The following is a 60,948-nucleotide window of genomic DNA, read 5'->3' on the forward strand; positions in this document are numbered from 1 at the left end:
AACAAAAAAACACTATAGTTAGAATCTCATGGCTGTATTTCTCTAGCTCTAGTGATTTTTCATCGTTCTTCCATTGCAATTTACATGAGCATGTTTTTAATTCCTATTCTTCCTCCATCAAAGAATATTTTGAATCACACCAATCGTAATAATGATTTCCATCTTTCTTCATTAGAAACTCCTCTCATGCTACTCCTTGTTTTCACGTTACATTGTTATTTTGGTAGTGTCTCTTACCCAGATTCTGTTGCCAAGATTCTGTCTGTATCCAAGGCAACTTAAATAATTTTGAGAGTAATATAGTGTGAGGTGATGTATCAATTACTAATATCCAAGTAAATTATTTCTACGGCACTCCCTTTATACATCATTGTAATTCTGCTTGATTTAAAATGTTTGGGTGCCGTGCGTACAGTTGTGTAGACAGGGAAAATTCTTCCCTAATGAAGACCTGCTGTTTTGTAATGCTGCAGCGTGTTCCAGCCTGTTCCAGTGCCATGTGCATCACGTGGGACCTGGGCTGACAGCCAGTGCAAATGTTTCTTCAAGGACTTTAGGACATACTCTAATTACGTTTAGAATCTTCCACTCTCTTTTCATCTGAAGGATGTCACTCTTTCTGCTCATTTCAAAGTGCAGTGCAAAGCCCTCCATCTGCCATTATGAGAGGGCCCCACTGGTGCACTTGTGTGAGAGGCAGTAGGATGGCTGCCTTTGTGAGTGACTCTTTAACCTCCAGCTGTGAGAAGTCCCAGGCCTTTGAATGCTGTCAGAGCTGGCCAGTGTCCAGCAGTGCTTTCATCCAGTGCTGGAGATGTAAAATTCCCTGGAAGAAAAAGCTTCATTTCTCTGAGCCTGGCAGGGGACAAGGAGGGAATGAGTTGTGGGATGAAGCATCTGAAGGTCTCTATACTTGAAAAAAAAACACAACAAAGTCTTGTGCCTAAATACTAAAAACTGGAGGAAAAAGGTATTTGTGGGAGCTATGTATGTGAACATGTGTATTCTCTATCAAACTGGTATTGAGTGTATGTGATCGGACTACGAGATCTTACCTAGGGGTCTTTTTTAAGGGAATTGTCTGCAAAACAGTATGGAAGAATAAAGGCCCTCATGCAATACTGTGCACTGGACTGCAGCTCCTGTGAGGTGAGGGCAGGTCTGTGTTTGTGTGTAATATATGGCAAATGAGCCTGCATTTCTGTATGTATATAGAACAGGCTGGGGGCTTTTCAAAAGATGTAGGCTCAGCCTGGAGTAAATGTTCCTGATGTGGGGAGGAAGGAGAGAGCCATTCTTGTCTGGCCTGCGCTTGGACAACTTGCTGTCCTCTTCTCTTTGCTGTGGTCTGCGCCCTCTGACCAACCAGTGCTTAATTGCATGGGTTCTGTCTCAGAGAGCCACACACGATAACACCTTCTTTTCAACGGAATTAATTGTTCAAGAATAACATTGTTACATCAGATCTCTGATGAATTCATGAGCCTTATTGTCAAGGCAAGTGCATTAATTAAGTGAATACAGAAGAAAGTCTGGGTCAAACTTCAGAAAGTCAGACAGACTCTCTCAATCCCTTGTGGCTGCTGGGATCATCCTGATGCCTGGTGTGACCTGAGTAATCAGCGTATTGCCGGGCTGGCATGGCTCAGTCCTAATTCTCCCAGGTTCACAGAGCAGCGTTCAACAGCAGTTTGAGGCTGCTGTGGGTGGCGTGTGTCCAGGAAGAAATTTGTGTGCAGCACCCGGCAATGTCTTGGAAGTAGCTTAGGAGGCCTTTTGGTAGGTCACTTGGCATGCCACCTCGGGGGCTAGGGTCACTGATAATGCTGAAATGACTTCAGGAGAGGAATGAAACCAGAGTTGATTATTTCTAGCCTGCACGACGTTAGAGGAATACAAGTCACCTTGAAGTGGTACACGGCTCAGCTACTGATGATAGTGGTAACTGGGGTAGCCACTGATTGTGATAACCAGGAACATAAAGTTCATGAACTCCTTTAATAAAAGATTGGATACAGGCGAATGTGGAGTTACTTGTTGGACTGAGCTTCTTCTGAAAGAAAGGAAGCCTGCTTTTTTCCTTCCATCTCCTCCAAGTTTAGGATTAGGAGCAAGGAAAAGAAACCAACACTAATTCTCTTCTTTGCCTACACTTGGCTTATATTGCTGTAAGCTTGCTTATCTCAATATATGTAAGATGAAAGGCAGGCTGTGCTCTTGGGACTGACTGTGCAGGACTGGAGTAGGTGTCTGGCTTGAAGAGTTCTCTTTGTACTTTAATGGGCACTACAAGGGCTTCCCGAGAGAATTCTTCAGATGAAAGCTGTTTTTTCTATGGCAGGCTGTGTGGAGTCTCATTATTGCTCTGGCTTTTGCTGCACAGCACATATGTTACTGCGGGGTTGTCAGCCCTTCTCCAGCGCAATAAAAATAAGTAGATTAACGAAGCAAAGAAGATTAGAGACACTTTGGGGAAGGGAAGGGAGGAGGATGAGCGGGAGAGAGTATAAAAAGAGAGCACAAGACTGAGAGCTAGGCTTCCCCAGTGCATGTTACACAGGGTGGCTATCTTTGTCCCTTTTGGGTTTGGGTTAGGCCGACCGAATAGAACTGATCCTGACACCATGTCCAAAGAGAAGCTGGAGTCACTGGTCAAGAACATGGAGATCATGCTCTCTGAGGTAGAGCAGCTGAAGATCCACTGCACCAAGCAGACGGAGGAGGTGAACCAAGTGGTGCAGGAGCTGCGCCGAGAGAACAAGGAGTTGACAGAGAAGTACGAGCACATCTGTCAGGACCTGAAGGAAGCCAAGGAGGCGATTGCCCAGTTGCAGGACACCAAGTTTGCCTTTGAGGCAAAGGAGCGGCAAGCACAGAAGCTCAACCGGCAGCTGTGAAGCAGCAGGAGAGAGAAGGAAGAGATTTCTTAACCCGGTCTAAGAAAAAACAGAAACCTTTGACTGCTGCAACCAAAAATCCCTGGACTGGTATTATAAAGCAACCTTTTCCCTTTCTCCTCAGACTAAACCTGTGCACTGGAAAAAAAAAAAAAAAATCTTTGTGGAGGCAAGATCTCAGACACAGCTGGAATTCTGCCCCAGAAGGCTCTTTGTTAATGACTAAATACCTCATTATGCTGGGAGGGAAATCTCATTCCAGAATCCGTTGTCAGAAACATGAACCATAGGCGCAGAGCAACAGCCGCCAGGATCTGGGCACCTTCTCATGCCCCATGGGGGTTGCACAAGGACAGAACCTGGGAAAAGAACTGTCTCTGCCTTGAGGCACTGAAGAGCTGTGCTGTGAGTGTCTGTCAAGACAGAGAGAAGGATCATCGTCATCTTGACAGCCTCTGTTGCTCTGTTTCGTTGCTAGCTTTTCTCTGTGCACAGCCCAGCTGTGATGCTGCCCTTAGCTGGGTGTCAGCTTCCTTGCTGCCTGACACTGGAAGACCTTGATGAGAGCTAACGTTGTGCCTCGTGCTTCCAAGTTCTTTCTATCAAGGGCATGTTGGTCCAGAGGATCTTTTAATGCTCTTACAGTCAGTCCTGTCGTCTTACAATTCCAAAGTGAAGTATAAGAACTGGAAAGGTTTCTGTCTCAATTTCCATTTCAATAGAGCTAAATCTTAATGACTCCATGTTTAGCATGCTAGAGTTAAACCTCTGCTGAATATAACACTTTTTTAACCAAAGAACATGTTTTGGCACTGGAATTACTTTTCTTAAGCAGAAATAATGTGTATAAATGGACTGGGAGTTAGAAGGATAAATGTATTTGGGGCATGGGGGTGGGAATTGCTTGTCAGAAGTTTTGCTTTCAACTTTTCTCTCCTGTCTCTCCTAAATGGCATTTGGGGTAGTCAGTGCCAAGCCCAGCTAAGAGCAGGTGACTTTTGACTGCGCAGTGAATAGCAGGAGATCTCTGGGGGGAGTCTGGAGAGATTGCTGGGAGAAAAAAGCCTGAATGTTTAAACAGAGGAGAGCTGGAATAGTTCCAGGAGGATTTTTCTTCATGTTAGCTGTGATGTAGTCAGCTTCCTTCTTCCCTTCAAAGCTTTGCTGTATTGTTATCTCTTCCCAGCAAGCTCCCTCCCCCAGCAAGGGCCGAAGTTTGGGAGAAGCAGGGATGCTGTTTCTATTTTTGAGGGACTCAGGGTCTGTGTTTCATCAGGAACACAGGCACGCTGTGCTGGAGAGGGGGAGGCTAACTGTACTGAGACCAGGGAGTCATCCCCAGGGGAAAGGGAAGCCTGGCTGCTTTGGTCACCCTGTAGATCTTCAGACAGGGGCAGAACAGTTTAGCAAGACCTTTTAGGATTCAGTCCACCATTAGAGAAAATATGTATAGTTTTGTCATTGATTATCAGACCAAGATCAGGCCTAGAATTAGCTAGTTATTGTTCCTTCTCTGCTCTGCCACTTCAGTCTGGGCCTGATCCAAAGCTTTTGAAAATGAAAATCTTCCTATTAATTTGACTGAGCTCTGAGGCAGACCTGAGTAGAGGGCTGCTATTTGTTTGGCAATCAGAGTACTGGGACATCCATCGGGAACAGCTTTCTCTGTGAATCTCTGTAAGTAGGAGCTGTGACAATGTAATTTGTTACATCCGTGTACTCTAAACTTCAAGTTTTGCTTTTTTGGGTAGAGCAGATTGGAGTATCTATAAAACATTTGGGAGATCAAAGACTGTCCTTTATGTTTCCAAATCTAATCTGAATATAAATGATCAGCCTTGACCCTTTGCTTCTTGCTCACCAGTGACAGCTTGGGGAGCACAAGAAATAATTCATCACTATGTTTGTTTGTGTAAGACCTAAAAATGTTTTCTCTGGAAATTAATTTTCTAGCCCATATCTTTTTACCACCTGTGCTTTCTTCTACTTTTTATATATAATTAACATGTAAAATCAACAATAAAAAGAAAACAAACAGCTGAGGGAGCGTCTGTTCTGGATAAGGTATTGCCTCAATTAATGCACGTATGTGTTATTTTATGTGTGCATGTGTATGCTTGCTAAATATAATTATTCCAGTTTAAATCCTCTGCAGCAAGGAGTGGACTAATGAAGACCCTCCAGATCTCTCTGTGTCCTCAGGTTAATCTCTCTAAATGAGATTCTCTGTGTGACTGCCAAGTTCGCCCTACGCAATATTTAAACCCATGATACAGAAAAAGAAAATGAGATTACAGTGGCCTTCTAATGAGTTTCTTAATAATTAGCAATGCTCTAAGTGTCTAATTTTAAGGAAGGCTGTGATTTTATGTAAATACCCTAAGATTTGAGGTGAGACTTTGGGAAAACAGAGGATGCATTATCCAATGCTAGAAAAAAATAATATAATCCCATACACCCTTCCAATAGACTCAGTTGTATCCTGGATTTGCTTACACTGGTTAAACTTGGGAGTGGTCAGGCTGGTTTGAAATCAGTCTAAGTTCTATTATGTGTAGGCCCTCCATTTTTAATATGCAAATCTTTGTGCGTCCAAGTACAGTCTTACCAATGGATCAGTGCCTTTGCTTGGATCCTGAGGTGCAGCGTATTGGAGTGTCTTTCAAAATGAAGTTTGTCTGGAATTAGTCACAGCACATGGAAGCTGTTTTCTTTTTGAACACCAGTGTTATCAGTGTGTGCTTCTTTTCTTCTTTAAATGGCCTAAGGATGAAGAGCTGGAATGTGTGTGTAGGATCATCAGCTTATTCAGAAAGTTGGCCTGAATAGAAGCCATGCGTGATTTGGATGAGAATAAAAATAAATACGAAGTGACAGGCTTACCATTTCCTTCATCTTGGAAAAGGATGAAGAGGGGTGCCTCGTTCTTTGAATTCAAAAAGCCAATTTATCTTAAATCTGCCCTGGAGAGCACAGAACAGTAATTGGCTTAGTTGTCAGGAAGGGACTAAGAGAAGGGTACCCATCAGGCCAAGTGTCTGTGATCGAGTGTTGTTCTGTTCCTGGAACAGATTATAGCAAAATACTGATGACTGCATTGTTTTTCACTGTTCTGGGCTGTATTATATGGAAGTGTCCGAGAAGGGTGGCTGGATGGGAATGAAGCTGGTACCTTAATTACAGGAAATCTCTGACAAGGTGAGTGAAAAAATGGCTTGGAGAGAGTGTGCTTGGGTGAGGGGGAGGGAGCTGGATGATTCACATGAGCACATAAACTGATAGATGGGAATCCTGGGCTAGTAGCTCACAATGAACATAAAAACATGTTGCTGAATAAAAATCAAAAGCTAGAGGTAACCTGGGATTTTTAAGGTGTACAAATAAAGAGGAGCACAAAGTTGTTGCTTACTGACCCTTAGGGCAATGAAAAGTGGGCTTCTTCCTGGAAAACATGAGGAAAATCTCTCAAAAGTCACCTAGAAGCCCCCATAACTTCACAAAAGCACAGCTCTGAGACCTTTGTGGGAAAGAGACGGAAGAGCCCTTTATGATACTTATTTCATTACATATCAGCGTTTCACGAAAACCTGCCTTTGGAAAGACCTCCAGATTTCAGAAATACAGTGTCTCTAGCAGAACTTGTGCAGAACCCAATGCTGGCAAACAACAACACAATTATTTCTGCTCGTAGCAGCACCTGTACAGAAGATGTACTTGGATAATTGCTCTACAAAGTCCTCAGAACTTGAAGAGTTCTCAGGTCTCTGGAGAGGAGAGAGGGAGCAGTGCAAGAGTTACTGCAAGGGGATGACAGGCTTTGACGCAGCTGAGTTGTACAGCAGAGCTGACTGGTGTGTAGCCTTGTAGCCTTGTAATGTACTTTCTGGCTTTCCTGTCAGGACTTCACAGTGTCTCTTGGACATGAAATTGAGCCTTCTTTCCTGAGGGATTAGCAAGGGTTTTCATTCTATGTACCAAGAGGCTGTGATTCAGAGGGTTAAACGACATGCCTATCCTGTGATAGTGAGTAGGAGGCTGGGAAGAACCGAGTTACTAGTGCTCTATTATTCAAATCTGAAAAAAAAGTTCAGATTGAATCAAATTTGTCTATTCTGCCTTTTCTTTAAAATATAAGAAGAAAAGAATTTAGTATGTCAAGAGATGCTTTCTTTTCAGAGTGAGATGAAGCCTCTTGTTTTCAGCTCCCTGTGCACTCAATAGGAGGAGTGATGTGCTATGGTGTCCCTGATGGCAGTGGACTTGGTTTGACATCCCTTTGGCATTCAGGTATCAGCACGCTTACCCGGAATGTCAGATTACAGCTTAGTGGTATCACGTGCTCAGAAGAATTTGAGGATATGTCCTGAATAAAATGCCCTACGGCACTAGGCCAAAGTATATGAGTGGCTGTCAGTTTCCTTTGATTAGGCTACAGCACTTACCTGAGAAACTGCATGTTAATTTGAAATCAAAGTGGAAGCAAATATCCTGTTCCCCTGTTCCTAAGTATGTGGCCTAACATAACCATAACATCACAGAGCCTTTCTCTTTGGCTAAAGGACTAAAGGAGAGATCAAGAAAAACAGTTTGTAGTGTGTCTCTGTACCGTGGTCTCCTGATCACAGTAGTGTCCTGGAAGGTTCAGATCTCCTAAACAAACTGAGCACAGATCCTCCACTTCCTTGGGAAAATGCCCAAGCCACTGAGACGAGCTTCTCTTCTGAAGGCTTTGTGAGTCTCATATGAATTTCTTGGATAACAGTGCTTCAGAAGCCAGCCTGAACTGAATTCACATTATCTCATTGAGAACCACCTTCTCTGAAAAGTATTTTGCCCGGTAAGTTATGGAATACCTGAGAATGGAACCTAAATTTCATGACTTGAATCCAACTGGGTTTCTAGTTGAAAAAACAGAAATAATGCTGCTTGCAGATAAAATAAAACTGATGATGCTGTAAAAGTGCTAGACAGCCTTAACTAGTTAGAGAGGAGCTGTGTCCAGCAAAGCAAGCAAATCTTTAGATATTCTTTGAAAACAGCCTCCAGCAGTAAGGAATCTTGGTGGTTTCTTTCTGTGAAAGGTAATTCTGGAGTATAATAAAGGAAAGCAGAAGTCTTACTGCTGACCTCTGCGTAACTGTTGAAATCCCAGCATCACAACTCCTGTAGAGATTGCGTCTTGCCAGAAGCACTTCACTGCTGGGATTAGGAGGGATATCTTTGTCAGCAACACCCAGCGCATTCATATTTACTGTGCATTCACCTTAACTGATTCTTCTGGATGATCTCATCCATAACACCATTGCCTCTGGGCTAACCCCTGGCTAGAGCTAGTGGCAAGAGGGAAATGCCTTTGGTCCTGACTGTGTTCACTCCATAGAGAACTGTGGGTGTCTTATCAATTATCAAGAGACAAGAATGGTCCTGAATCAGTGGATTATCATACATAATGGCACATGATGAACGTAATTTCAACACAGGGATAATGTCCGTTCTCACAGAGAAAAGGTACACACGCAAAACATTCTTTAGAGCTGCAGGGCGAAGATTTACTTCGTATTTGCATTGTCTTTTTCCTGGTAAGGACGGGTCTTGAGTTCAAATCCCTCCTGAATAGGTTCTGGTTTTGTCATGTCTCTGCTGGAACCAGGAAGTATGAGCAGACTTTTCCATTTCTTCCCTTAATAAAAGGAGTTTCATCAGTGTTTCATGCTGCTTAGTTGCAGTAAAACTCTGGTCACTTCTTGTTATTTTAGCATCTTAGCAGGTTATCTATTAAGGTTTTATGGGGTTAAAAATAAATCCAGATGTGTTTACGCAGTATCTGCTTTAGTGCAGTAGGCACAGCTGTTGTTCGGATGTGTCCTGGCTAGATTTCAGCAGGGGCAGTCACATTTTCCCTGTTTCTAAACTCCTTTATAGCCTTATAACTATCAGCAAGAACAGGAGAACCACAGGGACGCTGCTAAACTTGATATTTCCAAAAAATCGTTCAATAAGGGTCCTGCTGCTCCAAGAAGAAATTTTAAAGATCAGGTTTTTATAAATTCATCTGGAGTTGTGTTTTTTTCCCTATTAACTTTCAAAGCTTTAGGATTCAATTTCAAGTCTTTTCTTCCTAATGATACACGCTAAAAGCTTTGAACTAATCTGAAAGCGTGGTTTATTCATATCAGGCCAAGGGTTCAGACTGCTATTTGTGGGGGCTGGATATCATGAAGCTCGGGATATCATTGTGACAGCTGGCAGCATGGCAGTAGCCAAGAGCCAGTTAAGAGTAAAGGGTGGGTAAAGCAAAAGTATAAGCTGCTGGAGCATCTTTCTGACAGAAAGGAAGGGCCCACAAAATTTTTTCTTATAGAAAAATCTGATTCTAAAGGGGAAAGGCAATAGTTTCTATATTCTTAGACGTTAACAGTGTACAGTTGTTGACCCTTCTGACAGGGGGAACGTAGGTAGCCATGCATCAGCACCACCATTAGACACTCCTCTGGGGTATGTCGTATCTTTAAAACTTTGGAGCCCCCCTTCTTGTTGTTGGAGGTACTGACCTTTTGTGCTGGTTTTCCTGTTACAGGTTATCCTGTAGGCTTTGTTTATTGTGGCAGAGCCAGCTGGGGCAGGAAAGTACAGGGTTGCTTTTGCATGTGTAAAAGATGTGACTTTGTTTGAACTCCGTCCCACATGGCATGTGTAACCATAGGATCCGAGTACTTTTTGTAGCTTGTACCTTTTGTAGCTTGTTGCCAGACAGGGATTGACCAGCAGGGATTAAAACAGCTGTAGCCCTTGAATAAAATTGCTTGCTGTAGTGTGTGTACTTCTGTGTCACCTGGAGCATTTTTAACATTGTTAGAAGCTTCTTTTGAGTTTGGAGCTGTCTAGGCTTGTCAACAATTGCCAAGGTTATTGTCTCTTTTTATCATTTAAAGCAGTAATATGGTCAAGAAGATAGCAGTGATACCAGTTCTGGATATTTCATTGCACATTTGATGTCTTCCTTGTAGATCCAGCATATGGAGTTACCTGAAGGCAGAAGCTTCAGCTTTCCTTTTGAAAGCAAGGTTCTCTTTCTTATAGTTTCAAATAAACTGCTGATGAAAAAGGACTCTAACACTGGAAGGCAAGCAAAAAGACCAACCCAAACCCGAGACTTTAAAGATTTTGTCATAATCTTGGAGACTTCTGTCATAGTATTTTTTTAAGCATGGTTGAAATGCTGACAGCTGTTATAATTGCTGGCCAGAATCTATTTTTATAGATCAGTGACCTTTGTATTTCAATATTTTATACTAAGCAGAGGAAAAAATCAATAGAGGGGAAAAATAATCTGTTTTCTAGATAAAACAACAACAGCAACACGTAAGTTGTTATGCAATGATTTCTCCACTATCCACATGATTAACAGCACAAGTTTTTCTTGTAATGCATCCAGCTAGATTTGTGTTCCCTGTACAGTTTTTCTATTGCTAAATTGTTCCTTCATGGGATTTTTCAGAGGGTATCTGAATTGCATGGCATTTGTTAGAGGCAAAAACAGAGAAACCTGAGCTGCCATTGTCTTTGGTTAAATTCATATCTGTATCCAAAGTGCTGGTATTTTCAGACCTTGGGAATCTGCTTAACTCTGCCTAGAGCCAGATCTAGCTGTGAATTGTGTTTCAGTTCAGACTTCCTTTGGTCAAAAGAGTATCTGTGAACTGTGAGTCTGGCTTTAGTTTTAAAGGAAATGTTAAATTAACTAATAGAGTTAGGAACTTACAGAAATGAGTACCAAAGGGATCTGTGGATAACTGTCTCACTTTTGATATGCTGCCTGCAGCTAAAATACAACTAGTTATAAAGGGCTCCACCCCTTTAATAACTTAAGGCACAGTTTAGAGCCAACGTGTGTGCTCACAACAGACTACAGGAGCTAGAAACAACTCCACATCATGCATGCACACATGCATGATTACAACTCTGGCTTTTCCAAGCAAAAGAGAAAACACTTGTGAAGAAACTTAGAGGCCGAAGGGGTTAAATGAAACCCAACTCTCCTTTTCCTGTGCAGTAAGGATTAGTAACCAAACAGAAGCTGGAGAGAAGAGCATGTTAAGAGCCACCATTTGAACCAGAACGATAAGAAAGTGGTTTTTGCAGCTTGACTACAGTGGTGTCAGTCCCTCCAACTTTTGCACTCACCTTGCACAGGTACACACAGAAGGTAAGAGTTGATTTTGTGTCCTGGGCTGTCTCCTGATTCTTCTCCCTGGACATCTATTTTGTTTTCAGTCTTTTCAGTGCTGCTTTTTTTTTTTTTTTTTTTTTTTTGCATGTGTTTTTTAAATTATTTATATATATATGTTTTGTTCTTTTTTGTTTTGTTTTGTTTTTTTAAACTGTCTTTGATTTCCCACCATTTTTTTCCCTTTGATTCAAACATGGGAGAGGACAGACCAGAGTCCCTGTGACTGCAAAACTGGATTTCCTAGTAGGGAGGGAAGAAGATACTTCATGTATTTGGTGAACATTAATCCCTTTCACTCACAGTTAATTATATTGCAACTTAATGTAATCCAAGCTGTTCCTGACATTGTGAGTGGGCAGACCAGGAGGTGGAAGGGTCAGGTAGCAGTTTGATAGGATGCAGGACAAGCCCGCTGGGGGGCAGACACGTGCTCTGCCAGCAAGAATGCAGAAAGGCACAGGTAGCAGGGCTATTAACTGGAGAAATATGACTTTTGCTGATAGGAGTAAAAGCCTGCCCAGGTGCTAGGACTAAACCCCCCTAACTACCACCCCCGAGTGCTCAGCTGCTTCTGATGATGTGCTAGCAGGGCAGGGTGCTGAGGGGAGGGATGTCCTGATCAGCCAGCATTGCTTTCAGCTGGGTGAGGCAGGATCCATTTTGGAGGCCATCTCCAACCAGTGATGCTGTCCAAATCAACGGGCCTGCTTGTGAAAGGGGATGTTTATAGGACTGGATCTCATCCCTGTGGATGTTTGGCATGTGAGGCAGGCCAAGAAGCTGCTTAAGGGATCTGTACTGGAAAGGAGATGGTAACGGGTTGGCAACAACGTGGCGGGACAGTAGATTTGCCTGATGCCCAGGTGTTCCTTGGGGGTGGCCAGGTGGAGGTGAGTAGCCGTTGCTTACAAGCTGAGTTTCAAAGCTTTGACAAAGTTAATGTTGGTCTCGAATTGAGTTCCTAGGGCTAGGAATAACTGCTGCTAGTACCAAGGTCAGGGAAATGGTAAATTTATTTAGGTCTGTCTGTAGAGACCCTAAAGAGGGCTTGTAAACACCTTGTCTATTAGTTTTTGAAGTATCTTCAGAACACTTTTAAAGTTGTTTTTTTGTTTTGTTTTGTTTTGTTTTTTTTTTAATCTCTTCTGCTTTGCACTTATGAGGGCCCTTCACCAGCTTCTCTGCAAGCTGGCTTGCAACTTGTATGTTCTTCTCCTGGTCTCTTAGAGATGTGCCGTCCTCCGTAATGCCGGAACATTTCCTAGGCTCTGTAAATAGAGCAGCCATGAAAAAAAACTTCTTTTGGAGGTGCAGCTTGAAATGCTACACAGTCAAATGTGTATTGGACAGCCTCATACTTGAACTTTCAGGAGAAATTTTTACTGTTACTAGGACCAAATGGAGGTGTTTGTGATGTGCGATGAAAGTAGATAGGACCATGCATCTTTGGCATGGCACTAGCTTAAACTAATGCTTGTTCACATTAGTAAACAGAATGATTAATAAGATGGAAAAAAATATTAAAGCATGTAGCATATTTGCTGTCTTCAGATGTTTTGCTTTTAGCATTTTTTCCTTGTCCAATGTGAAATAATTGAGGCTTCTTTTTTCATGTGCACTCTAAGGTTCTTACACCCCAGGGATTATCCTGGCATCTCAGAGGTGTTTGTTTTTAAAATATTTTCTGTAGCATGTGCATATTCTGTTTGCTAGTAAACTGTACAGTCTGTCGCTTTTGAGAAAAGGTTTTTGACAAAGGATTTGAGGTGACAAAGGATTTGAGGTTTGCTGCTCTCTCCATGGTAATATATTAAAAATTATATTAAGTATAAAACAAATGAAGTTGCTTTCATTTTAAGGGGAAAGAAACAATCGTGGGTGTAGAATGGATGATCTTAAATGCTGCTGTTCAATGAGTGATAACCTTCTGATGCTGATCCTCTGTCTCTGTTTTGGGGATTCTCTCTCTCCCCCTCCTCTTTTTGATCCAGTCACTTACCAGCTTGGTAAAAGATCTAGTTACTTAAGGGATTACTTGCCTCAGAAAGTTGGCACCGAGATTCAGTTGGCATCTCTGAATGGTTGTGTCCTGACTTGTTGGAAAGGTTTAGGAAATGGGAAAGGAAGTATGTTGTTGCAACTGTTTTTCATAGTGGTAATTGAGTTTAGTTATTAAAGTGTTTTTTTTTCTTTTTTTTTTTTCTTCCCCTAAAGAAACATGGGTGTTCTTTTAAAAGTGGGAACTTGCAAAATAAATAAATATATAAATAAAAATCCAATCTTGATTGAGGTCCCCTTCTTCTGAATGTAATGTAAATAAGGCAAAATAATATTCTATGTCTTAGAACAGGTAGGGCTTATGCTGGCAAAAGTCCTTCTCTTTGTTCAGAGGAGGGTTTCAAATGTTACCCATTTTATTAGATCTTGTATGTACTTTGACTCATTGGTACACAGAATATAATAGTTTTTTTTTTATAAGGGGAGCTCTTTTATAAGGTCTGCTATTTTGTATAAGGACAACACCTAGAATCCATCAGATACAATTTCAGGTGTTCTCATGATTCATGTTATAGCCTTGTCATTAGCTGATCCAAGGGGGAACTGTTCTTCTAGGGGCATATTGATGCTGAGTGAACTACAGAGGAAATTAGTTGCTTTGCTCTTAGGTCTGTGAGAAGTATTATATAAAACTGATGATAAACTCCTCAGAGTACCTAGCATAGCTATGAAGACTAGACAGTGATGGATGATTGCTCTTGTCTAGTACAGTCATTTGTGGTTATGCCCATGGTGTGATGGACTTGTCAGAATAAATTTCACATTTCACAAATCATTTCACTGGAAATGATACTCTGTTGGATAGTTTCACTGTCTCATTTTTTAATCTCTGCTGTTGGATTGGAAATATGATTTGTTGTGGTCCAGTATCTTGTCTTGGCTGATGACTAACAGCAGTTACTAGATGTGTGAGGAGGGCCTTTAATACTAAAGGATTTGAGTGGGTAGGTAGTCATACACATACTCTATGTACAGACCACTTGTTCATGCTTTCTCACACAGTAGCAAGCTCAAACTTTCTTGACATGCAGACATGATGTATGGAAAACAAGTACTGTCAAAAGATTGTTTATTTCTCTGCTTAGCTCTTAAAGCAGTAATTGGAGGTTCTGGTTTGGGTATCTGTGGGGGAAAACAGCTTGAGAGCAAGGAACCGATTTATTTTTAGATCCTACTGTTGTCATTTTGCTGTGATCACACAGTTGAGCATGTGCTTCCTTTCAGTTCTCTCCAGGCACTGCGGTGTGATCACACTCTCCTAAGATCATTTTTATGAAGTTAATTTTTAGTGACAGATGAAAGATGCTTGGCTGATGTCTTTAGAGACTGCAGCCCTAATTCCCCTAGTACAGGTTCTGCTTCCTAAGTTTGTTAGTCAAAAGTTTTTTTGCCTTTTTTTTTCCCCATTTCTTTTGGTTCTACTCACTTTCATCATCTTTCCCTTGCATAGTAATTTCCCTTGCATAAGTAAGCCCACTGACTTCTCTGGGGAATTTCCTGCTTCATACAACTGAAGATATGTCTGCATCACAGTCAGCATGGTTGGTTCCTTCGGGAACAGTTGTACCCATGCTAGTTTTGCATGCTTGGCATGTTTGCAGATATCTACAGGTAAAACTGAGTTAGCTTTTTTTTTTTTTAAGTAGATTAGATGTGGAGGTAGCAGCAATGAAAACATGCATGAGGGTCAGGGTAAATATTCTCATGTTTTCCTACTTACATTGTTGTTAGTCCCCAGACAAATTTATTTAATGGTAATTTATTTAAAGGTAATGTTCCCTAAGTACACTGCAAGCATACTGTTGAATGTGGTGTTAATATACTTTCAGAAAAGAGAAACATATCTTGCAAAAAGGCAGAAAACACTTTGTATTGTTTTAAAGATTTCTTTTAAGATAACCCTGGCTTTTTTTTTTTTTTAAACCTATCGCACAACTCAAAAGATTGTCACATTGTTTATTGGGGATGGAATGAATTTAAATAAAATTGGAAATAGTTCTCCAGCATTGAAATCCCTTACTTTCCTAAGGAATTCTCCAAAATTTGAATTCAATATCAGCTGGCTAGTGTGCTTATAAACAGCAGTAGTGCTGAGTGTCAATATTTCAGATCAGGCTAAATAATTCATATAAGCAAAGCCTGAGCTTTAACAGGGTAGTAGTCGATCCAGAAGGTCATTAGACATTCCTCTTCAGTTGTTAGTGTCTGGGATATTATATCCTTGTCATGTGTTTTCCATAGGCAGAGTGTGGCTGCTTGTTGCAATGTCTAAATCAGTCTGCATGCACTTGTCTTTATCCCTATTTGCTCACACATTTAATTAACAAATAAGGACAGTGAGACTACCAAAATAGAAGGCAGAATCCTATCTTCTTACAATGAATTTCTATCTGCAAACCTAATTGGGGAAGTCTGGATGCAGAAAATTGAATCTCAACTGATATTAATTGGTACATAGCTGTCCTTATGAAATACTTCATTATTTCCTGCAGAGGTCTAGCAGAGTGACTGCATTTACTTGGAAGATGCAGCTCCAATAACATCAATTTTAGATACTTCATTGTGGATTTTGGAGATTGGGAAAGAAGTAGATGTGCCTTTTCCCTGCCCCCTGATAGGGTGTGGTGCGATGCCTTGCTAGAGTTTGTGTGGTTTGCAGTCTGATCTCTGCAGTCTGATTTTTCAGCTTCTGTGATTTCCATATTCAAGATAAAGCCATATGGCACAGGCTACTGTAGCTTCCCTGGGTGTTGCTGAACTTGACATTGCTTTAGAAGACCTCTGTAAAAACAGTCGGTCAGTCTGAGGCAGTGACATTAAGCAGTGGCCCAGTGCAGGTTTTATGCCTGTTCTGCGTTAGGCAGAAAGCTGAGACAAAAGTCTATTGATAGAGCAGTCTAGAAGATGCTTGTACATTGCCAGTACTCCTGGCTGATGCTCTGCTACTGTGCTCAGTATGTTTTTCTTTAACATTTTTTTTAATTTAACAAGGTAAATTTTAAAGTTATGCTAGCTGAAATTTTAAAATGCATAATATGGCTGAAAGTATATCTCAGCAGGAATACTCTTTTGATGAGGTTTATTTAATCCCTAGCACATGTTTGGAGTGAATTAATAAATTGGTGTGTCAACGATAAAGATATCTCTGTAAAACTTTTACTCAGCGTGTGTGTTGTGTTTTTCTTTATTTTCCCTCCCTTCCCATACCACTAAACACCTTCAACTAGTCTTGTGTTTAAACACACATTTAACAAACATTTATTCACTACTTTGTATATAAATGCTTTTTTTAATAAATGTGGCTTATTGTGTGGTCAAGACAAAGGAAATTCAGCATCCTCCTACTTTAATAGGCTTACACACGTTAATTAGTTTATCCACTGTAGCCCAAAGGGTGTCAGGCCCAGGATTTTCTTTACAAAAATGTCTGAAAAAGATAGTTTGCTGTAGTCAGGGAAGAAAACAGGCAGTCACCTTGGTTAGAATTATCTTGAATGTGATGTCCTCTGTCTAAAGGGATTACCAGTTTCTTTGTTCTTCTGGACTTCATGATGTGGTCCTCATGCTTCCCCAAAGCTGCTCTCAGTATAAGTAAAGGAGCTTTTTCCTTACCCTTGATCCTTACTCCATTAGCATCTTTCCCTCCTTGCTTTATGTGTTTATTTTTCATTTTTAACTCTTCCACCACAAACTTAAAAGCTGCTTCTCAGTAGACAAGGATAGTAAGAAAACGAAAGCTGGCACCAAGATATGCTGGATGTTTTGAGAGCAAAGCAAAACCCTGTAGCATCTTCAGAAAATATTGAGTCTTAAGAACTCACCAAGTGACTTTGAGTCAGTGACTAAGAAACTTGATGCCACTGGAAAACTGGACAATGTAATCCCCATTATGATTTCCCACCTCCTTCATCAGGCTACTAAAAATAAAGTAACTGAGTAAGACATAACATATAAAGGGCCGGGGGTAGCAGTAGTGGAGAAGGGGGACGGAAATTCGGAAGATGTGGGAGTAGCAGAGTCACAATGACAACTTCTGCTTTAATGCTAGATATGCTAAAATTTACAAGTAATTTCAATCTATATTGCAGTGAGCAAATATTTATTGCAATCGCTAATGTGTGTCTCAAGCTGTGCAAAGAGCTTCTGTCAGGGCTACCTTGGATGAGAACAGTAGAACTGCATGGGGAAATTCAAATCCTCATCTGGAAGATGAAAAGAGCTCTAAGTGGCTGCTCAAGCTAGTACTGCTGGGTGGTTTATGCGCTTAACTGCTTGCCCAGCCTGGCTCTACCTTGTCTGGCAGTAGAAAAGTGGCAGCCCTGAAGGGTTTTTTTTATCTCCCACCTATGAATCACTTCCAGAACAGTCCCCATCCCACGTACGTGGTGTGTGCCTTTGGCCAAAACGTTATTTAGAAATGCAGTTCACAGGCAAAAGATTGGCCCGTCTTATGTGCTAAACAGAGAAGAACCACATAGCACTGGCTGTTCAGTTATGCCCCCCCCCAAAAGTGAGAAGCACATGCACACAGACCAATACATCTGTGTGCAATGGAACTAATGAACCCAGTTTTCTTTGGACTGCGTGATTTGATGCTGTAGCATCTAAACAGCTTAAGCATTCATTTAAACAAGGCTGGGTTATTCATAACACCACTTTCAAGTTTAGATTCCCTCCTGTTGAAAAGAAGTCGTCATCTAAATGAGATAAAAATCTAATATATCTCTTCATCTCAGCCCTGTATTTATTTTCCCTCCAACAAAAGTTAACTTTATGATTTTGAAACCTTGAAATTAGCCAGCTGTTTCAAAGTTATTTTTACACTTACACACACGCACACACAGGCAACGTAGGTCTTGTTTCCCTCAGAGCATGGATGTTGAGAGGTGATTTGGAAAAGAGGCCAAGTTGAAGTAGGCAATTCTGAATGTTTGTGCGTTGCAAGGCAGGATTTGCACGCATAAAGAAAACAGAGAAGTCATTAAAATTGTCCTTTATTCTCTTCGGTTTGTCTCAAGTGTACTCCTGGTCTTAATGAATAATTCACTGATCTTGCTAAGCCTGCATGGCCCTGGATAAAGACTTTGTAACTAAAATATTTTTAAAGCAGTTCACTTGGCTCCACTATAGAGAAATCTCCAAGACTGCCCATCTGGCTTTTCCAGACTTTTTATTTGTTAAGGCAAAAGTTTATTTACTGAGTAGGTTCATTGTTAAGCCCTGAAATGAGGATCCTTATCCCAGTTTTAAGTAAGGTCATTATCTAAATAAGTTAAAAATCTAATATATCTCTTCATCTCAGTCCTTTATGCTTCTTTTCTCAACCAAAAGTTAACCGTATGTGAAACTTTGAAATTAGCCATCTGTTTCAAAGTTATTTTTACATATACATATATATATATATATATATATACACACACAGGTGATGTAGGTCTTATTTCCTTAAGAAGGTGGCTGTTGAGAGGTGAGTTCTGTCCAAGTTTCTGAAATTCCAGCTATCTCCTCTGTAGCACTGTGGCCCTCCTGTCCACAGCACCAAGCAGAAGTAGGTAGAAAAAGGGCACCAGAACATGCTTTATGGATATCGTCAGGCAGAAGTTTCTGAAATTTCCACAAAATATTTGATCCATATTGTTTTGAACAGAAGTAAGGATTCTAAGTTGCTAAATTCAGTTTCAGGGTCAAACTTCTCACATGTTAAGAGCAATTTGGGTTGGCCCCATTAGAGAGAAGAGCTTCATAGTTCAGATGCCTACACAGATGGCATGAATGGTGATGGGTTCCAGCTTTTTGCTCACCTAACCTGAGCAGTTGATGACAGATGTGGATGGCTAGAAAATTTTAATCTCTTCCAGTATATTGAACTGAGGTTTCAGTTGGGCCTACCTCTGGTTCTGATTGGAGATCCAGGTTGCTCCTTACGTATTGTGAAGGGATTTTCATAATTCTTCTTGATATAAATTCAGATTTTAGCACTGTGGTAGGAATTCCTACACATGAGCCTTCCAGCAGCTGTTCCATCTTGAGCATATAGTCACCATTTCCTCTTAGACCCTGCTGCTGTTTCAGGGTGGAAGGCGGTGGAGATGCTGTTCTAACACAGTAGGAAAACAGAGCTGGGGAGTGTTGAAAAGAGTTAAAAGAAGGACAGAGGGCACAGAGAGCAGCAGCTGGTGTTGTCACAAGTGAAAGCACTGCAAAACACTGTCCTTTTCTTTCCTTCCCCCGCACACCCAGGCTTCAGTGAGAAGAATGGCAAGCAGAATAACATATGCTGCTGTGTCCCAGGTCATACAAGGAGAGCAAGAGCCATTAAATCCAGAAACAGACCTTGACCCTGTTTTGTGAAGGTTTCAGATTCACCAATCCAATCTGTGTTGTTTCTGTTTGACAGGGAGGCAAAAAGGATTAATGCAGAATACTGCATCTGGGGAAGCTTTTAAAATAACAAGTTTGTTGAAGCTCAGAGAAAGACACAATATTTGTTTTGCAGTGGAAGATTTAATAGGCTGCAGAAGGCCCTGTTCCTCCTGACCATTTTTTCCTGGAATCTGTTGACTAATTTAAGGGGGCTGGATGGTCTAAACTTTTTAATGCTAAATTTAGGCCAGATGTTAGACATATGACAGCAGTTTCCAGGCTAGTGCAATGGCACAAAAATGCAAGTGAGCACCAGAACCATAACCTGTTGCTTTTTGTAGGGGTTTGTCCCAAATGTTTAATGCTGTTCCTCACAGAATGTCTTCATCCCATCTGGCTGAAAACCTCCAAGATGCTAATTACTTGGAGACTGGGAGCACTGCCAGCTTTGGTGAGCTGCTTGCTTCTCTAGCCTCTTCTTCAGGAGCATCATGAGGTTTGGGCCCAGCTCCTTATCTGCCTCTTGATGCCAGGAGTTGAGTGGGCAGTACGTTACCAGCAGCAATAGGCTGTTGGAGCAAGGGATGTGATTCCCACAGCTGTCTCTGTGAACCCGAGAAGTGCCTGGAGTGGGAGATGTGAGAGAGGAATGCTAGGGAAGGGAGAGTTTTTCTGGGCAGTAGGAAGAGGAGACAATCAGTCTCAAAGATCTACCTCTGTCTGACAGCAACACCACCCAAAAAAAGGTACTTTTCTTATACCTTACCGCTTTGCTAGTGGTGTGAGGATGTTATAAGCTGCTTAAGAAAAGCTTTGCTGTTTCTGTGCATGGAACTTGTAGCAAAAGGGTTGTATCCTCATTTCTTGTGGCTGTCCTACCCATCTGAAAATCATTTCACAGTTGAATAGGGCTGTGACGCAGATCTAGCCTATGTTTTGGCTGTTGGCCTCAACTACATAGAGAGTGTACTTAACCTCTTATGTAGGGCAGCACTAGATTGTTTCTTCCTTGACTTGAATTGAAAGAGAGCTAGTAGCATGGGTGTGTGATAGAGGCTACATAGTCTTTCCTCAGTTTCTTAAGAAGGCTAATCCAAAGTGAATGAAAGTCTGTTCATACAAAAAGCTCCTAAAGCTTCATTTTCTTATGAGTCACATGACTGGCATTCGGTATATAGTGACAGAAGCTTATCTCCCCTGCTCCTTGATAGGTTGCACAAAGAATTTGGTGCAGCTGAGTTTTTAGCACTTAGTGGTTTTTATATCCAAAAGGAAAAATATTAAAGAACAAGGTTTTCATCCCTAGCACTCGGGATACTGGGAATGTCAAAATACGTTGTATTTGGACTTACAGAACCGTAATGAGCTGTGTGGGTTCAGTGAGGCCTAGCGCTATGAGGGAAGTGGTTGCTTGACATAAGGTAACCTGAAGTATCCAAATGCTATATCAAGCGTGTTTCATTTCAAGTACTTTTTATTTCTGATCTGATATTCTCATACAACAATGATTTTGTATCAGTAATTAGATTGTTATCAGTGATATACATTCTTCAGTTCATTTGGATTTAATAGGCCAGGCCAAAGGAGCTGTATATTAAGTTTTAATATTAAATAGGGGTGTTGTTACAATGACTATTGAGATAAACATTTAATTGTTGATGCTTTTATTTTATGCACTGTGAAAAGAAAGTTTCTCCCTCTTTCCTTTTCCTAACTTTGAAAGAAACTTGGAATAGATAAAAACTATGCTAGGAGTATCTAGTCTCTCTCTTCCTTCTGGGCTCAGTAAACAGGTCATGAGGTCATGAGAAACAGGCAGTTTGTAGTGACCAAAGCGTCTTTTGTCACAGCTATAAACTTTGGTGAATGGTGCTTCATGTGGGTTCAGTTGCTGCAACTCACAAGAGGAAAGATAAAGTAGCAAGAGGCAATGCACCAGTATAGAACTGTGGTCCCAAATAAGCATAATGCCCCAGTTTTTAGGAACTGTTGTATCCTGTTGTATGCTGCCTTTCCAGTTTGTGTGGCCTAAACTCCTTTCCAGCTCTGCAGAAGGGCTGTAACTACCGGTGGCTGAATCTAGTGGTATCTGCCCAGGACAAACGGTAGGATTTTAAACAAGCACAATCACACAAAGAAAGGCACAACGCTTCACCAAGTCACGAAGGATGAATATAGGGTACAGAATGTTAACTGTGGAATTTCTTACCTTGGGTCGGTTGAAGTCATTACAATCTTCAAGGTTTTGTCATGTGTATAAGTAAAAGGGTGGGAGGGCAGACAAGCAGCAGCATGCATCTTCCACTGTGCCCGGGGATGGTGTTCTCATAATATCAGAGGAAAGTTCAGGGAAATATTTGTGCTCAGTAATTACATTCTGGCTTTCTGTGCAAGGTAATTTCAGTCTTTGCAGTTGCCTTCATCTATTCAGGGAGTGTAGTGATAAAATCGTTTTTCTTCTCTTGCCTTCATTTTAGTTCCCCCTCAATTTTTCCTTTATGGTGTCTTAGCTTTCCAACCTACAAGCAGCAAAGAAGTAAGTAATTCTTATCAGTAATTTTTCTCTTCCCACAGACAGAGATGAAGAACTTGTTCCTTCTGCTCATGCTAGCAGTGATGCCACCTTCTGCATTTTCAGTAAGTAAACTTTTCTGAATACTTACAAGAAATTAAAGATATTTTTGCTAAGGACTGTCAACATCTGTAACTTGAGTATTTTGTAGAAAGTACATGTTATGAAAAGTCTAATGTGGCAATTAAATGAGAAAATTTGTCTCTAGGGTTGTTATCTGCAAAGTAGTAATCACTGCTTCAAAACTACAGTTATCACTTGAAATAAGAAGAATAAATCTTTGCTTGACTGATTTAGACCACTAAGACCACACAAAAGAGAAAAGTCATATGGTTTAGCTTTAATTGGGGAGGTAATATTTATATCAAACCAATTCAATAGAGGCAAAAAAGGAACATAGCTATTAGGAGCTGGGGTTCCTGTTCCTTTCTGAGAGAGATGTGGGATCTTTCTGAAGTAAATGCAGTTTGAGAACAGTTTCCCTGAATTTAACTTCAATTATATTAATGAGTTGGACAGTCTGAGATAAAATGTGACCTGCTGAGTAGATGGGAAGTGTTAGCAAAGGAAGAAGTGATACATTACGTGTAAAGGAACAGAAAGGAGGAAAAAAAGAGAGGTAATTATCACCCTGAGTAAATGTTTAGTGGGAGTAGTGAGGAATTATAAATATGTCACTGAAATTAATAAGTCCACAACTTTTATTCACCAGTACAGTTAGGAAATTATATTCCCATATTCATCATTTGCAAATGCTTTGTAGGCCGTCTTTTGAAGATCAAGGACAAGAGGCCAGAAATAAAGCAGAATTCATTAGCTATCATAGACTTTGCAATTTACAGATGGAAATATGCTTAAATAATATCTTGCTATCTCGCATCTGATAGAAGAAGATGCCGTACGTTAAAAGAACCAGAATATACTATATTCAGTTCATCTGTTTACCTATCTCTTTGCAACCTTGTGTTTTTATGGAAGTGAAATGACTGAAACACCCTGTAACTACAAAGGCTGACATTTCTCTGTAGCATTAGACTGTCCCCTGCATGCAACCAGTAGCTCCTGTTGAAGGCATGCTGAATGAAGGAAAAATATTTTGCTTGGCCGCTACTTAATTTCAGCTTCCCTGACATGGTGTCCCAGCCCTGACATCTGTCCAAGCTATAAAAAGACAGGATGCTCTAGCAGCAGTTAGGCATTCTGCTATGGTGATTCTCCATTTTTTTCTGGGAGGGAAGAGAGAAATGGTTTAGGTTTTGAATGGGCCATTCTTTACCAGATGTTAATGTGTCTGGGCTGGGCTGTAGTAAGAAACGGTCAGCTTGTGAGAATTGGAAGGACTAATTGTAGTGATGACAACTCAAGTTTGTGCTAAATTGGGTTATGCACCAAGCAAACAGTGGGGCTGTGTGAACTCCCACAGGTGGGACAGCTGTGGAAAAGCAGTGCCTGCATGCCTGTTTCACTGCTGCAGAGAGGAGTGGTAGCCCTGCTGCTATAAGCAGCACAATTTTGCACATACATGATGGAAGAAAGAAAGAGAAAGAAAGGGTGAGACTGAAAACAGACAGGAAATACTACAAGGGAGAAAAATAAGTTAGAGAATTGCGTATGTTTCTACGCCACTCTGTACTCCTTTAGGGCTTCACATGCAATGGCAGGCTTATTGAAGAGTAACTTTAATTCATGTCACATAACATTGAAAAAGTCTCTTCTCTGTGCCTTCTTTTTATAATTCCTGGAAGCAGAGGTATGAGATTATTAGGTGGCATGTTACATTTCCCCACAATGAAGGGGGAGCACTTCCTTTAATGCATAGGAACGTTTCTTTGAAAAGGTAAGTCACTGTCACTTTAACTCTGTTAAACATTGGACCCAGAGCAGCCTTGCAGCTGAGACAGATGAATTTTTATATCAAATGAACTGCCAGTATAGCAGCACATGGGTGGAAATGTGGGTCACTTCCAGGTTTGGAGTGAATAGTGTACACCCCAGAAAGAGTTTGGTGGTGGAAGAACTGAAACCTTTTGTCCCAGAACCAGGAAAGCATGACTTTGTAAACACACAGACTGATAGTGATAATGGGAGTACAACTATAAATGTCTGAGCTGCAGGTTTACACAAGGATGGAGAAGATAAGTCTACAGGGATTCGTGTCTGCTTGTGATTAAAGGGTGTAGATGGATGCCTGCTGTTTTTCATCTCTTTTCCTATTTTTGGAGTGGAGTTGCTTGTTTTTGCTTTGTTGATTGTTAAGCTAGGGAGAGCAGCAAGTGAAAGAAGGGAAGAGATGTGGACAGGGCCAAGACTATCAGAGCAGTTGAGGCCATTGCCTGAATCTGCTGTGAGCTTGCAGTCTGAGAGTGGCTGTTTTTTCTGCCAGACATGGCAGGCAGCATTAAGGGCCAAAAAAGGGACTCTTGTTTGTAAAAGCCACTGGCTGCAGAGAATTTCCACCCCAGTACTCCATCCTTGGTAGGATTCACCAGGCTCTTCTTCAATTCTTTACTGGTAGAATATGGAGAGTGTGGTACAAGGCTGCCCAAGGAAGTTCTGGAGTCTCCATCCTTGGAGGTATTTAAGAGACGTGTGGACATGGCATTAGGGGACACGGTTCAGTGATAGAATTCAGTAGCTCAGGTAGGTGGTTGGACTTGGTGATCTTAAAGGTCTTTTCCAACCTAGATGATTCTATGATTATTGTGCAGCACCTGTGGTGTCTGTCCCTTTACACCCGGCTTTAAAGGGTCTAGAAAAGGAGGTCATCTGTAACGTAGCTCCTTTATTGCTTCTGCTGTGATAGTACCTGGAAACTACACCTTGATGGCCAGGAGGAGTTGTGTTAGTGGCTGTTACAGACAGAAAGCTAAAACAGAATAGTCTAGTGCAATTTCAGGCCATCCTGTCATTGCTTCTAAGAAAGTTGGGAACAGTGGCAATAATGGAAAATGCCAGGTTCTGGTGTTTTTTTCATGGCTCCTATTGTGTTTTTGCAGAAGGACGAAATGATGTAAAGGTAAAATTGCCTGGGCCCTGCCTGATAGCGTTATTGCTGAAGGAACAGTGCCTCTGCTGATTTAGAGAAAATGAATGCTGAAGATTTTCCATGGGAATAACTTATTTTGAATAACTTTTTTTGTTGTTGTTGTTGTGTGCATGTATTTAGCATGGTTGTGTATGTATGTTGTATAATTTGGGGTTGCTTTCTGTTTAGTAAACATGACATTCATCAGATTTCTCTGCCTCAATTTCATTTTTACAAGTGTGGTTTCACATTGGCAAATTTTTACAGCTAGAATTCTTCTTTCCAGATTTGAAATGCCTTAGCCACACATATCATGTTACTATTTCAAGGAAAAGTTTATTATTATTATTATAAGGGAAAGAGTTTAAATTAATGCTTTGTTATCTGTATGTATTAGTTGTTAGTTAGATCGTGTCCAACACTTATATTTGTTCCTAGACTGTACTGCAGGTGTGCTTAAAGCGAAAGCTGGTCTGAAGCTTGGCTGAAAATCATATTCAAATGACTTCCATCTGGGCAGCATTGCTTTCTGTGGGTCTGCATTTCTAGGTTAAAATACTGTTTTTAATTTCTTCTGAAGCAATGAAGGTTGTTATTGTTTAACCATTGTTAATCTGTTGATTAAACTTCTAAACCCTTGACTAGATCTGACAGAAAGGTCGAAAGGTATATAAGGACCTCAAAGTTAAGGTCATAAAGAAACAGTGAAAATTACTGAGGAGAGAGAAAGGGAAGGAGATTTTATTAATGTTCTCATTGAGGTGAAGGTAGAAAATAATTGTACTGAGTAGGACCAAAGGTTTATTTTGCTCTATATCCTGTCTCCAGCTACATCATAAACAAATGTTTAGAAAAAAAAATGTAAGAAGAATGGCAAATATGTACAGTTTTCCCTAATGCACTTCCAGTCTCCAGTTACTTGTGGATTATGAACCCTTTGAGCTGGAATCTATTTCACTTCCCTGAATTTGTGTCTCCTCGAAACCACGTAGACTTCCAACAGCACAGCATTCATATAAAGACAACAAGATCCTGTTCTTGTGATTAGTTTATACATCATCATTTGATTTGTCCTACATTTGTTTTTATCTTTTGGTCACCTATTTGTCATCCATGCAAGGACTGCTTAGCTTCCTTCAAAGCTTTAGGTGAATGATTTTGTTGAAAGCTTTTTGGAAATGTGAATGTATCAGACAGGTTACCTTTGCTCACGTTTGCTAATCTGTCAAAGAACTGTAGTAGCTTTAGAAGGACATGCTTTTAAAAATGCCTGGTTGACTCTTTCCCAAATATACTGTATTTATGCAGGTGTCTGCTAATTCTGTTCTCTGTTATAGTTTCTATTCATTTATCTAGTAGCTGTCGGTTTTATAATATGTGGGTATACAATTCCTTGGATTTCCCTGGGATCCTTTGGTAAATTAGTGCCAGACTTTCCGCTTCCCAGTAATCACATATGGAAGTAGTTTTAGCTGAAGGGGATGTCTGCCAGTATGTAATAGTTTATCCATTTCAGTCTTGAGTTCCTGCTAAGTCCTTTGGATAAACAGTTTCTAGTGACTTCGTACTGTTTCTTTTGATCACTTTTCCAAAATAAGTCTGTGGTCATAAAATGTTCTCACAATCCCCTTCTTTGTGGAGTTTTCTGAATGCCTCCTGTTTCTTCCACAGGGATTCCAAGATTCAATGTAACTTCTCCGCAGTGGCTGTATCTTTTTAGATTGCTTTTTTTACACACTAGTCAGCTCCAAGCCACCCAGACCTGTAGAAGGCTTTCAGTTTCTGAAAACTATTACCTGCTCTGTCCACTAGCCAGCAAATGAGCACAGTCCAGTGAGGAAGCACCTTCACAGTTCTGTGGTAGGTGAGGCAGTTGCTGCAGCCTTCCCAGCTAACAGGAAAGCAGGGAATGTGGAAGGAGCCAGCTATATTGTGTGACAGTCCGTAACAAGGTAGAAAGAGTGAGGAGTGGTAGGGAGTGAACATAGGAAGTGTGGGAATGAGTTGGGAACTATGAGGGTGTGGGTTAAGTAGTATAGGGAGAACCTGAAGTGTTTTGGGGAGCTGAAGATGTAGGGGAACTGATGGATTTTAGTGAGTTTGCTAGAGGGCATATACTAACAAGCCAGGGCTAAGATGGTAGAGGGGAGTGGAAGGAGATAATGCAGTGAGTGTAAACCGCAAGCCGTTAAAACTAATGAAGCCTTGTTTTTTCTTCTCCTCTTTGTGAAGCAGTTTGTCTTAATAAGCTCTCTTCTCCTGTACCATTTTGTGGTTCGCTTCCTGCTGTCACCATCTTATTCACTCTCATTCTTGTTTTTCTAGGTTCGTTCAAATGCAGTTCTTTGATTGCTTATTCATTATTCATAAAAAATGGTACTTGGCATTCTTCACCTTCAAAGCTCTTTGCGAGCCTGCTGTGTCTGAGCCAAGATCAATGGTTAAGAGAGAATTATAAAAAATGCTTTGTTCATGTGGTTCTGATTCATTCACCTATTTTTTTGTTGCATTTTAGGCTAATAACGTAGCTGGTTACATATAGATCTATCTTGAAAATACTTCTATTGAATAGTAGCATGCATCTACATTACAAATGGCTGAGATACACTGAATGTTCTCAGCTCCCTGACAATTAGGTACAAATGTTGAATACCCCATCTCGCAGGGCTTAGCTGCGTGGAAACGTTATGGGTGGTCATCCTAGGAGAACAGGGCAGGTCTTCTGGATAGAAAAAGAAGGAAGTTGTTCACATCCTGACTTAAGCATATGCTCCAGGCCTGTTGTTCTTTCAGGGCCACTAGGCTTTACTGGCCCTGGCCAACCTCCCTCCACTCTGCACATAGCCTGGGAGGCCATGTAAGCCCCCAGGGTTGTCAGCCCTAACACAGTGACACCACAGCAGGGCCAGTCTCCAGCTCCCCACAGCCCTGCCCTGCCTGGGTGCAGGCCCAAAGATCCAGGCCCATATCTTGGCCTTGGACTGTCCTATCCCTAGGGATAGGCCCAATGTTTGGGCCTGGGCTTCCCCTGGCCTGCCCTTCTCCCTGTTTGGGGTGGTGGGACAGGCCCGGCTGTCAGGCCCAGCCCTGCCCTGATGCCCCTAGGAGCCCTCACTGCTGGCCCCCTGCCCACAGGGAGCAGCCAGCTATCCTGGCACCTTGACAGTTTTTGGTTTTTTTTTTTTTTTGCCTCCCTCATTAACCTTTCTGTTAGCAATTAACTATTCTCTAAGCAATTATTATTCAAACTTAGCAAAGCTGCATTTTTCCCTGGAGACTTCCTATTAGCCAAGGCTTTGGCAATGAAACCATTATGGAATAAATGACCGCAGTGATAACTTTCTTTTGTAAAGCATTTGTTTTCACCCTTCTTTCACAGATGTTTCAACAATGGGGCTACAATTCAAGGGTGTGTTAAACTAAACATAAACCTTTCAGAAACTATAAACCCCAGAAAGCTGATGTTTATCAAGCAACAGTAGTGTAGTGTTATTTGAGAAACAGTGGGAAAGACTGAAAAGACGTACTCTATTTTGACTATAGTTTTAAACTACAGAAGTGCCACATAAAATGACAGCGACACTTAGGGAATCGATTCCATATTACTCATCTTATCATAGGCAGCTGTATCTATTTTCAGTGGGTAACAATTTTACAGGGCCTTGTACTTCCGATAGAAAGAATTTCAAATGTTAACTTGCAACGTCAATATTTTCCCACAAGTCTTGATGTTGGCGCTGAGATTTGTTATCGTATCTGAATGGAATCTCATAACTGTGTGATGCATTTCCAGAAGTCAGAATAACAACTTTTCAGCATACAAAGAGATGCTTCAATTGCAGCTCAATGGAATAAAGGTATGTGAGCTGCTGGGCTAAAAGTGGGCACTAACTTCATCTAAAACCTCTCAGGCATAGCATGGATATCAGTAATCATGTGCTTTTAGCAGTGACCGTTGGAATGGTATAACATGATGTTTTATTGATGCTTCTCAGTTTGGAAAGGCAGCACAAAGAGTCGCAGAATAATTTAGCTTGACTATCTCTAGGCCACTAAAGGTGCCCACTGAGCAGGGAAAGACTGGGTGAAAAAACCTGGCTGAGATTTAGTTTGCTTGTACCTGTGACTACAGACCTTCATTGCTCACTTTGGACTGTACAGTAAATTGATGTTTGTTTTCATAGCTTAGTGATAGCATTGGAGTTGTATAAAGTTATTATTTTAAAGGATGTATAAAATTATTATTTTAAATTATAAATTATGCTGACTTGGTAGTCCATGTTCAGGTATATAAACTTCGTAGATCATCTCATCCCTGCAATGCATGACCGGGATGTGCAGTCCTCTGTCGTGTACAGTTTCTTATCTATCTCATCAAACTGACTGAGAAGTGTTCCAAGGGCCCTCTTTGAAGTGTTTCTGCATACTGCCAACATTTTTAGTCAAATCCCATTCATAGCACCTTTTCTAGTGCATGTTTCGTATATAAAAAATATATCCTATAAATTCTACTATGTAATGCTATATTTAGTACTGTTAGTACTGTTTAGTACTATATATTGTACTATATGCTGAGAATCTCTTTAAAGGCAAAGTCTGTGGTTCCAGTGATTCAGAGGCACAACCCTTTTATTTGCTTGTTATATCAGATCCAGTTGGCCTGATAACTGCAGATGCTTCAACTGTATCAGTATTGCATTTATCAAGGAATTGATGAAAACAATGCACTGTTCATAAAAATGAAATCATTGACCTTCTAAACTTTTGGACCACTACAGCCTGTTTACTAAAGAGCACTGAGAGCATGTGGTGCCAGGGTCACGTGTCTCATCAATGTTGCCAGAAGATAGACATTTCTGTTGTTTTAAAAGGCAGTAGAGCTAGACGTTAACTGACTGTCCTTTCTGAGATTTTCAGAAGTCAAGTAAGATGCTTGTGTACTTCATCTGGCATTTCCTGAGACGTTAGAGTATACACTTACTGCAGATAAATAAATGGTCTGCGTTCTTGTATGCATGCAAAGCTGAAGTGAGGGGAGAATGAAGCCAAGTGAATTGGTAACAGTCATGACATTTTTAGACTTTTAGTTCCAGGGTCCAGCAGGGCCTGGGATTTAGTCATACTGGCTGACAATGGATAAAAGCATTCCAGAGTCTGAACAGAGCAGAAACAGAAATTAGCTGATAGCGTCTTAAAACATCTTGTTATCAGATTAAATAATAATAGATTTCATATGTATTATAAATATTTTGCTTTATATTTGCCTGTACGCACATGCATGCAGTTCCTGAAGTAATGAGGACTCTGCACAGATTTCTAAATGTGTGAGTTGAGTCCCTATTATAAAATGTTTCTAACACCATACAGCTTTGGAAGGCTTCTTCTGGCTGACACTTCTTTTGGGGTGTACATAAATGGAGTGATACTGAGAAAATGATTGTTCCTGCACTCTGCTTATGCATAAGCCTTACAACAAAGAGTCCCTGCAGATTTTGCTCTCTATAGAAAAATAAAGAATGCTACTTCTGTAGGAGGGATATTGGAATATTTATCACTTTGGTGTGTGTTCAGGGAAGGGTTTTCTATCCTAACTGCCTTCCAGTAATCTGACTTTCAAATGCTCCTCCTCTGGATTTTTATCTGCATGTTTTCTTCTCCCTTATGCTGACTGAAAGGTTCCTTGTTTCCAGGGTGAGCTAATACTGCTCCTAAATCAGTCAGCTGATATAGAGGAGTAAGACTGCAGAGAAACGGAGTGGTAGCATGTTTCATTCTTCTGGGAGTAAGGGAGGAGGGATTACAGGGGGCAGAATTAGGTGCCTGAAAGAAAAACTTGGGAAAATAAGATGCTTTTCTGAAAGCTAAAACTCTATTGATGGGATTACTCCCAGAAAGGCAAATGAAAATGCAGAAGACTAACACTGAGCTGAATATTTGGAACAAAAGAATGGGAGAAAGGTTTGGCAAGGGGTCTGGGAGATGTTGACATGGCAGAGAGAAGGTATGTGGAAGTGGCTGTAACCTGGGTAGTGCCACTGCGTGAGCAGGGTGAAGGCAAACAGAGTTAGTCTGAACCAGAAAACTGGTCCTGAAGGATTTTGCCTACAGGGGGGTTAGAAAGAATTGCACAAAACTTGCAAAAAACAAAAGGAAGTCAAATAGCATGAGCCAAGAAGAAAGTGCTTCATATTAGAGTAACAGAGGCAGAAATAATAGGGGGTGGATCTGGAGCTAGATAGCTGTGGGTATTGTGGTAGCAACTGCATAAATATGGTAAGATGATATCTCTGACTGTGTTGCTCTGCCAGCAGCAGGGAATTACTCCTGAAAAGAAAGTGAGAGAAATTAAAAACAAGGCTGTAACTCAAGGACTTGGAGTCAGGCAGGGAGCATGTGCAGAAAATTACAAGAACTGTCTGAATGACAAGGGAGGGTTAACCTGTGCATCTTGCTGGATTCATTGGATAATATATTAGGATAGTTCCTATTTCTAGCAGAGACTTAGATGTCTTATGGTTAACTGAAGTAAAAAATATGTTTGAAAAGTGAGGAGCTTACGCTCTGCAAATAGATAATGATGTTGTGAAGTGATGCCTGCTTGTGATACTCACCTCTCAGAAGCTGATATTTAATGTGCAAGAAAAGAGACACCTGGACCTACCAAGGCCACATGCAAGTCTCACTGCACAGAGTTAACAGACTTTTGCTGTCTTTCAATGCATGAATAACTACTGCAACTAGACAACCACATGGATTCTTGTTTGAATAGATAGATTCTTGTTAGTATAGATAGAAAACTGATTAAATTCCCAGATGTGCGCCTGTCTTTGTAGTTCTTCTACCAGAGCAGAAATGTGGTTTGTTGTCCACGACCTGAGTTCTAGAGTAATGTACCACAAGCAACATCTACTCTGGATCCTCACATGTTACTGAAAGAATTTCCAGGATGTTAAAATGAGATGGAGATTGTAAAGATATATTTTCTGACTCCTTTCTGTGTCTTCCTCTGCCTTTCTGCTCCATATTAACCCAAATACCTAAATGCCCAAATGTTATGCATTACCTTCTCAGCTGTATAATGTATACATAAATTGCCCTAACTGGTGCAGCTACACAGCAAACCATGTCGACAGCAAATCCCCTGCAATGTTGTTCCCTGAATTTACTGTCTTTTTCTAAACATTGCATCTTGCAATTTTTTTTTAATTTTTTTTTTTTTTGAGACAAGGATTTGAGGTTCAGGGGCTCTACTGATATGGTCTGGAGTGACAATGCTCATGGTCCCTGAAGTAAGTTTGTTTCTACTGCCTTGCCAAGAGGGAGACATTATCCTTTTTCAGATGGCTATTCCAAAGTGCTGAGATTCTCTCTAGGAACAGACAAACAGTTTAAGGGAAATTATAAAGTTGGATGTGCTGTATGGCTTCAGGAAGCTAATACTACTAGTTGTTAGAGGCTTGGCTTTTCTCATGTATTGTTCTCTGCCATCTTTCATACCTAGGAATAGAGCTCAGCAACACAGTGTCTTTTGTAAGAGAACAGATTGGAGCTCTAATTCATTTCCATTGTTTCTGGTTTTCCTGTGTTGCCATGTCTGTTTGATATGTCTGTGTTTTGTGTTATTTATAGGGCCGCAGGGTGAAACGGCAGACTGATGTCTGGGGAAGCTGGGGTGAATGGGGCAAGTGCAGTCGGAGCTGTGGTGGTGGAGTCAGCTTTCGGCAACGGCGCTGCTATTCCCAAAGGTGAAAGATAACCTCCTTTACTGAGCTCCTGCATGTATGGTCCAACATACATTCAGAACCAAAATCACTTTGTGTTTGGTTCCAGGGGAAAAAAGTCACCTGCGTCCACTTTACATGATCCTTAACTTCAGTCACATCACTGCTCTTTTGAAGTCACTCTTTGATATGTCTTTGCTTTGCCTCCTTTGCTAGAAGACAGTGGTCTCTCTGTGAGATCTGAGGCTGTATAATTGGTATGGCAGCAGCTGTTCAATCAGGTCTAGTGTGGAAAGCCTGGGGGAGTGGGGAGAGAGCTCAGAGCATCGTGTTTCTCTCCCAAGAGCCAGTGGCTATGCCAAGGCTTTCTCAGACTTACCATTTCCAAGAAGGTAAATTGCCCCAGGAGAAACAGACTAGTGGAGTTGTCTCAAGCAGTGATAATGCAGTGCTGTCTCATTTGCAGCTGGGTTAGATGTAGAGAAGACAATGACTGGGAGTGCACGTGTAGGGAACAGCAGATGTGAGAGCTCCTGTTGTGGACAAAATGCAAGGAAAAAAAAAAAAAAAAGCAAAAAGAAAAAGCCAGAGCCTCAATAACACCTTGAAAAAAACATCAGCCTCTTTATATTTAGAGAAATTAGAGGGGGTTTGTTTGTCTGTTTGTTTTTTAACAGAAGAATTCAGTGTTATCCAGAACTGCTTCTTCCCATCCAACTTAAAGAAAGGTCTTTTTTAAAGGCTGTCTGTCATAGGATACACCTATGTCTTGTTGCCAAGCCAGAATCCCATGGGGCCTGTCTCTTCATTTTAGAAGTGCTGAGATATTAGACATTTGTTGGCTTTTCAGATCAATTTCCTCTACAGCTGTTATTTTCCATAATTGTCAGCTGGAAACATTTGACCAGAACCAGGGTGTTGCACATTTTTCATGGGCATATTTCTCTTCCCTACTAATGAGTCTAGTATGTGCATAAACAGCATGGTAAGTGAAGTGCATACCTATTCTGAATTGGCTACTACTTTCCTGCTCAAAGCACGTGTCTGGGTCAGGTAAGGACACATCAGCTTGTGCTAGTGGACGAAGGACAAAAAGCTCTGCTTCTATTAATTAGCGAAAAAATAACCCTGAAGAACTATCCTGCAATTGTTCTTGGTGAGTGTCTCATTCATGCCAGAATGCAAACCATAGCAGATAATACCACTAGCAGATATAAATTTGTTTTAATAAAAAAAAAAAGTGCATTTTAGTTATATTATTATGCTGCTTCGGGAAACTGTGTGAGTACAATATGCTCAATGTGAAGGTGATTTGTATTGTCTACCATGAGATGATTTTTTGCCTGTATATTCTTCAGAGAACTTCATGTTTTTTTTTCTGTCTTTCAGGACAGAAGGTGCTTCCAGTTGCATTGGACCAACTCGAAGCTATCGCTCATGCAATATTCAGGTACAATACTTGTTTGTAGTCTGTGTTTTTTTGTTTGTTTTGTTTTTGCTTGCCTGTTGTTCCTTTTCCCCAAACAAATCATTCATGTTCAGAAGTAATTGTTAGATTCTGTCTCTCTGGCATCACAGGAATGATGTTCATCAGCAGTACCTCATCAAAAGCATATTGGTCCCAGACAAGAATTTATGCTGCTGATTTTATATGGGAGCCAGGAGGGACAGGTTTTAATTGTACACTTAGTTGTCCTCCTTTTCATGATGGCCCTGAGCAAGTGTTTTCTCCTCCAAACAGAGCTGCCCAGAAGGCTCCAGGGATTTCCGGGCAGAGCAATGTGCAGAGTTTGATGGGACAGAATTCCAAGGAAAGAAATACACGTGGCTTCCGTATTACGGAGGTAATAAGTCTTACAAAGTAGAGTTATTCTTCATCCCTGACTATCAAGTTTGTTTTGAAGTGACTGTAATGTATTTGACTATACTTTTGTAGTAGGTACTTCCTTAGCTGGAGTAGCAGGAGGGTTTGAGGCATGGAAAAATCCTTTTGCTCTCACAAAGACACAATGGGCCAAGAGACACAAACCACTGCAGCAGTATATAGTTGTCTATTGTAACAGTCATTCTTTCAGAAACATTGCTCAAGAAAGCTGGAACTGCCTGCAGCTAGATCCTAAAGTAATAAAGAAGCAGCAGCTCTGCTGTATTTTTCAATATTGGTGGAAATACCAGCATGACAAATGAGAAACAAATGCATATGATTAGTAAGTCCTTCAGAAGACATGACGTATCTTGTAATTGGCCCACACTTTATGATGAACCAATTCAGAAGGCAGGTATAGGAACCCAGAGGTCCTTGATCTGAGCTTTGACATAATTAACGGTGGCTTATGAGGGATTTCAAGATGGATTTAAAGTTTTGCTTGTTGGCTGTTAAAGTAACAGCTCTCTTGTGTTCTGTACCAGCACTTGTTCTCATCCTAGAAAGCTTTGTACACAGAACTAAGGAACAACCAAATATCCACCAGGCCCAACATCCCCTCTCCACCACTAGCCAAGCAGGGTGCCCAAGGAAAAGGATGAATGTCCTGAGGCTTTTTCAGGGTACTTTTCTATAACCTAGCAGTTTGTGACCCAGAAATTCGCTCAATATCTGTCACTTAATATTAGTCCACCCCTCTGTTTCTGCTCTTGTGATATAATACCAGGCTCCTGATGCATTAGCAAGCTGTGGTATGTAATGTTTGTTTTTTCTCTCCTGCCAGCACCCAATAAATGTGAGTTAAACTGTATTCCCAAGGGAGAAAACTTCTACTACAGGCACAAGGAAGCTGTGGTAGATGGGACTACCTGTGAACCTGGCAAGCGGGATATCTGTGTAGAGGGAGTTTGTCAGGTGAGTCATCCTGTTGTTTCCTTCCTTTACCATTGCTTCTGTCAGTCTTTTAGTTGCTTTCCTTTGTTCTTCTTGGCCCTTCATAATAATACCTGGAAAGTTCATTCATTCAGTTTCTGAGGTGCTGAGGGACATGTTAACAGCTCTTATCTCTCTGTCTCTGGAAGTGAAAGAGAAGATGCCAACTCTGTCCTTCCACTGACAACTCCTTCCCTGACTTCCCAGACTCCCTAGACTCATGTTTTCTCACAAAATCAGTCATTTGGCCAAAATGGTCATTTGGCCATTTTTTCTTTCTTTCCCTCATCGTTATGGTTTATTCATATTGATGCCCCTGTGCTCTGACAGGCCGTTGGCTGCGATAACGTACTGGAATCTGCCAAGAAGGAGGACAAGTGCCTGCAGTGTGGAGGAGATGGCAGCACCTGCTATGGTGTGAAGGGCACTTTTGATGTGCCCAACCTTCCCAAAGGTACAAATGATCTGGGTAGTTCGGGCAGGTGAGAAGGGAAGAGTTAAACCTAAACCGAAGCTGCTGCAAGGGCTGGTGGGAACACCTGCTCACAGGTTGATGTCGGCAAGCTTGAGTGTTCACTTGAAATGTTAGTATGGCACGTGGCTCTTCAGCTGCTCTACCATCGGAGAGTGTATTGATTGCCTCACCCTGGGAATCACTTCCTTAGTCTCAGTACAGTCTAATGTACTTGCCATGCTGCCGGTGTCTTTCCCTGTTCCAGCAGGTGCTATAAATGTACATATGAATATCTATGTACATATCTATATCTATATATCTCCTTCATAAGACTACCCCCCTACCCAGTGCCTTGACAGTCCCACTGGAATTTCTGCAAGGCTAGAAATGGAACTGCATCTTCTGCATTTGGCCAATTTTGAGTCATTTCAGGACAACAACTGCACTGTGATCAAATCTCTCTGGGATGAGCTCCAATATAGAACTTGCTGAAATGTAAAGGATTTAATATATTAAAAAAACAAACAAACAAAAAACAAACAAACAAACAAAAAAAAACAGGCTTTGCACTGACCCATGTGTTTACTTTTCTGACGTGAAGTTGCAACTTTATGCACATAAACTGGCCTCTTGAGAGTTTTTGGTGAAACTGTTCAGAATGCAGACAAAATGGCAGCTGAAATGCTTCAAGCCACCACCATAAAGCTCATCCAGTTGTTCAGGCACTAATGAAACTGGGAGAATTATTGGCACAGAAGTATAACTTTTTGATATCCGCAGATAGATATTGAATAATCCCTTTCATTTTTCTTCAGGGTACAATCAAATCTTTATCATTCCTGTGGGAGCCACCAGCATCCAAATTAAGGAGGTTATGCCCAGCAGGAACTTTTTGGGTAAGTCTGATATCAGAACCTGTGTTTCAGTCTGTTTGGACTTCAGACTGCATTAAAATTTGGTTTTCGGGTACAATGGGCTTTGGGCCTTGAGAGCTTGATATGGCAGAGGAAAAAATACTTTGAAAATCATGATCTGAATATTGAGTATCTTTGTTACAGTGATGCTCAACTCTGAGATTCAGGTTTACCTCATTTTCAGTGACTAAATGGTAAAGGTAGAGACAGGACAGGAATATGCTGAAGGGATTTGGCTGTGCAGCAAGAAACTGCTTTCTCTGCAGCAGAGCTGGCAAGAATTGTCTGAACACGGAGCTGCTTCTGGCAAGAAAGCACTAGAGGGCTTGATGTTCACCTTTATTTGCTGCATGTGTGATTCAATATTAAGTAAAAACAGAAGCACCCTTGTTGAATTCTTATGGTCCTCTTGATATATGAATTTTTGCTGTGTTGGTAGATGCTGACATATTAGTCTGTCACCACACTTTAGAGGATTGCAATACTGATGCAAAGGAGCTGGGGCTCAAATGGTGGAGCTGAGAGCTCTGTGGGTTGCCAGTACCCTGAAAGTCTAAAGCAGGCACTGTCTTGCAGAATCTAGAACCAGGATTCATGTTATAGGTGTGTTAATTTACTTCCTTTTCTTCTCTGGTATGTGGGTTTGTCCAGCTGTCAAGAACGTGAGAGGGGAATATTATCTGAATGGGCATTGGACAATTGACTTCAGCCGAGCTCTGCACATAGCCAGCACAGTTATGCACTACGACCGTGGCTCAGAAGGTGATCTGGCCCCAGAGCTCCTCCATGCCAGGGGCCCTACCACAGAACCCTTAATCATTGAGGTAAGCGGCTGTGCCTGTCCCCACCGGTACTTGCTCTCTTGCTTTGCGTAGCAGCCCTTGCATTGTGCCCTGGGAGTGCATTGGTGGGGACTACATGGGAAAGACTACAGAAGAGTAACTGGGCCCCCAGGAGTCTTGCAGAGCTGTGGACCCTTAAGCTAGGTGTTTTTCTTGTAGAAATCACACGGTGTTCTGCTCTGGTTCTGTTGCCCAGTAAGGAGACGTGCAAGGCTTGGTGTTGGCCTCTTGCCTGTTCCCTTGGGTTCTGACTTTAAGAGGAGAGTCAGCACAGAATGGGGTTGGGGGAGGGATAGGCTTTAGGGCACTGCATAGTACGGTGTGCTGTAGGCTGGGTCAGGGTATTACTGTTACAGAGCATGTAGATCTTCTGCCTATGAGAGAAATAAATGCACTCCTCTCTGAAACATGATGCTCCCTAGAGCATCACAGAAGGCAAGGAGAAAATACAGTCTAGAGAATAAGTACTCCCTGTACTGGAGGGAAGCAAGTCAGCTTGAGCCCTCAGGAACGATGGGGAAATGCTGTGAAGGGCAAAAGTGCTGCTGCTATTTCTTTGACTTTATCCCATGCTTTCATAGCTCATCAGTCAGGAGCCAAACCCAGGGGTGCAGTATGAATACTACCTGCCCGTGCAAGGACAGACCTCGGGTTACAGCTGGAGTTACAGTTCATGGAGTGAGTGCAGCTCTGAGTGTGGAGGAGGTAAGGGGACAGCACCTGGTCTCTGGCAGCTTGGTTCGGGGTTTATATCCACACCCTGAAGACACTGTGTGACTGTGTGCTGCCCTCTGCAGCTGCTTCTCAGCGGTTTCCTGCTGGAAGACAGCACAGATCTCTACAGGGTGCCATTAAGGTTTTGTCAAGGGAGAGTTGCATGTGGAATCACAGGAGGACTGTGCCCCTTGCATTGTCCTGTCTTATCTCACATCTTAGTCCTCAGGCTGGTTACTAGGATCTGTTAAGACTCTTCATGAGTTACCTTTGTTTTGTTTTGTTCAGCTTCACTTCTCCATGTCCTTTTCAGGCCTTTTCAACCACTTGAGAAGTCCTCTCCAAAATGACCTGGCCTACAAAACCGAGTTTCATCATACCTCTATACCTCTGTCATAGCCTGAAAGATTCCCTCTCTCTGAGGGGATAGACTGTTGGATCTCCTGGGGTGTCACAGCATGTTCAGTTTGCAGCTTCTTCTGTAAGCCAAGCTATGGATTTTAAGCTAAAAAAAAAAAAATCAACAAACAAAAACAACAATCAAGCCAAAATCTCCAGCTAACTAGACTGTAGAGCTGCTCTCTGTTTCTTCTGGTCTTCTGTGCTGATGGTCATTTCAATAACTTTTGCCATGCTGTGGTTGTAGGAGTTGATGTTGTCTTTGCTGGGTGCTCTCATCCTGTAGAAAGCGTGAAGAGTTCCAAGTTTTTCTCCGGTGTCTACTCTTTACAAGATTGATCTTCTGGGTCTAACAGGAGGTCCACAGATCTGTCGCTGCATGCTGCACACACCAAGCAGCATTCCTTGATAAGCAATGTATGGATGTGGCACTTCTCTTGTGAGTCACAATCCACTCAAATAACAGGGAAAGGCCCCTAAGCTGCACAGAACTATTCTGTCTCTTCTGCATTTCCTGTGGACTGAGATATTGTGGGTAGGCATCATTCATACATATAGTGACAGGCCAAGAGCTGCACCTGATTTTTTTACAGTTGATGGGTGCAGGTGTGAATTCTGTACTACTTTAGGATCTTGTCTTGGCAACACCACTGCATTTCAAACATAGGTCAGGATACTCTCTTGTTTCTCCTTTAGGATTCCAGTCCCGTTTGGTGTTTTGTACCATTGACAACGAAATTTATCCAGACTATATGTGCAGGAATAAACCACAACCAGACAATAACCGGACATGTGGCCGTCAGACTTGTCCCCAGACAAAACGGTAAGATTTCCTTTCCATTTGTGGGCTCTAACTTCTTCCTGAGGTGCTTTTGGAGCCAGCAAAAAGAATGACCCTCCCACTACCACCCTCCAGCATGGTGCTCTCCAAGGAAATGTTTCACTTCTTAGAGAAAGCCCAAGACAAAGGATAGTGATGTTAACACTATAACAAGTGTTTTTATGTGCAAAAGGGCTTGGTATGTCTTATGTTCATTTCACAGATCAATTACATTTTCTTTCTAGCATCTGATTGTGGAAGATAGTCTGCTAGAGTTAGTGTGCTAGCCCATATAGGATGTAGGAAACAGATTCTACGGTTTTTGTTCTCTTCAACTGGAGCTTACAAAAAAAAGAGGAGTAGGTTTGAGCCAGTATAATTTCATGTCATTTCTGCATTTTGAGTGTCCTTGCTCTTCAAAAGGGATGAATCCTGGAATCTATTCCTTCTCTAGTATTTTCAAATCCCTTTACTGAACCATTTCACCTTTGTCCCTTGCTTACATAGCTTTGCAGTTGGCTTTACTTGGCTCTTATGGGCATCCAGACAAGTAACCAGAGCTTCAACTGCATATCTCACTGTGTACCTGGTGTGTATTGTGGAGGCCTGTGAGTGTTCTGTTGTGTGCCAGAGGGCACCTGAAAAACTGGGAGCATTTCTGAATACATGATAGCCCATAGCTACTTTCTTTAAGTGCTTTAAATCCTTTGTTCTGTATAAAGGACTTCTTACATCTATGCACCACAAGCCTGGAGCCACAGTGGAGCACGGAGCTCTCAGATGAAGAGGTAACGAGGAGACTTTAGAAAGCACAGGAAGGCAGCTGCTCTCTTCTGCTCTCCACCTAGTTTCCTACTGGAGGATGTGGGGGCTTTCCTCTGGCACTGGTGCTAGCAGATGGTTGCTTTGCTTTTGATTCTTGCCAATGCAAATGATGGTGGAGGGTGCTGGCTGGCTAAGCTTTGCTTAGGTGGTTGTGAGTGGTCCTGGTAACCTAACTTTTAGGGGACAGTTTCTTCATAGCTTTTGGCTAGACAATTATTGCATTTTCTCTGGAATTAGTTTAGAGAGGTAAAGAAATGTTCTGGAAATTTTTGTTTGGTTAATCAAGATAAATAACAAAGGAAAAAGAGCATGATGGATTAGGGCCATTGAAACATTGGCCAAAATTCCAGTGTGCCATGGAAAAGCCTCAGAGTTCTTTAAAAGCTCTTCTCTTTTTGGCATAGGCCCCATATCACGCAGAAAATTTCCTCTATACTGTGTTGAGTGCAAGGATGTGACAGACACAATATTTACAATATACAGCGAGGTATTAGAAGTAAAAAAGATAAAAGGCAAAACAAGTGCTCCCTAGCAAACTGCTACTAGCTTATGACTTGCCTCTGATGATGGCCCTATCCTTATGGTTGACCTTGTCTTACAAAGGACTTGAAACACGTGTCGGAGAAGATGTCTTGGCTGGCAATTGAAGCAAGCTGTAGGTGAGTCCATCCAGTTGATGCAGCCTTTCTAATGCTGTATGCTTGCTTTACAGGAGGCAGAATAGAGATTTGTGGACTTTTTTAGCCCCTTGGGCACCTCTGAAAAATCTTAATTGATGAATTTGTTTTGAGCCCAATAACCATACCAATCTAAGTGGTTTGTACTTGAAGTAGTAGTTCCCTTTCCAAAGGGAATATCTTATTTTATGTTAAATGGTATTCAGTTCTGGTATGGTATGTGCATCTTTAGCAGTAGAGGAGTATCTTCAGGAGACGAACATCTGCTGTGGAGTTTCTGGTAGGGTGAGAATATGAATTGGCTGCCTGAAACTCAGTCCAGGAGTGATGAGAGCAGACCAGGGCAGGAACTTGAGAGGTAGAAAACATGAACTGCCTTCACTCTCTGGCTAGGGCTTATGTGATGGAAAGGGAGGATAGCAGACCACTATGGTGTCTCCTTTGCATCTCCAGTGCCTTTTGACTGCACCCCACACTGGAGTCTGGAATGAAACATTGTGCTGTCCCTGAAGCCAGGCCACACGAGCTGTGCTCCCAGCCACCTGGGCAGCACCAAGACACAGGAACAGACAAGGGCAGGTATTTTAGCATCCAGCATGATCGTTTTGTGGATATTTCACCTTCTGTTAGCAAGGATGTAACATTTCCATAACAGCTTCAGTGACCAAACACAGAATAAAATCTATTTAAAGGATTTTTTTTTCCTTTTTTTTTTTTTTTTTTGGTGTGCTTCCATTAGATAATTTAGCCAATGGGTGGAATAGACCAGCTTTCTATTGGTCAGTCAGTTTGGTGATGTTTTCTGTTTCTGTTAGTGGCTGGAGTATAATGGGGTAGTTACACTGCTGTGGACTGCTTTTCTTTTAGCTGATCTGGATTGTTTTCCTTTTGTTTGTTTGTTTTTGTTGTTTTCTTTCCCTTTGGTGTTCCATTCCAGACCTAATATTTTTGCAAATGTCAGGAGACCAAAAGCCATGGAGAGAAATCTTTCCCCTCATGGAGAGCTCTGCAATTCCAAAGTAACAAGTGCTTAGTAGTTGGGGATTTGTCTCTGGGGTGAGACTACTCTGCATTGCCAATTAAGCTGGGCAGCGCTTGGTGAAATGGGAGCTTGCCTCTGATTCTCTTTTGCAAAGAGATGTTTTCCTTGTCTGACTGCAACAGAGACATGACGCTGACTTCCTTTGTGCCTCTGGGCAGTTTGGCTGGGCCGTTATTTGTTTGCTCCATTCTGTGACCTGCAGGTGGACAACGGGGGAGTGGGGACCCTGCTCAGCTACCTGTGGTGGAGGCACCCAGACTCGCTCCGTTTACTGCGTGGCGTTTGATGGGCAGAGCTCCCAAGGGGTTGTGGACAATGCTGAGTGCATGGCCTTTGCACAGCAGCCTCGCAGCAGTCAGCCCTGCAACATGAGGCAGTGTGCAACCTGGAGCACAGGTCCCTGGTCAGAGGTGAGTTTGTGTGGGGGAGGCGACTGCCATTTGGCATCTGTTGGAGGAGGATCTGCCAAAGCGTGGGGTAAAGAGGCAGGCATCTTTGCTGGGACTGTAAAAGGTATGTGCCCCTGGATAGGTAACGGGCAGAGGTACAAGACTTGTCCCTGCTATCCTCAAAACAAGTTCTCCAGGTTGCTAGAAGCTCTGCCTTCCTATAAATTCGTTCATGTTCCTCAAAGCTGTTCATGACCCTGCACCCTTGTCCCTCTCATCACATGATCTCTCTCTCCTCCAGTCTCCCAGTCCTTTCCCCACTTCTGTAATTTTATCAGATCCACCAGACCTTGCTGAGTTTCTGAGCCAGGCCTGGTGAAGGTGGAGGGCAGGCGTAAGAGCTGCTCTCCCTCAGCTGATGATGTGCAGTAACTCTCTCCTCTGTAAAACAGGAGCTCACGGCTCTCACTTGGGCTGTTTCTTTCCATGCATATTGCTGCCTCAGCATTACTAGCCTCTGGACAGCAGTGCTAAATCACAACAGTCAGTAAGCAAGATGCTCCTGAACTGCCGGTGACCTGCTGTTTGCTGTAGGCTCTGCATCAGTCCGGGGCATCTCTGGACACAGCTGCAGCGTGTGTTTTTGATGCCTGTGTGAATCTGAATCTACAGGAGAGGAAACCCTTCATGCTGGATGTGCTCAGTGCTGCCAGCCATGCACATAGAAGACATCTTGCATTCAAAAATCTTAGAAAGTAAAGATAGTGTGTATGATTGAAGTGCATCTACTCAGTCCCTAAGGCACAAGAGAATTTTTGTCTTTTGAAGAAGTACATGCATGCTTGCAACATTTGATTTACAATCTTTTGGTACTTCTATGTCTGAGTAGTGCAGAACATAAAATGCAACTCTGAGGCATTATAACCTAGACTGCAAAATCTTTTTTTTTTCTTCCCCTCTCATCAGATGTGAGATGTGAATACTGAGATGGATTCAGGGTTGTAGAATGAGAGCACTGTTTGAGGAAGGCACAGAGTGACATGCTCTTACGAAGTAATTCCTAAGTGATTCATTCTGGGGTTCCCAAAAGCAATCGAGTTTCATGTACCCTTGGAGATACAAGGTCACTCTAGTAAATGACTGGTGGAAATTCAGCTGAGGAGCTCATATAAAGCAATTCAGATCGCTCCCAAGTCTTCTCTGTAGGAGATCTTAGTAATTCATGGAGAGACAGGCTGGATTCCAGCCAAAACCACTGTAAATTTAACAGGGCATTGAAAATATCACATTCCAGTTACCTTTATAAAAAGAGTCTGTCTCACAGCTACACAGCGTAAAAAGGTGCACAAGGTCTTCAGGAAAAAGATGTGAGCAATACAAGAACTTAATCTTTTTATTTTCCCTTGAATTGTTTATTTTTAGCTGACTTTAATCAGGAGTAAATATAGTTACATTAGAATCATAGAATCGCCAAATGGCTCTGGTTGGAAGGGACCTTAAAGATCATCTAGTTCCAACCCCCCTGCCATAGGCTGGTTCCAGGTATCTTCTACCATTTATTGTTCTCAGTGTATTGTGCAGTACTGCTATTTTTCCAAAATTATTCTCCATGATTTCTTCAGTAGAGAGCAAGAGGCCAAAATCATCCTGTGAGCTCTAAATCCCCTAGATCTTACCCACCATGCCTTATTGTCTCTTCTGCAGCCTAAACAACTACTCTAATTCCCATCCAAGAAGATGATTTTTATGATGGTTGCTTGTTTTAGGCGTTCCCAAAATGGTACGCTGCCCTAATGCTGGGGACCACAGCCTGGGAGTGGAAGCAGAAGCTATGTGCTTTCTTTCACCTGTTGTGCCCCTCTCTGCAGTGCTCAGCCAGCTGTGGGGAAGGAGTCCAGACCCGGACTGTCACCTGCAGAACGCAGCAGGGCTCTCAAGCTCGGGACTTCGCTTGCCTCATGGAGCCAAAGCCACCAGCCACCCAGCCCTGCCTTAAGGAGAACTGCATCCAGGAGATCGGCTGGCACATTGGAGACTGGGGCCTGGTGAGCATCACACTTCTACGGTTCAGGGCTAACTGATTATATCGCTGTGTTCCTTGCAAACAAGCTTTAATCAGGCAGTGTGCACGTTGGCTGAGGCGGGGAGTATGTACTGCTTCATTACCAGTCCCTTGGCTCACGGCTGCATTATAACTGGCACTAGTAATACTCCAGTTAATCTGTTGCCTGCTTTGTTTGCAGCTGCTACAAAAATAAATCCTTCTTGAAGGGGGGAGATTATAGTTTCTGAGACAGTAGCAAAATGCAGCCAATAAACAGAAACAATCCCCTCCTGCTGCGTATTCCCAATTCTTCGCGCCATCGATGTGAATAGCAAAGCTGCTCTCTGGCTGAGTATGGCTTAGAGCCACAGGCTTCAGGACTGGTCATCACATTGGATGAAATGTTTCAAACTACGTTTTTGTAATTGTTCAGATAAACTGTTCTTCAGCTGGATTAGTCTTGCCTATGTGGAGGGAGCCAGACTTTTTTCAGCCTGGGAAAAGTGCTGGGAGAGAAGAGATAGGGGCAGATCCAGTGCATCACATTACTTCCAAACACGTTTGTCCCCTTCTATGCTAGTCAGACCAGCTAGTTCTGAGTTAAAACATGTTACATCTGGTTCTCTGTGTGATGTAGGCTGTTTTAATAACAGCTAAAAACGCAGCATACCTTAATCTGATCTTTCCTGGCCTCAGGCTTTCCAATATCAGAAGGGCTCCTGCCTGCATCTGAATAAAAGAAAGAAATACCTCCCCAAAGTTCGTAAAGCTTGCCCTGAGCAGGTTGGTTACCCAGTTACTGCATCCTCTTCACTGCCCTCCCCTCCCTGAGGTTCTGCTCATCCACAGCTTCCAGTGAGAGGAACTGCAGTTAGCTACAAGAAAGTCACCCATTTGCTTTCATGTTTTAAAGTGGTGCCTGTTGTTTGGAATGCAGAGTTCAGAGCTGACCTCGCAGCTGGTGTATCCCAGTAGTACTGGAATGCCTTCAGGCCAGGCTGAAACAATTCACTCCTGCTGCTCATTCCAACTCCTTGCCATAGCACTGTTGGTAACAGCAGCTCATCTGGTTGTTACAGAGTGAGCATGGCTTGGAGCCTAATGCTTCGGGGCTGAGTGCAACATTTGGTAAAATGGTTTAGCGTAACTGTTCAGATAAATCCAGCTGAAGTGTTGTTTGCCTTGTCTTGCTGGAGGAAGCTGTGCTCAGCCTGCAGCTAATCACACAGCTGTTCCACACTTCGGGGCTGTGGGGTTTCTGCGTTCTGACTCTGGTTCCTGCTCACTTGCCTCGTCTCTGTGCCCAAGTGTTCGAAGAGCTGCAATTCAGGCATCCGGACACGCCAAGTTATCTGTGCTGACGGTGACTCCAAATTCTACAATGCTGAGATATGCAAAGTCATCCAGCCCCAGAAACCAGCCACCCTGGGAAGCTGCAACATGCAGCCCTGCTACCTGCCACAGCGTGAGTGGTATTGATGGACGATCAGCTTTTTCTAAGATGCTTCTGCTGTAGGCATATAAATTCCATAGAGTCCGCACAAGCTTGTGTTCTTATCTCCCTGCCTGCCTCTGTCCTGTACATTCATGTTTTGCACACATAACCGTAGCATCTTCAGTGTCCCAGTACCTGCACTGTTTGAAGTGTATGTAACAGGCTTAATGTTCATGTGTGTCCGTTTTGAATTCAGTATTTGTGATAGCTCTGTTCTAGTTTGTACTGCAGACTGACCCCAGGACTCCCAGAGTTAAGGACTGACACCCTGGGCAGGCTCAGAAACCTTAGCCAACTCTTATCCTGCTGTGGACCACCTAAAAAGGAGGCACAGCTGTTCAGAAGACTTTGTTTGCCTGTATCTAGTCTTCATGCCAAAGCCAAAATGGCAACTTTTGCCTGCCTACATGTAGCAAATAGCTCTCCTGACAGTCCAATTGAATCCAAATGCTGATTGACAGTTGTTCCAGAAGAGATGCATTTTCCTCAACTTTAGTCTCCTGTTAATTTCTGGATGCATTTGCAATTATTTGAGCATTGTTGGACTAACTGCACTTACTTTGTGTCTGTCTCTGTTTGCAGAGGTCCCCAGTATGCAGGACACTATGGGATATGATGTCACTCGCCAGTCCTTGCTGACTCGTTACAACCCAAACAGCCCTGCCACAGGTTCAGAAGAATTTTGTTTGTTTGGGGTTTGGTGATGGTGGACTTGAAACAGGGTGTGGTAAGGGGAAGATTCCTCCTTTTCTTCCTTTCTCTTGTTCTTTTCACGGGCTTCTAGAAATCCCTGGAGCCAGGGATAAATTATAGATTCTTTTACACCCATAGTGACCAACATCTGATGCTGTACATGCAGCAGACTCTGTACAGTATTTACATCCCAGGTTCTGGCAGCATGATGTAAATGCTGCCTGAGAGAAATGCTGCCCAAAGCAGATTACAAGTCCTGCTGCAAGGGAACCACAGTAATGTGGCAGGTGATTTCTCATGGGGCATGTCGTGGTTTAACCCGACCGGCAGCTAAACACCACGCAGCCGTTCGCTCACCCTCCCCCCTCCCTCTCTGGGACGGGGGAGAGAAATGGAAAGTGAAGCCCGTGAGTTGAGATAAAGGCAGTTTAATAAGACAGGAAAAAAAAAATAACAAAAATAATAATAACAATAATAATAATGATGATACAATGGGGATAATACGAAAGTAATAATAGTATGTACAAACAAGTGATGCACAATGAAATTGCTCACCACCCGCTGACCGATGCCCAGCCTAACCCCGAGCAGTCCGGCCCCCTCCCCCCGGCTAGCCACCCCTATATATTGTTTAGCATGACGTCAGATGGTATGGAATACCCCTTTGGCTAGTTTGGGTCACCTGTCCTGGGTCTGTCCCCTCCCAGCTCTTACTGCACCCCCCAGCCTGCCCGTTGGCAGGACAGAGCAAAGGCTGAGATGTCCTTGGCTTAGTATAAGCACTGCTCTGCAACAATTAAAGCATCGGGGTGTTATCAGCACTGTCCCTGTCCTGCATGCTCTAAGAATTTCTCTTCCCAGATTCTGGAAGAATGCTCGCTGGGAGCTCCGCAGTCCACAGTACCTCTGGGAATCACCACGTCCAGCCCACTGAGGACGGTGGCATCAACTTGTTGCCCGTTCGCTGGGAATCCCAGTCACACCCATCACATTCCCAGCAGCTCAGCTTCCCTCAGTACCCCACTGCAGGGACTGGCTCTCAGGACTGTCAGCGGAGCCCACACGGCTGCTGTCCAGATGGACGCACTCCGGCTTCAGGCCCTTTGGGGAGAGGTTGTCCCTTCAGCAGCTGTCACCAAAACAGGTAGCTGGAAGAAGATAGGCCTGAGCAGGGAGGCGCTGCCTTTCCTGGAAGGTCTATTGAAATTTACAGCCTGTGCCTGTTGAGCCAGGCAGGTCAGGTGTTGCTGCAGCCCTTCTGCCTTCTGTCTGTAGGTATGGATGCTGTCCGGATGGAGTAACAGCTGCTCAAGGTCTGAACAACATGGGATGCCCACAGTACAACCGTGAGGTTCAAATGAGCAGAAATCGGCCCGCTGCAGCTGCTCCAACAGTAAGTACAAAAGCCCTTTGGGTTTTAGCACTCCGTCAGATATGAGGATTCATATTTGACCCTAATGACTCAGACCGTGGGTTTCTGTTGTGCTTCGTCTCTGCCAGTAGTGCTGGAGAACCAATACTCCATGCATGGCATCTGGCCCTTTGGCCCACTTCATTCCTGTGCAGTTTGAGGCACCCACTTGTGATCCTCCGTCAGCAGGGGACAGAGTAGGTGGTCGGGAGCTGTCTGAGAAGGAGAGGAACATCTTGCATAGAGCTGGTTGAATAGTCATGAGTAATGAGATTGCTGTCTGTCAGAAACTTGCCATCCAATTTCTAGGAGAAAAAGCAGGACAGAACGTGCCACTAATAACTGCCCTTGTTGGTCGTCTCTGCAGACTAATTGAGGGTAAAATATTCAAGGAGGAAATTCATCACTAATGGTTTGGGGTGTATGGGGGGGGCAGATGAAAAAGCTGGCCTGCTGCTGGCTGGCTAGGTGTGTTCTGCAAAGAAGTGCAGCGCTGTCTCCATGGCCAGCAGCCAAGTTTCCCCCCCCTTGCCAGCAGGAAAGCCTCCAGGAGGCAAACAAATGAATAGTGGTTCCTCTAACAGCTGCCCCTCCGCAGCCAACAGCTTGGACACTGTCTTGCATGTGCTCCTGTCCTCGTGTACACATGATAACTTTTGGCTTTCAATTCCCATCTCTAAGGCAAGCCAAGCCTTGCTGCAGCAGCACCCCTCGGGCGAGTGCCGCAGCTCAGTGTACGGCTGCTGTTTTGACAATGTCGCTTCAGCTTCGGGTCCTCAAGGGGAAGGATGTCTCAACAGGCCCAACTACCGTAAGTGATGCTTTGGCTTCTTTGGTTAGAAACATAGGAAGAGTCACACAGAATTCAGTAGCGTACGGAAGCTTCCCGTGTAGAGGTTTTGCTCTCTGCAAATTGTAGTAAATGGTCTCCTTGAAAAGGAATCCAGCCTGGTGGCCGGGAGAGGGGAATGTAGAAAAGCTGCCAAATGGTTCAGTTAGCTACCACAGAAATTCTTGTTGTCCTCTTTTGGTGTTTGGACGGAACTCTGTGTGTAATCTCTGTCTGTAGGATTTCTGGGGAGCTGTTTCCCCCTGGGAAGACAACCTGATACAGCCTTGAGTGCTCCAAATTCATTACCTGGGCTTAGGGTGAAGTAAGGCCTTCTCTGAGGAACTGGGGCTGCGCTCAGCCTTCAGACAAGCTTGTCTGCCCAAGGCAGGAAAGAGATCTACAGCTAAGGATGGAGGCATTGTTCAGGGCTACATGGAGGCTTTCAGCCAGCAGAGAGCAATAGGGAATAGTGCCTGCTCTACTACCAGGATGCTGGAGCTGCTGGGCAAAAGCACCTCTGCTCCTTTAGCTCGCAGCTGTATCTTTTGCAGGCTGATGGCTGCTGCATTGCTTTCCCCTTTTGCTACAGCACAGGGATTGCTTGGTCACCAGCCCTGTAAGGCTGCCTTAGGGGGAAAGGTCTGAGTGTCCTCTCTGCTCAGCCACAGCTCTGCAAAGGAACTCTCAGTCAGAGCTCTGCATCCGATGTTTGTCAGCACGTGGCTGTAATACGTGTGACTCAGGGCACAGGGGAAGGTCTGTAGACAGATTGGGCTGTGCTTCTCTTTGTTTACAGCAGTAATCTGTAGCGTGTGAGCCTTCACAACTGTGTCTAGTTCCCTTGCTCTCTGGGCTGCAATGTGCAAATGACAGCCACGTGCCCCTTGCAGCATCAGGATTCCCCAGAAAGGCCGTAAAGTGGCAGTCTAGCGTTTAGGCTCAGAAATGTCTCTGAGGTTGGCTTCTCTCCTACCAGTAGGAAAACAAGGGCTGAAGGAGACATCAGAGCAGCTGCCCAATTTAAAAGCAGAGCTGGATGCAAAATTCAGGTGTTCCCACCTTCCCACCAGCACTCTGCCCACAAGGCCCATCAGATCATTTGGGGAGATGGTTGCAGCACCTGGACCTTTTTGTTTCACAGCCCTCACCTGTCCTTCTGTTCTGCTCTTTCTGGTAGCATATCCCGTCATATGCCTGCTGCCCAGCGCCCACGGCCCCTGTGCGAACTGGACCACTCGCTGGTACTTTGTGACTGTCGTTGGCAAGTGCAACCGTTTCTGGTACGGCGGCTGTCATGGCAATAAAAACAGCTTTGCCTCGGAGGAGGAGTGCATGAGAGTGTGCCACAGCTCTGCGGGGGTCAGTCCCCTGGCACACCAGCCCTATTCTGGCACGGGAGCCCTGCAGCAGCACGATGCGGGCTCCAGCTCTCACACAGGGAACTCTCGGGGTCAGCAGCAGCCACCACCGAGAGAGTCTGCAAGTCAGAGCCAAGAAGGAAGAGCCTATGGGGCTTTACAGCCCACACACAACAGACACAGAGGGGACAGCTGGAGGAGCGAGGTGCTGCCAGAGACCATGCAAAGGACTGGCGTGCTGGAGAGCCAGCGCTGGGGCACCCAGCAAAGTCGACTGAACAGCCTGAGCCAGCTGCACTTGGTGTCGGAAACAGCCGCGCCTGGGCCCCCAGAGAGGCAGAGCCAGCAGGTGCTGCCACATGAAGGCAAGCTGTGGCATAAGGCTTTTGGAGTAGATGCTTCCATAACGGCGGGCTTGGGCCACCAGGTGTCTGCAGACTCACTCCCAGCACAGGGGCTGCACAGGTGATTTTTATTTTTTTTCTCTTTTCTGCCTGCTCATTGTGAAGCATTGGTGCAGCTTCCTTTGCAGCGGAAGCGTAGACCCAGCCAGGACCAGCTAACCACACAGCAGATTGACTGTAAATGTGTCCCTCTGGTAAATCGAGTTATCCAGGCCCTAGAGTTAATCTGCTTTCCCTTTCCTTGCACTCTCATTACTCTCTGACAGCACTGGAAGCAGCATGTGTGAAAAGACTGCAGGATGCTGGGGCCCTTGTTCGGGAGGCATTCCTGTACTGTAAATGAAAATCCGTACGTGGTTTGCTTGTTCTGACCAATAAATCTAGCTGACGCTCTGACTTCAGAGCCTTTATGGGTCAGCAGGGGGTTGTTCCAGGGAAGACTTTAAAACGCAGTGTTTGGGTCAGGATCCAGGCAGCATCACCCTGAAAATCAGGATTGCCTAGAGCTAGATCTGTTTGTGTCTGCACTGGATCTGTGTCTGTCTGCTGAGCTGAACGTAGTTCTCAGAAGAGAGGTTATACGGCTGGGTCTGTCTCCTTGGATTTCTTGTCACATTCAGTCTGTCCAGACCAGCCTTTGTCATGTAGGAGAGGGCTCCCCATGTTACAGGGTGCATCTGTTCAGAGCTAAATGGGCATCCAGTCCCACTTTGCACTCAGCCATTGCCACATTAGGCAACCCAGAAGAGAGAAGGGCAGCAGAGGTGCTAATGGAATCACTTTCTCTTTTAAAGAGCCATCCTGGAGGAAGCCAAGCCCTCTCTTGTGACAGCAGTCGTGGGACAAAACATCCAGCTGGTCTGCAAGACAGGCACGTCCCCCTTCTCCAGAGTGGAGTGGATGAAGGATGGCCGGTCAGTCTCCTCTGACAGGTGAGCTCAGCTCCCTTCATTGTAGAGTTCACAGTCATTGCTGGGTAGAGTGCCAAATATGCTTAAATGTTTGCCCACTTTCTTTGTATTCTCATTGTTAACATTCTTTGGGGGTGGGAAAAAAAAAAAAAAACAAAAACAAAAGGATTGATAAAGGAACAAGCTCATGTAGTGACTTCAGAGCACTCTGAACATGAGCTGATGAGCTGTCCACCTGGCCTGTGCATGGCAGAGAGATACACTACAGCAGTATTGAAGCACTGGGCAGTGCTTTGGGCAGCACTTGTTCTGCCCCCTAACAAGGCGCCAATGTACTGCCTTGTGGGCAGTTAAACAGAAAAACGGCTGTGTAGGATTCTTCTTGGTCAGCACTAAGTAGTCCAGGGTGAAGCTCGTAGCCAAGTAAGTTCCTCTGGCTGGAATTTTCTGGTACTGTCATCTAAAATGCAGTGCTTTTAAAAGCATTTTTAAAGCCTTTTGTCCTGGGAAGTCTGTTTCCTGCAACAGTTTGGTTCCAGAGAGTCACTTTTTGTTATGAAAATCACAGTTGTTAAGAAAAGCCAAGTTCTGCTTTTATGTTTGCAAATGACTGCTGGGGCTCGAGCTCCTGCCTGGAAGGGCAATTTCCCTCCTCATGGGAGAGGATCGCTGAAAGCAGTTCCCTATTTTCCCATCTCAGTTTCCTCTCTGTTCCCGACCTCCTTTCTGCTGCAGTCATTTCCCCTGCCTGTGACCCCTCTGTGGTCAACAGTTTTGTTGTTTCTAAGCCGGGGAGGGCACTACATGCTGGTGCTTTATGTAACGTCAGCTCGAAGGGCGCTCTGCCTTGGCCAGGCAGAGGCCGTTAATCCCCGCTCCTGTTGCAGGCACACCTACCAGGCCGACAGCTCCTTAGTTATCAGCCACAGCAAGCCAGAGGACGCCGGGATTTACACGTGCCTCGTTTCTGATGGGAGGACGGAGAGACGGCAGATTCAGCTACAGATCATAGGTGATTTATCTTCTGCTTGAGACCAAAGAGGTAGCTCAGGGCCCCCTGATAACAGACACTGACAACAGGCGCAGTAAAGCCAAGTGCAGGAACAGACTTCCTCTGCTGCCATGCTGTGCTAGCAGCGTTGCCTTCACCCCATAGCAATGGTGTCCCGAGGTCACACAGCCAGTCTCCTCCGCTCTGCGGGAGCCAAGAGGGAGAGCAGAGGTAGCAGGGATTTTTCTGGCATTGTGTCATGATAAAGCCCTGGCCATAAAGTACTTCCCACCTTGTAGAGCCACCCCATGCCTGGAATTGTGGTTTGCCTGTGACCTGCCCCACTTCCAGCATAACAACCATGTTGTTCTCCCTGAGAGCCATCAGCGGCCTCCTCATCCCAGGCAGGAGGCCACAGAAAAGGGCTTTCTGCAGTTTCCCGTGCCCTCCATCTCTCTCTGCAATGTAACCAGTTTGCCATAGCTGCCCTTGTTGGTGCATTTGTGTTTTGTTTTTTGCCAAAACAAGTCCTTCTGGGCAACAAATTATTCCCTGTTCCAAAAAAAACGTGTCTTGTTTAAGAAACAAAACAAATACAAAAGACTGGTCTAAAAAGAGGGGTCAGCAAGCCACCCTTTGCAGCCTTCAGTCCTGAGATGTACCTTGTCACAGCAACGGCTCAGAGGGCAGAAGGCAATGTGGCCTAAGGGGTGCTGCAACGTACTCACTGACAGGGGAGAGAAAGGCGCCTAGAAGTGCTTGCCTGCAGGTCTGCGACTCTCATTAGTCAGCAGCACAGGCTCACTGCACTAGTCAGTCAGAAAACAGATGGCTGAAGGGCTCCTTGGCTCCAGTTCAGCAAGCTCTCCCAAGCTCCCAGAAACCCTACGCAAGAGGTCACAGTAAGAAGGGTCTTTTTATTCACATATGGCATTTTATTTTGAATAGAGTACCAGAGTGCTGTTCTGGCAGAGGGTGAGAGAGGTCAGGTCCTTCGCAAGGAAAATCAGCAGCACCGAGAGCTACCCAGAGGCGGGAAGGTTGTGCAGGCAGCCAGCTCCTCCGTGCAGCCACAATTCGCGTATAGGTGAGTTCACACACAGCAACAGTTTGTCCCCCGTGCCCAGCTGATGAACCATATGGCATCTCTTCATGTAGAAAAACTGAGGATTGGAAAGGTCCCGGGTCAGCTGTTCTGGGGCACAGTTGGGAGGCAAGGAATACTGAACTGTTGACAACGGGAGCAGGCAAAGATCCCGGTTGCAAGCTGTCTTCTGTCCTCCCAAGAGTCCCTTGAAAGAAGCATGTCCTGAGCAAAGATGCTCAGGGAAGCTGACAGCAAAGGAGCCAGGTTCAGACAAATACAGAAATGTCTGGGGCAGCATCTTTAGCTGTTCAACTTAGTGCAGCCAGAAAGAGAAACCCCTTCTGGGAAAAAAAGCAAAGCAAGTGTGAACTGCCTAACTAGCACCAGATAGACATATGTATATATATTTTATAAAAGCTCCAGATACTTTAACCCCCACCTATTTACTTTAAATATTTTGTGAACAAACCAGTTTGACTCAAGCTGTGTTCTCATGTACTGGGTGGAATACTTTATAGCTTCCTGCCTGTTTCTCAGATGCTTCTGGGTCCTGCAGAAACAAGAGTTAGAGCTGTCTTTGCCTTAAATGCAGTACGTTGGGGCTCCAAACTAAATGGGACTGTGATTTGATCCCTCTCTGTTTTTGACTTCGCAACCAAAAGCCCAGCCAATTTGCTGAACTCTTCAGTAACCTCCTTAGCTGCTTCTGCCTAAAAGCAGAAAGAAGTGATTCATTGAATTAAGAACATTGAATTAAGGCTCTTTGGTATTGTTTTTTGAGATCAAGAATTCAGGTCAGAGGATGGGGGCTGGGGAGATGATGTTTTCTTTGACTCTGGGAACATCATGGCTTAGTTCTCTTCCAAAATGGTGTTTATCTGCAGTTAAAAGAGAGCAAAGAGCATGAGGAGATGAGTGCTGTAAGAGCCTGTGTCCAGCCTTTCAGCTGCATACAGTGGATGCCCTTGCATGCAGTCAGACAGGTGATTGCAATGGGCTTGTCATAACCCTCCCCCAAAATATTTGTTTTTGTGTGCCAGACAAGCACCTTGGGGGAAGCCTGCTTGGTGCCCTGTTCTCAGGGGCTTCGTGCCATTTGCTGTGTGTTTATGCTGTTAATGTTTCCGAGGATTTTAGCCAGAGAGATGCTCTGGGTTGCCATCCCCAAAGGGTTAAGTTGGCTGGCAGGAGCACAGCACCACGCTGTGCTGAACTGGAGCAGGATTTGATAGAGGCTGCTTTTTTCTGAGGGTGGTGAGTGTTGTTTATGGCAAGTATCGGAGCTCTGATGGGAGCAGGGAGACCGCCCTTTCCCATTGGAGGCAAAAAATAAGGTTTGTGATTAAAAAGGCCTTGTGCTGAAGGTCAGATGCTGAATGGAAAAGCTGATGCATCTTTTGCTGTGCTTGTGGACTTTGCAGGTTGAAAATGGATAAGAGTGAGCCCTCGGTGGTGGAGGCCGGCATCGGGGAGAGAGTCAGACTGCCCTGCACAGTGGAAGCATCACCAGCTCTCACCATCGAGTGGCAGAAAGATGGGCAGCCCCTCTCCTCTCCCAGGTGAGCTCCCAGATGGCTCTACCATACCTACAGGCAGGTTTGTGGGGAGAACAGCCCCAATCTCACCTTCCTTCCTGTTTCCTTCCCCAAGGAACAGCTCTGCTGGCCATGCAGTAGGGCCCATTGTGCTTTATGCTGGGCAGCTTCATCTGTTAGGCCCAGGCAGTACTGCCTGCCTGCCCTAGCTTCAGTCAGAGCCTGAACATTGAGCTCGCAAGCGAACAGCTGTGATAGAGTCTACAAATGAACCAAAGCTGGAATTTGTTTGCCTACAAGATTAGCAGAAAGAGGAAACTTGTCAAAAAATACCTGTTAGGCAAAACACAGCAGAGACTTGCAGCAAACAAAGAGATCAGGGTGCCTGCAGTGAACTTCCAGAGCTTCTTATGCTGCTGCCCTGCAACTTCCTTCACCGGCTGCTCCTAGGAAACCAGCTATAACCAAAAGCTTTTCCAGAGGTCACAGCACTGGTGATGGGATTTCAGGGGCCAAGGTTGTATTGCAGATTGAACTGGGCTGCTGCTAACCCTTCGCTCAGTGTTACTACAAAGCTGTGCGCAAGGCGCAGCCTCAGTTCTGGTGGCTGGAGCCCCACCCTGCCCCAAGCACAGGCTGAGGGGATTCTGCTTTTGTCCCTCAGGCACAGGCAGCAGTCAGACGGGGCACTGGTCATCAGCCGGCTCAGCGCTGAAGACGGCGGCTTCTTCACCTGCACTGCCTCCAACGGACGTGACCAGGACCAGCGTCAGGTCCTGCTCCGGCCCCTAGGTACCAGGCGGGTGGCAGCGTGGGCTGTAAACTATGAGCTTCCTTCAGACTGGTGGAAGCTTGTAGTTCACAGCAGTGTGTGTTGGATTCGTCCCGTGAGGGAATGCGTGGCATTGTCTCCTTGCTAGTGATGATTTCCCTTCTGGCCTAGGAGAACTGAGGATCTCTGGCCTTACGCCAAGCATCACAGTACCTGAGGGAGGAACTGCTCAACTTCACTGTACGGTGACTGGAAACAATGTGAATATAAGGTGGTCAAGGTGAGCAAAAATGAGACAGAGCTGGCCTTCCCTTCTCTTCTTGAGCCTCATCACTGATCCTCCAATTAATGCAGGGTGCCTGCCAGGTAACAGAGAAACCCATGGTTCTCAGCCCCAGCTGGCATCACCCACCCTTTCCTAATCAACTTGACTGTTACCCTAAAAATCCTAGGCAGATCCTAGGAGAGTGGTTGCCAAGTCCACATTCCAGTCAAGTGAGGAGGAAAGCAGACTTTAAGCTAAGATTATACGTTAACAAAACGTATATATATACACATTACAATAGCAAAAATTAAAGTTAGAAACCAGAGGATGATTTTTGGTTGGTCTTTAGAAGATTCTCTGTGGCCAACCCTAGCAAATGTTTTAACCCGTACAATAACAGCATCTCTTCTCCCAGCTTTGTGCTGTGACAATTCTCCCCCTCTACTGTCAGGTGGCAACAAATGGGAATTTAAAGGGTTTTGGCAAAAGTAAGGGTAAAGGCTGTGTCCTCTTCTCATGATGTTTTACAGTGAAAATGAGTTTGTGCAAGTATGTAGTGGGTTGGGTGGTGTTTTTCCCCTATTTGAAAATAATCAGTTCCATTTTGGAGCTTTCTTGCAAAGGCTCCACAGAGATGGATTAGTAATTGTTTCAATCCCTCTAGTCCCAGGGGTAGGACTGAAGTGGGCCATCTCACAAAGAGAGCTATTCTTCCATATGTGAGTTTGGTATTTGAGTCAACAAAATGATGCAAGTATCAGTATGAATGAAACTCTTTTCAGTGAATAAAATTTACTTTCCGTGGTAACTGGGAGTCCTTAGTTCAGGCAGTGTTCTTGCTGTGCACAGAGTATTCCAGGAGGAGCAGAACAGATATGATCTTGCTGATATTTTAAATGTTTTTAAACAGACTTATAGGGGAGAGGAAAGAGGTTGCATTGCTCACTGCCCTGTACGTTCCTCAGGCACAGCTATCAATGCCTGCCAAACAAACCCTGCCAGACCACAACCTGGGGAGAGGGAAACGCACCCTGGATTTTCTCTTAGTTCCTCAAACCTCAAAAATGTGTCATACTGGAAAAAGCAAAGGCTTTACACAGAGCACACAGCTAGCTGCCTCCCACGGAGGCAGAGGGCTAATAAGCAGACTCACTCAGGCTCAAATTACTACCTAAGTGCAGAGCCAGGTTATGGCAAAAGAAGAGGTCTTCCTTTGCACTGAATTTGTAACAATTCACCCCATTCACACAGCATCAGTTTCCAAACAGCACAGAGGTTCCCATGGGGGGGAGCAGTGGTACAAAATGGTGGGAACAGAGGTGTACAAAGCGCTTTTCATTACAGGAATGGAGTCCCAATGCGGGCAGACGGTCACCACATCCACCTGTCCCAGGATGGAAGCCTGGTCATAAGCAACGTTCAGTTGGCTGACGAGGGATCCTACACGTGCAGTGCCTACAGCAGCAGCAACTCCATCAGTGCCAGCACCGAGGTGAAGGTGCTGAGGAACAGGCCCAGTCGTGAGTACAACTTGTCCTCCCTGCTTCTCCGGCACAGGGCCTGCCTCTTGGCCATGGCTGTAAGGCTGCCCACTGTGTACCCGTCCACCACCAACTGGGGAAGCAGCAGGAGCCTCTGGGTGAGCTCAAAAGCAGGGTGGTGGAAACAAATCCCTACCAGGGCACCCGGAGCAACAGAAATCAGTCCTAGAAACTGCGTTCTCTTTCTTTGTCTAGCCAGAGGTGTCAGTTTCTCTCACCGATCCTTGATGCTGGACTATATTTAAAATAACACCCTTAGAGCTGTCAGGATGGAGAGAGCAGGAACCTGCTGTGTTTTTTCAGCGGGAAATGAAACCTTAGGACAAGCTTGGGGACTGTTTTCAGCTGGCTTTACCTTTTGCTTGGCTGCAGCTGTGAATCACGTGGACCTGAGCAGAGAGTGCGTGGACCAGCCACACCTCGCCAACTGCGACCTGATCGTGCAGGCCCAGCTCTGCAGTAACGAGTACTACTCCAGCTTCTGCTGCGCCAGCTGCTCTCGCTACCAGCCGCAGGCCAGCCCTCCGCATCACAGCGGGTGACAGAGACCTCCAAGGCCACAGGAAGGAACAGGTGACTGATTACAAGACAGGAACTCTGAACTCTGTCCTTGTACTGCATGAAACTGTTCTGGGAGCTCTGTCCTGCTTGAAAGCTCGAGAGGGTGAATGTAACGCTGTAGGGGGTGTAACTGCAGAAAGGTGGCAGAACCACCATCCTCCAGCTTACTGCAAACACCTTCCCCCTCCCCACCCCACTCCCTTATAGCAATAGCTAACCCGTGCCTTCACGTAATGGTAGCTGTTGTTGTTCATGGAGCAAGGCGATTCTGGGAATGTAAGGATGTGACTTTAGAGAGTGCAGATAACCAGCATAATAGAGGGAGAGCCTGATTACTCTTCACATAATGAAGAGATAATAGTGCTAAATAGAAAAAAAAAAATATCTCTAGTGTCTGTAGGTGGGCCTGAACTGTTTTAACTAAAGCGCTAATGATTGAGGAACATTTATAATCCTGGGGAGCATTTTCCATCTAAATGCAAAGAACTTGAGCCATTAGAAGCAGCTTGATGCATATAAGATTTGTGTTCATGTCCTCTGAGGTTACGAGCTCTAACGATGCAGCTGTAATGTCACATACTGTACCTTGTTATTGCAGTGCTCAGATAAATTTCTGTTCAGGTCAGTTTGGGTTCTACTTGAATGTGTTCAGCTTTGGATTGAAATGCAGAAGCGATGCTTCACAGAAAGCTTAGGACAAAATGGAAGAATACTTTTAGCCCTTTCTAAATGGTAGGGACAATTTAGATGGATATAGGATCATTATTGTCTGTTCTGAGATGCTGCAATTTAAATATCAATATCTCTGGAAAGGATTATCAGTTTTTTTTTTGTTTTTATTTCAGAGGCAGAACAGTGCTGTTGAATTTAATGCAAAGATGGGCTCTGTGATAGCATTGTGCTGCTTGGAGAGGAGAATGATATGCACATATAAAGAGGTGTGGAGGTACTTTACTTGCTGGAATAAAGTTAGTCTCAGTTAACATCAGGAATGCCTGGCTCTGCATGGGTCCTGGGCTGATTGTTGCTGATACGTGCTAAGAAATGAGGACTTCCAGATGCAGAGCAGCTATAGCTGAAAAGCATCTGTCACATCTGCACTAAGACAGAGCGGTAGCTAGATAGGTATGAGGCTCTGAAAGAGAAATTCTCAGGCTTTAAGATAGGTGTGGGTGTGGAGGGTGATCTTATATGATTTGTTGACCCCGGAAAGGCATGTGGTGTCTTCAGTATTTCAAAATGGAATTAAAACATCCAAACAAAACCATTTTTTTACAGCCTCCAGAAATACGGTTTTACCTGTAGCCCCAGCAGCAAATCCACTTTCCTTATGCCACACTCCCTGCTGAGACTTGGTCAGGTTACTCATAATAACTAGCACCACGTCCCATTTATTATATGTATAGCTGTAGCTGTACATCTATGCCAGTACACGGATGTGTAGTGTTGGTGTTGCAGGTGGATGGTAAGGATTTGTTTTGTGTGGTTGGGTTGTTTTTGTTTCTTTCTTCCTACTCTGCTACTTTAATTTATGGCTTCTATGGAAGGAATCTAATTCTGGGCTGTGATCACACTGCTCTCCGTGCCTTCAGCCCAGAACCAGCGCTCAGGGCAGCAGTAGTACATGGGTGTAAATCCCCAGGCTTGGCAGCCTAAAGCTGGCTTGGACGCTAAATCCAGTAAATCAGTTTAGCTGCATCTAAAAATAAGAACTACTAACCTAATGACTGCACTCTCTTCGGCACAGGTGTGGCTTCAGGACTGGACACCACGCTTTAAGATGTGAACACACTGAACAGTCTCGAAGCAATCCAGTAAAGGAGCAACAGGTGACACGGTCAAACAGCTATCTGGGGCATTTTTTATTTTTACTTTTGAGGCCAATGGTAAGAGTGTGCTTGCTAGAAAAGGCAAAACTTATTTTCAATGAAGACCCTTCAATTTGGCAATTAGGAAAACCTTTCTCTGCTCTAAGTCATAGAATGTTACGTTGACAAGTTGTGACGGTGCAGTCATTGACGATTTGAGGACAACTCAAGCCCTGAGATAAATTCTAATTGTATTTGTACATAAATTTGCATTTAACATTGCAAAATGGCACTCTGTACAGGATGTTTTGGTATATAGTATAACTGCCTTTAGAGACAACAGACTAATGTAAAATTGTGTAAATTCCAGTCATGCGTGGCAGGTATAGAAGGGAGTTAAGGTCTGTGAACCTTCTCAGGAAGATGGTTAGCCGTTGATTATGC

At 43.7% G+C, this 60,948-nt stretch overlaps 1 protein-coding gene across 1 annotated transcript; it reads left to right on the forward strand.

Moving 5' to 3' along the window:
• Window positions 1-22,125: 22,125 nt before the first annotated feature.
• On the forward strand, window positions 22,126-60,457 carry PAPLN (papilin, proteoglycan like sulfated glycoprotein; the record flags this gene model as incomplete). Its single annotated transcript, XM_084287460.1, has 28 exons — window positions 22,126-22,182; window positions 32,772-32,887; window positions 34,253-34,313; window positions 34,605-34,707; window positions 35,572-35,702; window positions 36,051-36,174; window positions 36,990-37,070; window positions 37,740-37,912; window positions 38,512-38,635; window positions 39,740-39,866; window positions 40,586-40,651; window positions 42,610-42,817; window positions 44,665-44,841; window positions 46,149-46,305; window positions 46,918-47,004; window positions 47,890-48,172; window positions 48,304-48,421; window positions 49,121-49,250; window positions 50,449-51,094; window positions 51,828-51,965; window positions 52,832-52,956; window positions 53,884-54,022; window positions 55,444-55,581; window positions 56,222-56,349; window positions 56,501-56,609; window positions 57,939-58,114; window positions 58,508-58,708; window positions 60,444-60,457. The coding sequence occupies 27 exons, from the start codon at window positions 22,126-22,128 to the stop codon at window positions 58,675-58,677; spliced, it is 4,092 nt and encodes a 1,363-aa protein (XP_084143586.1). The 3' UTR covers window positions 58,678-58,708; window positions 60,444-60,457.
• Window positions 60,458-60,948: the final 491 nt, after the last annotated feature.

This window comes from Netta rufina (assembly GCF_964035555.1).
Source record: "Netta rufina genome assembly, chromosome: 5".
Lineage (NCBI taxonomy): Eukaryota > Metazoa > Chordata > Aves > Anseriformes > Anatidae > Netta > Netta rufina.